At 36.1% G+C, this 65318-nt stretch overlaps 1 protein-coding gene and 1 long non-coding RNA gene across 3 annotated transcripts; one reads left to right on the forward strand and one right to left on the reverse strand.

The window, feature by feature from the left end:
• Window positions 1-3949: 3949 nt before the first annotated feature.
• LOC145692803 (uncharacterized) lies at window positions 3950-34359 on the reverse strand. Of its 2 annotated transcripts, none has more exons than XM_081768290.1 (4): window positions 34245-34359; window positions 23278-23699; window positions 9717-10049; window positions 3950-4085 (listed from the first exon to the last, which is right to left on the reverse strand). In XM_081768290.1, the coding sequence occupies exons 2-3, from the start codon at window positions 23567-23569 to the stop codon at window positions 9727-9729; spliced, it is 615 nt and encodes a 204-aa protein (XP_081624416.1). In that variant the 5' UTR covers window positions 23570-23699; window positions 34245-34359; the 3' UTR covers window positions 3950-4085; window positions 9717-9726. The 2 variants fall into 2 exon arrangements, with proteins under 2 accessions (XP_081624416.1, XP_081624415.1); XM_081768289.1 differs by having other exon boundaries at window positions 23077-23699.
• Window positions 34360-46092: 11733 nt separating this feature from the next.
• Window positions 46093-57796, forward strand: LOC145692804 (uncharacterized). The gene is made up of 3 exons (XR_014132640.1): window positions 46093-46259; window positions 53240-53526; window positions 57595-57796. It is a non-coding gene; the product is annotated as an uncharacterized LOC145692804 (long non-coding RNA).
• Window positions 57797-65318: the final 7522 nt, after the last annotated feature.

A 65318-nucleotide genomic window follows, 5' to 3' on the forward strand; every position in this document is an offset into this window, starting at 1 on the left:
GGCTACGGCCTTACTTCGCAGCAGTGGTGCCCCCCCCTTATGCCCTTGACGCACCCCCCCGCAATTGTCTACCCGTAGGTGTTCCTCCATGAAAAAAAAATCTTTTCGATTAATTTTTACACTCCCTCAAACATATTTATACAGATTTTTAACCCCCTCAAATATTTCAATGACGCACTTTGCGTCATAGCCCCCCCCTTGTGGGCACCCCTGCTTCGCAGGAAAACTATTGAACAGAAACGATTTTTTTTTTTTTTTTTTTTTTTTACTTCAGTTTTCCGTAATAGACATCTAGGCCTGTTCTCTTGGTTGAGTTCGTTAATTAAATCAATATGTTAACATCTTCACGGATAACGTTGAATTTAACTGTGGCACTCCATTTCTCATATCCAATACATAGAAACAGATAGACATTGCAGTATAATGATTAGAACGTTGGAATAGCGTCTGCGTGGTCCCAGACACGATTCCCAGCTGATGCATCCTGATTTTCGTAAAGCAGACTGGGGAGTCACGTGAATGAAAGATGTGACGCCCATATTAATATTGTTCGATCATTTGTCTCTCTAATTTTAACCTTGAATATGTGAATGTATTCCTCTCTGCCTTCACATTTGAATGAATATGTGAATGTATTCCTCTCTGCCTTCACATTTGAATGAATATGTGAATGTATTTCTCTCTGCCTTGACATTTGAATGGATATGTGAATGTATTCCTCTCTGCCTTCACATTTGAATGAATATGTGAATGTATTCCTCTCTGCCTTCACATTTGAATGAATATGTGAATGTATTCCTCTCTGCCTTCACATTTGAATGAATATGTGAATGTATTCCTCTCTGCCTTCACATTTGAATATCTCCTCTCTCTCTCTCTCGCCATGTCGTCCGCCACAAACTTTGATTGAACAGTTACATTTAGTGACTGAAAGTAATTACTTACATTACTTCTTGAATAGAATAGAATAGAATAGAATAGAATACTTTATTAATCATTGAACAACTGCATGTTGTAATAGATTTCGTCAGGAATAAAATTAATACATATAATAATAGAAGATAATATACAAGAAATAAATATAATAATAATAATAATAGTGACAATAACAATGAATATTACAATATTCAGTAATATAATATACATATTACTATTACACTAACTTATGCTAGGAGTTAATCATCATGCACTCCTCAAACTCTTTCAAACTATATAGGCAGTGGTCTATAAGCATATTTTTAATATATCTTCTGAAATCTGTCAAATTCATTGCATGCGTAGTTTGAGGGAGCAAATTAAATAATTTTATACCATTATATTTGTAACTTTGTTGTGTCTTACATAATCTAACATGTGGAGTGTCAATGCTAAACTTAGACCTAGTATTATATTCATGTATATTTCCACGTACAGTAAACAAATCAGGGTTCTCTTTTACAAACATTAAACAGTTGTAAACGTATATAGATGGTACAGTCATGATTCGATATTTTTTAAACAGTTCCCTACAGGATACTGTGTCTGGTAAACCTTCAATACACCTAACCGCTCTCTTTTGCCATTTGAAAATAGAATGAGCTCCAGTAAAGTTACCCCACAATAAATTCCCATATAGTAAGTGGGTATGAAAGAAAGCGTAGTATGATGTTATCATTAGTTCATGTCCCACACTTCTTCTAAGCTTCCTCAACAAATACAGAACCCTAGTAAGCTTTTTACATAGTTCTTGTGTGTGTGCTATCCAATTTAGTTTGGCGTCCAAACGTATTCCTAATAGCTTAACTGATTCGGAGCTATTTAAGTTGTAGGTAAGATTGTTCAGATAGAAATAGAATATTTCTGTTTTGGAATTATTTAAAACTAGATCATTGGATTGAAACCATAGAGAAGACATCTTTACAGCTTCCATATTTTGAGTTTATACTCCAGACATTACTGTCTTTTTGAGAACAAACTTACTTTCTTTGAGACTGTTTCCCAAACGTGACAAAAATCACTTTACATTTAGCAAACATATTAATCTGTTGAACTCATTATAACGCTTGATTCAAATATCTATACAGGTGAATAGGCGAATTTCTGTCTGAATGAAAGGAGCGTATTACGTCACAGCAGCGATGAGTTGACGAAAACTGGTTTAGATGAGGTATAAAGAGCGAGAGGAATTGAAAACCAGACTCACTGGAGGGCGTAAGTTGGGTTTGCCTATGCACCAGCAAAACAGTGTTGTAGCAATTTTATAGGAAAGTCTTGGATCAATTTCTGTGGGGCAACCTGTACATCTTAATCTTAACTATATATAAAACTACATGAGCTGACATAAATTATTGAGCACTTCCTGTAGGGCTACAATGATTAAATTTGGCATGATTGTAGCTTTCCGGAACTAACCCACAGGAAAATTACCAAAAGTGAATATTTTTAATTTTTAGGGGGTCTAAAGAGGGATGAAGAATTTCAGCATGTTATTTAAATGGTCCTTTTCTTGGACTTATAATCTCATGTTTTAGGTAGTTAGAATTGGAATAAAAAGTTGAAATTCGGTATGTTTGTATGTTTTCGTTAGCACTACTTAAGTAAATCAGTAAAAATAAAAAAATCCAACTTCAGAGGGGTTTTATAGGGAACTGAAAAATCTTTCCCATGTTACTTATATGGGACGTCTTCTATACCCCAAAATGTTTAGGCACTTCCGGTAGGATTAGAATGATGAAATTTGGCATGATTATAGCCTTTCAGGACTAACCAACAGGAAAATTGCCAAAAGTGAATATTTTTTAATTTTTTAGGGTCTAAGGGGAATGAAGAAATTTCCATGCTATTTAAATGGACATTTCCTTGGGATACAAAATCTTATCTTTTAGATAGTTGAAATAGGAAAAGAAACGATAGAATTATGGGTTCAAGAGGTGCGAAATCGTAGGCCGAGCAGAGAGTGTGTGGGGGCGAAGTCCCCGGATGGGCAAATTCAGGAAATATGAAGAGCAAGTTCACGAAATTCACTGTTGATGCAAAGGCCGATAGATAAGGAATGGAAGGCCGTAGGCCGAGCATACTTGAGGGTCTGGGGGCGGAGTCAGTGTTGCCAAATTCCTAGTTGTGGAGTGGGCTGAAAAGTAGTACCAAATTGAAACAAAAAGGGCCGAATTCATTATTTTATACCATCGGGGGTAAAAGTTTCGGGGAACGCGGGCGGACGGCGTCTCCCCCCTTTCAGAAAATATCTGTGGCGTCCCCCACTTCTAAAAAATTACAATGGGCAAAGATAGGCATGCGGAACGGCGTGACATCATGCATTCCCCTACTTTTTCAGATCCACTTTTACCCCTGAGTGTAATACATGGCTCTATAACATGAAAGTAACAGAGGTAAAGTTCTATAACACCCCCCTCCTTTTCCAAGAGTTTAAAACAAGACAGTTTTTTAAATTAATTTTTAAAAACATCCAAATAGGACGACTAAAATTTCTACCACACTGTTTCTTTCTTGTCTCCTTCATGCGCGGTAAGGATGCACTCATCTAGCGTCATTTGTTTTCCGGTATAGTTGGAATTACGAATTTTCTACACAAAGTTCGTAGTGTTATGCGGTGTAACGTCACAGAAATGAATGTTCAACAGCATTTTTTAAGATTCCAACACACAGTATGAGTAACGTGAGATGTAGGAAAAATTTTACTGACACTTTTGAAAATGTGACAAGTATTTGTTAAATGGTGCTGAATTGGTTAGAATTGTATCAACTTTTTCACAAAAGGGGCTGAAAATGTCAGCGTGGTACCAACGGGCGGATGAATGACAAAAAGGGCTGAATTTGGTATAATTGTACCAAGTGTGGCAACACTGGGCGGAGTCCCCAGCTAGCCAAAGGCTAGTCTTGTTTATAATTTTTAAATACTACTTACGTTCAATAAGAAGAAGAAGAAGAAGAAGAAAAGAAAGTTTACGGATTTGATTCATTAAAAAATTTATTATTCGTTAACAATGAACATAGTACTTCTGCACAGAAAACACATATTATTTACAAATAATATCACAATAATAAAAGCTTCCTTACTCTGTAGTGCTTCGAAGTCTCTGCTCTTCCTGAAAAGATAAACAAATTAAAAGAAAATAACAATAATTTGTAATCTTGTGTTTTTTTCATAGTTAAATACCGTAATTTGAAGTTTTGTGCTGTAACCAGAAAAGATTAAAAGCATGGCATTGGATGTTAAAGGGTCGTCAAAGGAACTCCATGCCCGGGTTTACCCTAGTTTCCACTCTAGTGAACTTGGTAAATTATTTAAAGAACAAATATATAAATTTTAGAAAGTAAGCATTAAAGCATCTACAACATGTTTGCTATTCTTTGGGCTCGTTCCTGGTCCTTTTCAAGGTCAGAAATCTGATACTGCAATTGATAAAAACATACACTCAAATTACTTTTTTAAATCAGAGGTCTTATAGATATACCCGCATGACTTGACACCTAGTCTTCCATTCCAAGCGCTGCTATCGGCTGAAGGAATTCCACTCCCTTTCGCTAAGCAACAGCTGAACCCTTATTGGCTCAATGAGTGGGTGTGTAGCGGGTGTTAACTTTAGTTCACATTTTTGCCGCGGCTCAAGACATTTTGGCAGCACTATAGAAATAATTATAACCCTTTAAAGAGTGTGTGGCATATAAACATAATCGATCGTTCCTTGATTACTGTTGTAAATAAGCACAACCTCTGGCACTAGAGGTCATATGTGGCTTAGAAGCCTCATTTGTGTTTCATTTGTCAAATAAGTTAAACAACATGCAATCACAAACTTGGATAGCTTTGAGAATGATTCTTTTTGTTTTTTTGTTTTTTTTTATTTGTGTCGCTGAACATAGATTTGCAGCTTTCCTAAACATTTTAGAGATAACTGGAGTATATAAACACAAGGCCAATCGTTCCGTTTTGGACATATGTGGCATATAAACAGAAAATCTGAACGGAGAAAACGGGTCCATTTATATGCCTAATTTACATTTAATTTGACAAATAAGTTAATCTATGTACGAGAAAGGATCAGAAACCAAGCTTACGAGGCCGGTATTTCTGGAGTTTCGTCTATTATAGAGAAGTGAGAAGTATGCAGTAATTTTAATACATGGAGTTGGCAACTGTGCAGTTTCAGCCACCCGCCACCATACGGCGCTAGTTGTAGGTAAACACAAATGGTGACTCGTTTGGAAAACTGGTCTCGCGAAGAAGTCCGCCGAATTATTCGATTTCTGTGAGCGAAACGTGTAACCGTGGCTGAAATTCACCAGCAGCTGGTAGAGGTTTGCGGAGAGACTATAATGTCTCATGAGCATGTCGCAGAATGGTATCGAAAGTTTGCTGGTGGTCAAGAAAACGTCACCGACGATGAGCGTAGTGGCGGGCCCGGCACGGCATCAACAGATTTGAATAGAGCTCGCGTGGAGGAGCTAATTCAGGAGAATAGGAGGATGACGTTATGGTGTATGGAAGAATTGGAAATGTCGTACGGAAGCACTTAGGATGTCTTCGCTTCGCTTCAGACGAAGATGTGAAAACACTTCGTGACAACGTGGCTGAACACGCAAATACAGAATTTTTATCAGGAGGGAATCTTCAAACTTATCCCAGGACGCGACAAGTGTCTCAACCGATACTGAGACTATGTCGAAAAATAACCTAATGTATGTACTATCTGTTGGCTGTATTAGTTGTATGAAATAATATATTCAAGTTTCGCTGTTGGATTTGTAACCTTACTTTCTGATCACCCCCTTGTAATGTAATATAATAAAAAATTCTGTTGCATAAGATTATCTGCTCTATATACATTTAAAATTGTCGTATTCTTTGTTATTATTAAATTAATTGTTACCTTTAAAAGCCTTAGAAGTGATGAGAAGGTAGTAGAAACCCTTCCTGCGAATATTCTTTCTGGTATATCAACATAAAATACCTATAATAGGCTGACCTGTATCTTACTATCCTGCATTATAACTTACTGTAACATACCAAAAACAATTACCCATCAATATCTACGTACTGATAAAGTGTATTTCCTCGGTTTGTAAAATTATTAACACTATTGACATTTGTCACGCATTCAGTTCGATTACTTATAAAAAAATAATAATAATACAAAGGATATTGTTTTTAAAAATTAGGATTGTTTAGTATACCCTTTGATTGATTCTTTGAGTTTAATGTTCCATTTTCAGAATCAAGGTAGAGACATGGAGTTGCAGCTTATCATGTGATTCGAACCATATACCGTAAATTCCTACTGGGACAGTTTTTCCAATCTATTCAGCGTCCCAACAATAAGTTCAGTCTCCGCCCTTATCTCTCTATTCAAACCGGAAGTGGTTCAAATTAGTCATTTCTGGTTTTAACGTTTACCGCCGTAGAACGAAAACGCGGAGGTGGAGATAGAGAGAAGCTTTTTATTTTTTATTTTTATTTTTATTTATTTATTTTTATTTTATTTTATTTTATTTATTTATTTTTTTTTGGCAAATAACTCAACGTATTAAGGCAACACACCATAACTTTCTCGAACACTTTACGAAAACCGGAAGTGGTTCAAATTTAGTATTACTTCTGTTTTCAATACTGATTTTCACAAAGCAAGAACGTTAAGAGATATCGAGATCTGTTTTTCTGCAATCGCTTTATTGTCCCTAGAATGGGTTTCATCTTTCAGATTACCAGCGCTTGAAAAATCCACTCGCCTGCTCGCCTTTTTTACATTCGGCGATTAAAATCCACCATACAGCTGGACATATCCACAAGAAATTCAAGAATAATTAGGAGATGTCACTATTTTTTGTAAGAGACATGCCAATAAACAAAATAAAAAATGTATTGATATGTTTGCACTGTGTCGCAAAGTGATTTTTTTATTTGTATAAACACTGTGACTGTAAAATGGTCTGGCTAGTAGATTTTTTGGCTGGCTAGTACTTGCAACCAAGATTTTTCCAAGCCGTGCACATTACTTACCACCTATTCAAACCGGAAGCTGTTCAAATTAGACACTTCCAGTTTCAATATTTATCGCCACGCGGCAAAGCGATTTGCTGCAATCGATTCAGAGTCTCAAAAGAACATATAGTCAGAACCAACAATACTCTACCAAACCCAAAAGTGATTGAAATTTATTACTAGTTCCGGTTTCAGTTCTGATTTTCATAAAGCAGAAACTGTAAGAGATATAGAAATGTAGTTTTTTTTTTTTTTTTTTTCAATTGATTCAGCGTCCCAACCATAGATTCAGTCTTTTCCGTGAACCATGTATTCAAACCGTAAGTGGTTTAAATTAACCTATTCCAGTTTCAACCTGTATCACAGAGAACAGAAATGGTACGTATATTAAGATAGCGGAAGCCGTTCTCTGTAAACGATTCTGGGTCACATACTCACAACCTGCAAGACTCTACGAAAGCTGGAACTGGTTTAAATTTACTGTTACTTCCGATTCCAACAGTGATTTTCGTAAAGCAAAAATGGTAAAAGATATCGAGATGTAGTTTTTGTCGAATTAATTCACTTTTCCAAGTGTAAGCTCAATCTTTTCCCTTAACCATCTATTCAATCTGGAATAGGTTCAAATTAACGATTTCTCGTCTCAGTCTTTATTGCAATGGAACAAAAAGTGCAAGGTATAGCGAGTTATAGCTTTTTGATATGGTTTCAGCGTCCGAGAAAGAGGTTCTACAGTGGCGGATCCAGGCCAGGGCCAGGACCAGTTTTTTGAGTGACAAAAATAATTTAACCTATTATTTATATATTTTTGAAAGTTTAAAGTAAACTCATGATATACCTATCATAGTCTGGGTTCTGGCTGGCGCCCCTAGTTTTTACCTTCCAGATCCGCCACTGAGGTTCTATTTTTGATCTTATTAATATATTCCAACCTATAGTTATAGATGTACTGCTTCAGGTTTGACTATTGAATTCGCAAAGTTTGGAAGTCTACCGTAGTTTAACACTGTGAAACCGAACTCATTTCTTTTCAAATTTAATTTTTAAGTTTAAATCGATTTGAAGACTGAAACAAGAGTATAAATAGGCCTATATGCATTGAAAATGCCCGCTTGAAGGAGATTTCGTGATTTTAGCTTACCGCACCATTACTTGAAGAGTAAGCATAGCAGTTCACAATCCCCACTGCTTTTCCCCGGTGAATTCATTCCCGTCTATTTTCCTTAATATTTTATTTCTTGTGCTTCTTTAATATTCCCTGTGAACAAGGTACCAGAGGAGTGCCGAAACTTAGAAGTGCAAGAACGTTTCAGGAATCGGCATTTCAAGTAAGTCAGATTATTGTTTGCTACACTTCTACCAATATGCAGGGCTATTGTAAACTATCTTCAAATTTTAACAACCCATGTTTATTTATTCATAAAGAAATGCAACTTATGTTAAACGAAAGAAAAACTCAAAAAGTTTTAGTAGTTGGCAAAGTTGATGTTTAGTTTTGCATTCCGTCTCTAGGGCGACAGTAAATCAAGATAGCAGGAAACAAAGACAGCAGAGCATTTTGTTCTCGAATTTCATGTAAAACAATCTGCATTTAGTGTTCAACGAAACTTCATGACGAAGTTCGGGTTAGATCCACCAAGCGGGTGCTCAACTCGGAAGTGGTACATATAATTGAAAGAGAGTGGGAGTACTTCCAGGAGGAAATCATCAGGACCGACGGGAGTTGATAAAGAAACAGTTATTGTGTGCGTGTAACTTTCGCCAGAAGCCCACAAAAATCAACGATTTATATAAGTAATCAATTGAACTTGAAACAGAGATCAATGTGGAAGATTCTGCGGAAACACTTGAAATTTCACCCATATACCGGTCGAAATTATCGCAGGTGCTTAAAGCTACTGACAAAGCTGAAAGTCTTGAATTCTGCCTTGCGATACAAAATGTTATGGGAAGAGATAGTTTCATTCAGTTAATTGTGTTTAGTAATGTGGCTACCTTGCACCATTCGGGAAAGGTAAACAAAATGTGAAGATCTGAGCTTTCTATAATCACCATGGTCATGTAGAACATATTTGCGAACTCCTCCACGGTGAATATGTTTTGTGTACTCACCTGTAAAAAGAAACTGTAAGACCCTATTTTTTTTTTTTTTCAAGAACACTTTAAATGGACTTTCCTGCCTTCACATGCTACAAACATGGCTTTTCCTGCACCTGGAAGAAGACAAGGAAAATTTTAATTTCCAGCAGGACAAGGCATCCCACATTAACAGCTGGATACCAGGAGGGAACTCAACAGAAGATTATCAAATCAATATATAGAGCAAGCTACTCATGAGGATCTAGCTCTGCTTCCTTGTTCCCCCTATTCACCAGACATCATCCCGTGCGACTTTTTTTTGTAGAGTTACGATATAAACCAAGTGCATCAGCCACTTGTGACCTAAAAAATTACCTGAACTTCGTGGAGGCATTCAAGAAGCAGCTGCACTTATTGACTTTGAGGTGTTGGAAAGAATGTGGCAAGAATTAAGCTCTCGTATTGATGTGTGCCGAAGTACCAAAGACACTTATAATGAGCATCTTTGACGTGAAACATAACACGTATATTTTAAAAAAACATTTAACATAAATCGCATGTCATTGTGAAGACATCGGGTAGACTATTTACAATAGCTCTGTATGTTTTGAATGTAAATTTAATTTCTTAAAATTTAATAGAAGTAATTAATACCTACCTTCCATCTGCTAAGGTTGAAACTGTTCCTCTATTATTTTGAGCCAGTTAGGTTCTTTATCACCTTCACCTTCCACAGATTCAGACGACTTTTTTTCAGTCTCTGTCTTCAGTTTGTCGTCCGTATTCTCCTTCAAGGCTGCTTCTTCTGTGGTTTGGTTCCTTTGAGTAGCTTCTGGTGTAAACAGTCGTTGGCCCTTTTCGATCCACTGTCTGCCTTTGATAGCTGCCACCTCACTGAACTCTTCAACATGGCTCTTCAAAGATTCCTTCAGTTCTTTCGCTTTGCTTATTCCACTTTCAAACATTTCGACTGCCTTCAAATATTTGTTCCCTGCATTTACAAAATACATTCAATTTATATAATGGTATTTAAATGTCTTGTGAATATGTATAGGTAAACGGAATATACACTGAGAAATAACAAGTACCTGGGATCAATAAAGTAGGTAAAAAAACGGAATGCACGCCGACAAGTAACAAGTAACCGAGATCAATAAAATAGGTAAACGGAATGTACACTGTCAAGTAACAAGTAACTGGGATCAATAAAGTAGGTAATGAAATATACACTCACAAGTAACAAGTAACTGGTATTAATAAAGTAGATAAACGGAATGTACACTGACAAGTAACAACAAGTAACCGGGATCAATAAAGTAGGTAATGGAATGTACACTCACAAGTAACAAGTAACTGGGATCAATAAAGTAGATAAACGGAATGTACACTGACAAGTAACAAGTAACCGAGATCAATAAAATAGGCAAACGGAATGTACACTGACAAGTAACAACAAGTAACCGAAATCAATAAAGTAGGTAAACGGAATGTAAACTCACAAGTAACAAGAACATATCGATGGACAAGGGCACCCATTAGAAGGGGCAAGGTGGGGCGCTCGCCCCCCTCTAGAGGAAGATTGAAAATCCAATAGACTTTTTAGAGTAGTTACAGCAAAATTTGAGACATTTGAAATGTCTCATATACTTGCCTCCCTGGAAACCACAACGTGGGCGCCCTTGTTGCTGGACCGTATCTTTATTAGGATCTGATAAGGGAAATCAGAGACTATTGTGAGTACTTATTTGAATGAAGCTAACTTCTGTTAAACTTAGGTCTACACTTTAACGTAAAATCCGAACCAAGTGTTCTCCCGACAGGAACTGAAATCATCTTCAGCATCAAGATAAAAAAGCTAACCATTAATTCAATCGTGTAATTTTATCTTGATATGAGCAGAGGAAATATTATGTATATGTTTATATGATATGTTGTGATTTCACAGTCAAAATTTGAAAATTCGGTTGATGGACAACCATGCTCTTGTATCTTTAGGTCCAAACTATTGCCATGGATAGTGTTACTATAACGTTCTGAAGAAAATATTAAGGGAATTCAATGTCCCACGATTATTCTTCAGGACTAAAGGAAAATGTGACGACAATAATGAAGAAAATTGTGAACTAAATAAAGTGGAAAGAAATCGGAGAACCCCAAGAAAATCCACGCACACGGTGTTAGTCTACCCAAAAATCCACTTGGGAAATTGGGTTGCCAAATCTTATGTTTTCTCAATAAGATTTACGCTATTTTAGCACTAAGTGAAACCACATATATTACTGCAAACTTTTTTTGTCTGAAAAATCCGGTAACTCTAGCTGTGATCGAATCACGGACGTCAAGCACCAGAGCTCTCTAGTATGTGACCTCTTTGTAGCTATTGGCTACAGGAAATGCAATCTCCTATCTTAACATTTTGCAATGAGCTTAACGGTGATCATGTAAATGAACTCAACTATGTTCTGAATACAGTTGTAAGCAATTGCACTTAAAATGCTTGAGCACCCCCTTCAAGATATTATTACATAACAACAGTCTTTTCCTAGGGCAATGATGGGCAAACTACAGCTTACCAAAGGTGGTCATTTTCCACTGGGCTCGCTCGGGCTCGCGCTCACCTGTCTCAGCTGGGCTCGCACTCACTCGGGCTCGCGCTCATCTCTCTGGACTGGGCTCGCACTCACTCGCGCTCGCGATCACTTCTCCCAACTGGGCTTGCACTCACTCGCGCTCGCACTTAGTAATCTTATCTGGGCTCGCACTCACTCGGGCTCGCGCTCATCTCTCTGGACTGGGCTCGCACTCACTCGCGCTCGCGATCACTTCTCCCAACTGGGCTCGCGCTCACTCGCGCTCGCACTCACTAATCTTATCTGGGCTCGCACTCACTCGGGCTCGCGCTCATCTCTCTCGACTGAGCTCGCACTCACTCGGGCTCGCGCTCATGTTCTCGACTGGGCTCGCACTCACTCGCGCTCGCGATCACTTCTCCCAACTGGGCTCGCACTCACTCGGGCTCGCGCTCACTTCTGTCCACTGGGCTTGCACTCATCCGGGCTCGCGCTCACTTGTCTCAACTGGACTTGCGATCATTAGCGCTCGCGATCACTTCTCCCAACTGGGCTCGCACTCACTCGGGCTCGCGCTCACTTCTCTCCAATAGGCTTGCGCTCACCCGGGCTCACGCTCACTTGCCTTAATTGGGCTCGCGGGTATATGATGGGTATAAAGAGGTATTAAAATCTAGACTTTGACTAGCAGTAGGCCTAATTCAGTAGAAAATAGAGCTATTAATGCTATATATCAGTTGTCAGATATAAAAATAAAATAATAAAAATGTTGCAGGGTTTAATGTATTAAACGTGGGCGGACTTTGAGAAACTTGAAATAAAATGCTCCTGATATTTAAATCTGGGCTTTGACTACTAGTAGGCCTAGTTTCTCAATAGAAAATAGGTTATATGACTAACGTCATATAGGAGTTATCAGACATCAGAATAAAATATTAAGAGTGTTGCAGAGTTCAAGTCTTAAGGCTGTCATCACACTTGCAGACCAATACTCATTAAATGAATCTCTTTCTTATTTACTAAGATCAAAACAACTTATGAAAAAAAAAAGCTTAGTGTTAGTAAATAAGAAAGAAACTTGTTTGAGTGTTTGTCTGCAAGCACGACGGCAGCACTAAGAAGCAAAGCCTAAATATATCTGAGTATGATGATTTCGTAAAAAAAAAAAAAAAAAAAAAAAAAATCACCAGTCCTGTTAGCAAACAAATTCTATTATGTAAGTACTCATGCCTTATCATGAAATTATTTTAATGCAGTTTGTCAGGCTTATAAGAAAAATTTGGTTCGAAAATTTCCAGGGCCAAAATTAGGCTTACTGTCGCCCATGTTTCACACATTAAACTTGCAACATCCCTATTTTATTCTGATATCTGATAACTGCTATACGACATTAGTAGCTCTACTTTCTACCGAGTTATTTGGCCTATTTGTAATTGTAGTCAAAAGCTAGATTTTAATATCCAGAGCATTTTATTCCAAGTTCCTCAAGGTCTGCCCACGTTTAATACAACGCAACTCCGCAACGTCCTTATTATTTTTTTTTATACCTGATAGATAATTAATATAAGATAGTAGCTCCATTTTCTGCTTAGGAAGTAACTAACACCTGAATTTCAATATTCGGTGAATTTTATTACAAGTCCTTCAAGGAAGCTTATGTTTGCTATCGGTGAGCTTTTGTCCATCCCTGTAATATGAGACTGTCGGTGAGCTTTTTGCCGGTGAGCTTATGTCCAACACCCACATTACGCATAGATATCTCTTGTTTTTAACTAACACACAGATTCTTAGGTTTTAATTTTTTATTTATTTATATTTTTGTGAGAAGACAGCTTTAGAAGTAAAATTAGAAGTAGAAATTTAGGAAGACATTACAGGTATTCAACATTCGTGAAATTACAGAACTTATAATAACAAGAGCTAAACGTTTCCCGAAAATCTGCTAAACGTTTGGTAAAGGAAGTAACAGGATCTGATATCAGTGCGTCTAAGTGTTTGTTAAAACCATTTTATAATAAAACGGCTACCTCTGCGGAAGCTAAAAGCAAACCAAAAGGTAAAAGGGAACTTTCTCTGATCTCTTTATATCGGTTTGAATGTAACACAACGAAATAATAGTACTTCAGAGGGTATTGCAATGTCAATGGTCTCATAGGCTCCATTAATACTTGCAGGAGTTCCGGCCTATCCTACAGGGATGTGCTAATCAAAGCACTAAAAATTAGAGATTTTTGAGAAATTTTGGTAGTGTATACCTCCAGAGCAATAACTTTTATATATATAGAGAAGGAAAAGTAGAAAAATATTTTCTATTTTTTTTTAAATGTACTTTTAATCGGAGGGGGCACGTAAGAGAAGTAACACGGATAAAAATTTTAAAAGACTCTTTGTTGCTTTAAACTAAAAGAAGAAAACTTCCCTACTATATTAATTGTCGTATACAACAATCAGGGCCGGACTTCAGCGGATTGGACCGATTGTTCCCAGTCGGGTCCTGGATGGCTCTCTTACTCTTGGCTTATGAAATACTCACAATAACATATTGTAATACATGTACATCCATGAACATAAACAAGGGAGCGTATAGCCTGTTGGCCTCTATCTAGAATTTGAGGGAGTAAATAGTTTGTATTAAAAGTAATATTTTCTAAAGTTAATTCTGCAGTAGTTTCTTTATTTCTTTACGTTTCCAACTTCCGATGAAAAGATAGGCCTATTAAGTGATATGACACCTCCATGAATACCGGGATGATATAGTCTTAATGCGATTTCTTTACATGTTTTTCTGAAACCTGGAACCCCACAATAGTGTTCCCATTCGGGCCTGTATCTTCTAAGTCCATAAGATTACTTTTTCCCCTTACTTTGAAGCAAGAAAACTTTAATTTTTTAACTTTGTGACTTCCCTCAGGAGCAACCACTACTTTTAATTATGTATTTGAAAGCACACTGTCCTGCTAAAATACATTAAATATGAATATTTCTAAATTTAGGCCAAGTTTAAGAGTATTAAAACTGAAAATTTGAAAGTATGCGTTGATTATTGCCTGTATTTTGTTAAAACAACACCAAAGAAAATTAGAAGTTAATGAAAGCTCAAAAAAGATGTTTATGAATGAAATTTAGATCATAACATCAGTTTGAGTCAAGAAGTTATGTGTAATACTTTCGAAAATGGTAAGCATATTGTGGTTCTAGTTTTCAATTCATCAGTACATTTCCTTACGTATATTAAAAGCCGGTTCTTTAATGGCGTAACATAACGGAAAAATAGAACTTATATAAAATAAGGTAATAATAAGAACTGCGTTAAAAGAGGAAATGTAATTATGTCAAATTATCGTGAAATTTAGAATGTTTTGTGTTTGTTTGTTTAGAGCTTAATATTCTTTTTCATCAGTGAGGTTATATGAGATCCCGCTCGTCTGGAAGATGAGAATACTTACCACTTATTCACAGTGAATCAATATGAATAAGTGCCTGGCAACCCTTAGATATTTCGTCAGGTATGTGCTAATCTTCACGGTAATAAGATTTGATAAATCCGCAATGAAAATACAGTATTGTCAAACAACATCAAAATCGAGTTGTAACCAGGGGTTAAAATTGATCTGAAAATGTTGGGGAACGCATGACGTCATGTCATCCCTTATGCCTATCTTTGTCCACTATATTTTTTAGGAAGTGGAGGGACGCCATAGATATTTTTGGAAGTGGGAGATGACGTCCCCCCCCATGTTTTCCTTCACTTTTAACTCTGGTTGCAACAAACGACACGCCATCGTTTCAGGGTACCTTTCGAAGAAAGACTTTAAGGGTCTTCGCTACAGCGAAATTAAACTACCGCTAATTTTAGAGTTTTTCTGTAATATCTTCAAAACAAATAAAAACATTCGAAAAGCGGAAACGTAGTGAACTAGACAATAGGATTTTACATGTGATACCGTTATCACAACTCATCTATCTGCTTTCGATTTGGAACTGTAGATAGATTTAGCATTTTTTTTGCGGGTTCTGTAAATAGCGACATACCAAAATCAGATAGGTGAATTGCGATAAAGATATCACATGCAAAATCGTATTGTTTAGTTCACTACGTTTCTGTTTTTCGAATATTTTTATTTGTTTTGAAGATATTACAGAAAAACTCTAAACTTAGCGGTAGTTTAATTTCGCTGTAGTGAAGAACCTTAATGAAAGGAGGTGTGTGTGTGTTTTATTTATTTATTTTTTTTGATGAATTGTTATCTTTCTTTTTTTAATAGCCCATTGACTTCGTGTTGCCACGTTTGGCCTAATCCTCGTTTCGCCTAACCAATTATCTGACACTTTTATGACAGATAAATGATAAGATTTGTGTCCGCCATTTTAGGCGAAAAAGGATCCTCGTTTGGCCTAATCCTCGTTACGCCTAAAATGGCGGACAATAAGAAAAAATCGTGGAAATTCAACTAGAGGGAAATTATATAAGAGAAAATTCCCTAGTATATAAAGAATTAAGAAATGGAAAATATATAGATTAATATTATATTAACTATTTTCGAGGAGTTAGGATTACCAAAACTCCTTTATGTATTTACTGGGACCGTGGATACATACGAATATATATGAGTAGGTGAATAGCAAAACCCGTTAAATTCACATTTTAAAATTTGTGACAAATCGAGAAAAACTGTTTAAACACGTCATAATTATAAAATAACATTAGAAACTAGAGAACATTAAAAAATTAAGAATAATGTGAGTGTTGGTCTGTCGAAAGCTGTATAATCACACTAGTCTGTGAATTGCGTTATTGAAGAAAATAGTTTGGATTTAACAGGTTTTGCGTATGTAAATGGAAATAACAGCTTTTGCAGCTGGACGAGCGACCATTTTTGTTGAGGCTCAAGATACAAAACCTATCAAAAAGAAAGGGAGTCAGAGTCAGAAATCAGTATTATGCCTACTAAAATATTGGAGGGGGGATATATTATCAACTATACATTGCACAAGATTGGCACAAATGAATATGGATACATAAATGCTACAGTAATTTTGTTCTAAATTGAAAACAATGGATCCAAATGTGCAAAAAATTGAATTATGTAACCTCCTCTCCATCATCATCTACTAAATGGAAAGCCATATCGTCGTCATCCTCTGATGCATCACCATTTTCTCTGTTTTCTATTCCTCAAAAACCTCTCTGTAAAACGTGAGCTTTGAGCTGCTTTCAATCGTCAAACCCTTCGTAACTACAAGCGGAGTTAATTATACCTATCCGTATACATTTCTAAACTGAATGACTATATTTTGGAAGAGTCTGTAACCTTTTATGGACTAACATAGGGTGAATATTAATTTGCCAATTATCCCAATATATGAATTTGAAATATAGCAAAACAAAATGTGCAAATATTGATTTTGAGCAAAACAGTGGCAGAAAGAGAATCAGAAATGGTAAATAAGTGGCAATTTTTTTTTAACATGTACCAGAAGCATGTTATAATTTTGAATGATAATTGACACGAGACATTTTAAGAAAGGTTTTGCTGAAGCTGAAGAGACCGTTTAGAGAAGAACCGAATCCAACAATGTTCTGTTCAAAGTAAAGAGTTACCCTCAAATACAAAACAAACGACTTTTAACCATAGATAGTGCACTCACCTTGTCTTTTTGGCTGCATTTCGTTTCCGGTTTTTCATGTGTCTTGTACGTTTTCTAGACAATTTTGGCGTACGCGCCTTTGGCGTGGGAGACCCGGGTTCGATTCCCGGCGGGAGCTCATGTGGTTCGGATTCCACATTAATCAGTAGGTCCACGTCTCATATAGCCTAGCTGCTGAACGGGACGTTAAACTCAAAGTCAACTCAACTCAACTCTAGACAATTTTGGTGTTGTCTGATAACAAAATTATGATCATCGCTGCTTAGAGTATCGTTTTCTTTCGATTTTGCGCACATTTGTCTAGTAATTATTAAAGAAAAGCTAATAAGCACAGAAAAGTTTCACGAACAGTTAGGTTAAGATTTATAGTGTCTCCATTTTCAGTCCAGGGTGCGCGGTGGCTCAGTAGTAGAGCGTTCACCTCCGGTGCTTGGGGTCCCTGGTTCGATCTCAGCTCGCGCCATGTGAACTTTGTGGTGGACAAACACCGTGCTCGTGCGTTTTCTCGGGGTTCTCCCGTTTACTCCCACTTTCTTCATTCCATCATTTCATTCATTTCTAATCATCACCGTCTCCTTTAGCCTAACTGGCATAACCGTGGGACGTAAAACTAAAGATTTCATTTTTTTTTCAATTTTCAGTCCAAAAATAAAAAAAAAATGAAAGCACACACTTCAAATTCTGCCAAATAAAATTTCGAATCATTTACGAAGAGTTGCAATAAATATTCAGATTACTAAACTAATCCTATACGAAACCTCAAATTGTTTGAAATATGGAATTAACCGGGTTTGATTCTGCTTTTCTCATTAGATTATTTGCAGGTTTGGGATTTAACAGGGAAGAGGGATTTAACTGGTTTTGCATCTGTATATTCAGTTCTTCACATAGTAGGGAATATTTTTTTTTTCGAAAAATTTCCCTCCAGTTTTATCTCCGCGATTTTTTTATAGTCCACCATTTTAGGCAAAACGAGGATTAGGCCAAACGAGTATCCTTATTTCGCCTAAAATGGCGGACATAAAGCTTATCTTTTATCTGTCATAAAAGTGTCAGATAATTGGTTAGGCGAAACGAGGATTAGGCCAAACGATGCAAGATCCATTGACTTATATGAGGAAGTATTTTTCTTTTAAATAGACGAGATTTTACTCATTCAATTTTACTAATTTCTTCTTCTGGCCTATTTAAGGGTTCCTTGCTTTAAAAATATTCAATGTAATATTGTTTTAGTTTTTATTTATATATATTAAAATTACATAATACAGTGGTTAAATTTCGCATAGAATACATTTAAAGATCTCAAGAAGAAGTAGTCAGTAAAATTAACTGGCTAAAATTCTTTGTTTCCTCATATAAATTAATGGGCTGAATAACCATTATGATGCAAGTTATCAACATTCCTAAGAGCTACTCTTGTTTATTGGGATTTAAAGAAGCTATAATTAAATAATACATAATTATTTCGCTCGACTTTTCTATGAACGCACAGCTTAATTAGTTGCTAGTAAATAAATTTCCTACTTCGGAAGGTCAAGTAGTTTCTTTATTCTATGATCTCGCACACACACACACACACAAAGTTTGGGTCATGGAAGTTGTTACTAAAACAACAAAAACAAATACCTGCCTCAAATACCATCCTCTCATAATAGCCATGAAAGAGTCGGTTCTCTATCGAAAGGTGTTTGAAGTCCTCTGGACAATAAAATGACAGGTCAGACCTCAAGAATGTGATTTTTCATTTTGCAAAGTTGTTTAATTCTTCCTTTACAATTCTGCACATGGAATGAATTTCCTATTTTTTTTTTTATTTTATTTTATTTTTTTTTTTTTTTTTTGACTCTAAAGCAAATTAGTCCACGTGAGTGTGAAGTGAGCGCGGGCTCGCACTCAACTGAGCTCGCACTCACTCGGGCTCGCGCTCATCTCTCTGGACTGGGCTCGCACTCACTCGCGCTCGCGCTCACTAATCTTATCTGGGCTCGCACTCACTCGCGCTCGCGCTCATCTCTCTCGACTGGGCTCGCACTCACTCGCGCTCGCGATCACTTCTCCCAACTGGGCTCGCGCTCACTCGGGCTTGCGATCACTTCTGTTAACTGAGCTCGCGCTCACTCGGGCTCGCGCTCACTTATTTCATTGGGGCTCGGGCTCACTCGGGCTCGCGCTCAATAATTGAGCCCGAGCCCGGTTGAGCGTGAGTGCCGAGCTCACGAGCGTCGGGCTCGCGAGTTTGGACACCTATGCAGCTTACGGGCAAGATGCGGCCCTCTGAAAAGTTCTACTCGGCTCGCGACAAGATTTTTAATCTGACGAATAAAAAGAAGAGTAGAATTACTTGGAATAAGTTGTATTAAAAACAGACTGACAGATGAGCATTTAAGTTCAGTACTGAGAATAAGTGAATGCTAGATTGGTTATGTACGTAAGTGCATTTTGGTTCCAAACATTTATATAGTAAAAAGGGGATAAAAATGTGGTTGTGCACTTTATTTTACTTCTTTTGGAGATCGCGATTTCTATTTTGTAATTATAGCTCCGGAAAACACGTGAGACCTCATCCTAACGTGAATGACATTATCTGGAGAGCACTCACATCGGTGGAAGTTTCATCTCCGGGATGTAACCGATCTGAGAGCAAAAGACCAGATGGTATGATACTGGTACCTTGGAAGAGGAGGAAGATTCTTCTCTTGGATTTTACCTGCTCTGACACTTTCGCATCATCTAACCTTACTTTCTCTTCCCGTATAGAATGCGAAAAAAGAAGAAAATATAAAAATACTCGATCGATACATGTTCGTGACCATAACTATTGAAACGAGCGGCACTTGGGGTCTCAATATCATCAAAGAAGTGCGTTAACGTATTGCACAGGTTACTGGTGACAATCAGGCTACTGCTTTTCTTATACAAGGTATGGCAGTTCAACGAGGCAATTTGCCTTTCATCTTACGGTACATTACTTCCTGGCAAATTATTAGAAGATGTTTTACTTTTATAACTAACTATGAAGAGTCAATTGCTGTTTTCTCGTATAATTTTTGTTTCTTCTTGTTTTACCATCATGTTTTTATCTTTTTTATCTTCTCTGTCTTTCCTATCTTTCACAATTTCATTTCATGTCATTTATTTGCCTGTTTCATTAGGTTACAAAGCACGAGAAAATTCTCATGTAAAAATTACAGTTGTCACCAATATACATACAAGATTTTATGAAGTAGCATAAGATATACATAATATTGCACTTATGCATCTTACTAAACGTAACAAAATTATACAAAAAGCTATTATTTTACCACAATTCTCTAAATTAGTGCAACTCTGATGATTCTTTAAAACGTCAGTATGTCAGTTTGAATAAAACTAAACATTTTAACTGTTAAAAACATCTTTGTAAATAACTGAGTAACAACTATATATATATATATATATATATATATATATATATATATATATATATATATATATATTAGGTTCAACATTCTGCTTGTAACGTAAACTTGTAGTGTCATATTTTCTATCGGGAGTAAGAATGTGCAGTCACAATTTTACCGGTAAAGTAGGTATATGCTGTGAAATTTTACCGGTAACAAAATTGTGCTGTCACAGTGTTACCACAGGTAAAAATACGTAAGAGGCAAAAATGTGGCATGACACCTGCACATATCCTGCTTAAAATGAATATATTAGTTTCTTCTTGATTGGCTTCGTAACAATTTGCCCTGTCTAAATTGAACTTTCTACCAGTTTGCTCTTTCTGTGTAAATTTCGTTGTTATGCGAAGAGCACGAAGAATTCCTTATCAACAATTTGTACAAACCTTAAGACCTTCAGTTTCAAAACTAACCTGTTCGAAAAGGCAAACAAAGCTTATTCTGTTGGAAAATTCTCCAAGAAACCGACCTTTTCTCTAACAACGCCAAGGTAGTCAGAATCATGCCGAAGGAGATAAGGTTTCCTGGTAGTATTTGCGAGCAATGTGGCGGATAGAGTAAAGACATCTAACATTTGAGAAGTAATATTTCATCTACGTTACCTTATATCTATGATTTGAGGGAATTATAAATCGAATTGAGATATCGCAAGAAGAAAGGGGTTTTCAAGTCTGCCTGCATGTGACACACAATAAACCCACATCTTGTTTGTGCTCATATGATCACAACTGACAGTTATTTGCTGTTTCAAACGGTAGGCCGAATTAGCTTCTAATCTTCGCGTTTTCTCAAGTATCACGAAACAGTTACCTTTTGTCCTTCGGTATTTTTTTTTTTTTTTTTTTTAACTTTTATACGTCGCTTTTCAGCATCTAGATACGATATATGCATATGATATATGATATGATCATAGAACACTTTTTCATTTTCTACTTATAAGCGACCATAAATATTTCCGTACATGTATGATTCGGGTAGGGTTGTCAATTTTGCACAACAATCTTCTTTTTGTCTTGCCTTCTTCATCATTAATGGTGTTTAAGTATTTGGTGCACAAACAACAAAGGTCATGTGTGCTAAAAATGTAGAATTATTATTGAATTGTTTGTGTAGAAAATGAATTATTTTAAATTGTATTAAAAAATTTACAAATGGCGGACGCCGCCATTTGTAATTATTGCCCGACTTGAGAGTCGAAGTGCCTGAATTAGATTGTTAAGAAATTGATAAAAGTTAAAAATAGAAATCAATATGGTTATGAAAGAAGTAAATTAAATGTCAAAATCAGGAAAAGTATAAAATTGTCATAGTAAGGAAGTATTAAAGTCAAGATTGGGAAGGAGGTTCAGCAGGACGAAGAAGGTCAGCTACCCAGATGGTCAGAGTGTAAAAGTAGGGGAAATGAAAATAAATGAAATATAGATAAATAGGGTTGTTGTGGATGAGTGTAAATGTATTTGTGAGTAAATGTTAATATGTGTATTAAATGTAAGATGTACACTTTTCACTTTATCCCCTTCCTCTTCTGCACAACACACCAGGGGATGTTAACAGTAACACGGTCACCGCTCGACCAACGGAATGTTTTAATTCTTTTCAATCTTCTTCCTCTGTCTCTAGAATCACCCTAATAATCCCGCCACTTATTCCAATTCTTGTCGAAGTTTATTGTCTTTATGGTCCACGTCTGTGTGCCATAGTCTGTGGAGTGTCAATGCAGTGCAAGTGTTAGTTTCTGTATGTTGTATATGAAACAAACTGGATTGTCTTTTGTGACATCAAGAAAAAGTAGTTAATGTGAAAACACCTTTAAAGCACTTTTTAACGATTTTTGTGAACAACAGAAACTTTACAAATGACTACGAAATCTTTTTCAGTAAGTCTTATCGGACTATCAGCCATGTGAAGATATTGAAAAGAGTGGAGACGTGAGCATGTATATATAGTGAACTTAGGGGCAGAGCTATGAATGGGGGATTATGATTGACTGAGGGAAATGCTGGCTTCTGATTGGCTGAGAGATACTGGCTTCTGATTGGCTGTTGGTGTAGCTACGAGAAATTGCTTTGTTGGATGTCTGTTTTTGTTCATTATAATCCCTGAAGATAAATGCGATGTCTGTATTCGAAACATCGGATGCCAATTTCTTCACCTGGCTGATAGCCCGGGAAGACTTGTTAAAATCACGTCGCCAAGAAACATTCAAGACTACGAAATCACTTCAGCGGACAGAAAAGAGTAATGATGAATATTTTCTAAACTTTCGAGTCTTATCATGTTTCATTTTGTATGTGCCTAAAAGGAGTAAGTGTTCCCTTAAACCTTGGTAATAGCTACTTCATATAAAATGTTAAATTACCTGCTGAGTCAACAGCCTTCTTGGATTCCTCAGCTAAATTCTGCCATATTTTGGTTCCAACATTCAAAAGTGTTGTTTCCTCCTGTTTGTTTGTGTCCAAATGTGGCAGTTCAACTTTCAAACATTTAGTTCTTTCTACTTTACAATAATCTAAAGGATACTTAGAAACTTCAGTCTCTAAAGTTTGAACTATATCCTCACCATTGCCAGTGGCCAAGATATTTCTGGATGTTTCAACTTCAAAACTTGTAGTTTTATCTTCCATCTCCGCGCCCAGAACACTGTTTGACTCACTGCTGACTTCTTGCTCGAATTCATCCACTTCTTCGGAATCCACCACTGTCAATTTTCTGATATCGTTTTCGTCGGTCTTTGACTGCTTCTCAGTTGATGATTCTGCATCACCTTTAGCTCCTGAGGCGTTGTCTTGAAGAACTTTGTTCGCTTTGTTTACGAAGTCTTCGAAGGTATACTTTTTCTTATTTGCATCCATTCGCCTCAAAATTTAGAACTACGTGACTGCTAAGTAACTGACTGGCTAAATATACTTCATTCACACGTTATGGTGTAAAAATGTTCATCTTTAGAAAGCAATTGATTCTTTAAAAAATGCAGAAATTTTGCTGTAATAAATAGAAAGAAGAAATATCAATCGATCAAACATTTCTCTTTAGTATATGTTGAAATATTGATATAAATAACATATATTCCGTCAAAGAGTATCTGTATGGATAAAAATAATAATAATAATTTGTTCTTATTAATTATCTTCCAGCACTCGACTCTGAGTTTTTTTTTCTTCAGTCGAAAAATAAGGTATAACTCTCGCAGATATCTTTCTTTTCCCCATAGCTGCTATCAGGATTGTTTCGCGTTCATGTGCAGTATATCTTCCATCATACGAACGGCCATTCCACTGTGTGAGTGGAGTACGTCACAAACATGCTCAGTACTATCCTCTGAAGACTGGTTAACGGTCGAACACTTCTGGAAGTGCCACAAATATCTTCCCGTCCATCACGAAATCGGGCTTACCAACCGAACACAGGACGACGAAATAGAACATTCTCTCGGTAAACAGATTCCATCATCTCGTGAGCATCTCTTTCTTATTCCCGTGACTTAAAGTAAGACTTAAAAGAATTGGAATTTATGTTTCCTTCTTTCAGTCAGACAGTCGCAAGACAGCTCGCATGATGGAGGATATACTGCACATAAACCATGAAACGACAAGGCCGCTCCTGATAGAAACTACGCGAAGAAAAGGAAGATATGTGCGAGAGTTATGCCTTATTTTTCGACTGGAGAGAGAAAGGTCAGAATTGAGTTTTGCAAAGAGTTGATTAAGTATGTAGAGTCGAACTTTCATTGTTGGCTCACTTAGTCACAGACATCGAAATCTGGTACTATGAATATAAGAATCTAGGAGTATGGGAACCAGAGTGTCTTGGATGATTGATATTATAAGGGTACAATGCTCTTTGCTTGCAAAATCTTTACACGTCTTGCAAAAGAATAAAATAAATTATAGCATTAGTCTTGATGATAACCAATTAGCAGTTACAGAGTTCCAGCAGCAGTCTTGAAATTTTGTTGTCAAAGCTTGTATTTGATACCGCTGCTTTCCAGATACTTCGCTTCCGATTTAGCCCTGAAACTTTTATTAGCTCCCAGAGTAAGGATACGGGAGCATGTAATTTCACTCGAGGTGTATTTGCGTGTATGTGGTACTTCATTTCTCGGTAATTACCGACCGCATCTAATTCAAACTTGATAGGCAAGTAGCTCATCGTCAAAGGAATAAAGATCACTGTACTTTGGTGGTTAAATTCGACCAGACACAAGCACGGTTCACCTTGTATGGTACTTTATTTCTCGGTAACTACTGGTCAAGTCTGAACGAAATTGGGTAGCCAAGTAGCCTATAAACATAGGTTGTGTTCCACAGCTTTGTACTCCGGTAGTTTCTGAATTCGTCGCGCCGACTACATTAAATTTATAAAGCATAGATCTCTCATAAGTTCGTTAAATCCAATATGGCCGCCGTTGGTGAACATTTACGGCAAACATAATAACAAACGGAGTAATTATGAGACTTGGTAAGAAAATTACAGGCTCAACACCCCTTATAAAAGTTGTTCACCATTATGTATCCTTTCGAATGAGACATTGAACATGCCTCTAATATATTTTATTCTTTATTTACACATAGTAGGCCCTTTATGCTTCTTGTAAGTGTAAATGTAACTCTGTTTGTGCTAATAGTAATGCTGCAACTACTGACAGAAGAATGAAGTTTTATGTAAATTTTGATTTAGGACAACAGTGAAAATGTTTATTCGTATATATAACACACTCGACAGTACCTACATATGCAGTATACTACTGCATTATGAGAAATAAATATGAAAGTTACAAAGTAACATAATTCAGATGAATAGAATAAGTAGCCCAAAAATATACCGTAGTCCAGAAATTTTCATATACATGAATTTTATATACACGTAATGTACGAAATAGAAATTAAAAAATAAGAAGATATTAATAATGAAAATAAAACAAAACTTTAATGAACAGACAATTGTTCCTAATCCTTTTTATTGTCTTCCAATATCTGTGTACTGTTCATGCATGAAGTGCATACTGTCGCAGTTCTTGCATGAGTAAGAGCAGTGATGTTGTTACTACTTCCTATAGCCACATCTTTACCACATCCAGTCTTACACGTACAGCATAATGTGCGTAGTAAATATGTAGGAGCCGGTGGAAGGTCAGTTAACAGAGGCATTAGTTTTCCATCATGTAATATCGCCAGTCCCAATCAAAAGGATTAAGGGACTCCCCAAGTCAAGTCTGTACTTCATGGTATACACGTAAACTGTGGAAGTGACAGGTTCCTGATGTTGGTGGAAGCGATCTGGGATCAAGTTTTGAATAGGATGTAGCTGTCTTCACACAGAAGGTTCTAAATCTTAAAATGTTTGTATCTTCATTGCATTCACCGCCATACAAGGACACCATGATTCTTTCTCCAGATTTTGAAATTGCATCTACATTCATATTTTGTAGCATGAATATTTCCGCCTCTTTGCGAAAATTAGGATCATTAATACATTTAGAAAGGGCTATACTCTTACCCAAGCCAAATACGTATGATGTAGTATCACATCCATGAATGCTATTCACGACTAGAATATTAGTGCAGACGTGTTCACCGAGAGACTGGCGTAGTGATTGTACATCCCAAACACGAGATATTCGGGATTTCACGACAGATCGAAATATGACTTTCATGTGCTTGTTGGTAATGTAATACAACACAAGTACAAAGAGATCGTTTTCTTTTCCAATTACAACTGTGTTCTCATGACAAGTGTACTGAAATGCTCTATTAACAATAGGGTCATCAGCATCGCCTGTGGCATGGAGTACAGTGAAGCTTTTATCGTGTAATACATCATTCAGCACTTATATGAAGTGTTGTTTGTTACTTTCGTTCTTCGGGAAACGTCTCTTTTAATTTGTTGACAGTGGCTTCAGTTAAGAGGACCTGTAGTGCTACTTTATCCCCTCATCTTCTTAAGTGAGTTACATCTTTCATACTTGATCCTGCCTCATATCGCAGGAGTCAAACACAACCACTTGGTCTTTGTAGTAGCTGATTACATATTGGACATACTGGAAACATATTTCGTGAAACATTGCCCTCTTTGGCCATGTCACTCTTCGTAGTAAGAAACCCCCATCTATAATAACCTCTGCATCATCCATGGAATCTGATACAGGGGATGGTGCTGCCAGCACTGACTTCTCAGCTCTTCGCGGAAGCCACTCATTATCAAACAGCAGGAGGCACACAGGGTGACGTCGATCCTTCTCCACGCCTGTATTAGAAAAATCTTAATCGTTTTGTCTTCTTCTCTTGCTTCTCAGCGTTTCTGTTTTTTACACACAATATTTTATAGGTAGTAGTCGATGAGATTTTCTTTACCCACACAATAAACCTATATTGTAAATAGAGTTACAAAAGGTTTATTTCCTATTCCTATCCTGGCCTATACAAGTGCTATGTATATTGTTGTTAGAGACATGTGTGTCACTGTTAAAAGTACGATATGTGTATCTGTGTTAGAAGACAGCAAACAACAATGCTTCCAAGTTGCTACAAACAAAATATATTTTTCTAATAAATATACAGTAAAAACTGCCTTGAATGGACCCTTTATTAACTCCTTCAGTGTGGATGGCGAGTTAACTCGTATCTTCAAAACGCACCTGCTGTGTGGATGGCGTATATATACGCTTTATTTTGCTTTGGCTATTTTGTATTGCGTATGGCGAATATACTTGCCCATAGTATGAATAATGTTATCCCGACAATATTTAGCGAGTTTGCACTCAGCTGGTTTCAATTGTTGCTTAATTAAAAGAAGAAGAGGAAAAAAGAAATTAAAATAGAGTTTGGGCTTCGTCAAATACAGTTTTCATTCTTTGTTTTGTTTGAGAGCAGACAGCACAGTAATGGGTTCAAAACGATATTTCAACGATGCTGACGTCGAGGAAGAGCTATTAATTATTGATTCTGATATAAGTGATTTTGAAACAGATTTAGAATCAACATCCAAAGTTCTCAAAAAAAAAAAAAAAAAACTACATTTTTTACAGCGGTTCGCATCTGAAAATTACGCACTGAAGGGGTTAAGCGGAAAACTGTCTAATCGGAAATATTTCACGGTTCCATGAATTTTGGTGTAAGAAACGTGTAAAAGTCTCTTCATTAAGTGGAAACTGTGTTATGCAGACAACGGAAAGCAAAATAAACATTTAAGCGAAAATTCTGAGTTCCGGACTACAGCGTTTAGAAAATTATTAGACATCCTGTGAGAAGGCAAACATACGCATTACAGTGTCTGCAATAAATTCTTCGTTATTTTTAAAAATCTTTCTGGATTATGTTGACCTTCCTCAAACACTACGCATATTCACCCCCCAACAATTTTCGGCTAGTCCTACGGAGCATGTCAGCTGTCAGGCTTCTTTATAGACATACTTCTGTTCCTGGTGTTCCTGTTATGTATGCTTGTGTAGCGACTAGCGACAACGGACAAAAATTAGGAGGAAACTGACAAAGCAATATTATGGAAAAAAGGAATTGTGGCAATAAAGCAGGAATCATAATATCTATCCCATGTGATGACAAGCAGTGAAGGGTTCAGAGGACTTAGAATTCGAGAGAAAACTTTTCTGTGGCCTTAAGTATACCGCGAGATTTGATGTTTTGATCGCAATGCATCCTGTCCTCAAGCAAAAACTCATGTGCAGAACATTTGAGAGAAGTATGTCATTGTTTCTCACTTGTGCTTTCTGATCCACCATCTTCTGGGTTCCCTTTCTCTCCCTTGCTCTCTGCAGGGATGGTTCTGAATCTCAATACCAGATTGAAAGAAACAAAAAGTTCCTTGACAAAGGTTTGCAACCAATACTCAGAACAATACAATAATTTTCTTTTTTTTGTCCTTGACCTTAGCAATTCTCGTTTTCTTTTCTTTCTTGTCAATCACCACTGCAATCCAACTTTTAGAAATACACTTATCAACTTACATTTTTGCATTAGATCGGCAGCAGTCATTATGACTTGTAAATCACAGAGTGTGCTTGATCTTACAATCAGGATGAAAGTGATTCATGTTAATGAACGAGATAAATTGAATGTAAAGCAAATCACGAAGATGTTCCACATTGGCAAAACTCAGATGTACGAGATTGTAAAGAAAAATGGAAATTTTGAAACGGTGGAGTAGTGGAAAAATAAAGAGAGGACTTAAGAAAACTGAAAACCAGGACATTAATGAAATAGTGTAGAAGTGGTTTGTTAGTGTTAGATCTAAAAATCACAGCATAGCGGGCCCTGTACTACAGAAATACGCTAAAACGGTAGCTAAAATTTGGGGTAAAACTGAATTCAATGCATCTAATGGATGGTTAGAAAGTTTGCGCAAAAGACATCAGATAGTTCTTAACTTCTTTGTGTATGTGAATCCTGTGATGTAAATAGTGGAATATTTGCTGAATGGGTTGCTAAACTATCTTCCATAACCGAAGGACATGAAATTGAACTGTACTGTATCAAGCGGATGTCTATCTCCATTCAAGGAAACTTCTATCTCCATTAAGCGGAAACCCGACTTTAACGGAAATTTTTGCTAGTCCCTCTCGATTCCCCTAAAGACAGGTTTCACTGTATCTGTCTATATAATCAAAGTGAATGGCAGTTTCTGCCTGATTATATCACGCACCGGCTATATTTTTTCTAGCCCGGGCCTCCAGATTGATTAATCCAGCCCTGCCTGGGTTCTAGTGCTTTCTGAAATTTACCATTTGAGGGGAAAGAAGAGGTTATAATTTAACCAAGTGATGACATGTAAAAATAATCGAAAACGACATCCAATCCATAATTTTCGAGATTGCTGAGATGAATAGTGACACAAATAATGGCTCTTAAATACAAATTCTTCGCTTATCAGCATAGGGGGATGAGCACTAGGGTGTAAAGGAAGTGACATATAAGAATAATTGTACGTGACCGATATTAGTGTCCAATTATAGTATTCATCTTAGTAGTCGCTCAGATGAATAGTGGCACTTCTGATGCCATTCAAGTCCACATTGATCCTCTATCGTCATGGGAGGGTGAAATGTGGGAAGGAAATGGGATGAGGTAAAAAAAAACAATTGGAAACGACAGACATTACTGTCCAATCCAGAGTTATCGAGATCTCTGAGATGAATATAACATTCTCGATTCCATGTGTGTCCAAGTTCAGCTCCCATCGGCATGGAATGAGGGTGGAGAGGGGTGACATTATGGACTTATATCTTTATACTTTCTTTATAATACATGTCCTAAGGGGCGAAAGAGATTCAAATATTTTTCATCAGTATATTCTCTCTCTTCGAAAAAGGGACATTTCAGCTATTCCTTCCGTCTTCGAACTTCCAAGAAGTGACAACTTTATATTTCATAATCTATGTGTTAGGAATAGAATTAAACTACCCGTTTATTCTTTCTCTATGAGCTGCTGCTTTTTACCTCCTTTATTCTTACTTAAAACCGCAGAGTACTACATAGTCCGAGTTTTCACTTCTTGCTAAAACAGTTTCTCACCTCTTGCTGCAAACTTAACACTATGTATAGACTATAAAAGAGTAAGTCCACTAACTCACTCATCAACGTATCAACGAAACTATTACGCATAGAATCTTGAAATTTTGTCGGCTGTACAACTTTTAAGGGGCAATATGGGACTTGAATTATTTATTGGTATTCAAAAGATCTACCAAATTGTCAGGTGTAGAGCATTCAAACTCTATATAAATGTTCTCCTTCCGAATACCGGTGTTTACTCACTAGTCTATCACTCTATACTGATCAAATATGGCGGCTGTGTTTGCAAAACATTGACACAAAAAGTCGCTAAACAAGAGATGAAAAGGCTCCATTTTGGGATGAAACGTCGCTAAAAAAAAGTTATTCGTAAAATCCCTTGTCTACATTCACTATTGTAAACTTTGACATGTAGTTTATGTAGCTTGTCATGTTTTCAACAAGCACAGTCTACTATTACTAGTACTACTACTACTACCACACAAAACAATATGCTCTCCACGTCTTTATTGACAGGACACAACAGAACCAATCCTTAAACTCAATAATCATTTCCCATTATTTTCTGCACTTTTCCTCGTATTTGGGGGCAACATCTTAAGTGTTCCTAGGTTGGATTACGAGCCTTGACCTATATAAGAACAGTTTCACATTTTTCATTAGTGTTTTTATTATGCTAACACCAGTGGCGGCTAATGTTAGTGTTGCAGCGTTGCGCAACGACCAAAGTATTTCAAGAAAAAAATATTATTATAAATAGTAGTAAAGAATAGAAAAAATACTTTTTAATACTTGCATATATACACTTTAAATAACATATTTTTTACTTCTGTAGCTGTCCGTTCCGTTAATCCGTTTTAAAAGCGAAAAATAATCCGTCACAGAGTTTCTAATTTATATTACGTTGCAGCGAGCATGCAACGACCAGATTCCTTCAGCGCGGCAATTGGAGCAAATGTTAAGTCTCTTTTTCCCTATCTCAGAAGTTAAAGGGACTGGTCGTTGCAGTGCTTCTGCAACACAGCACGGTTTCCAGTGAACGAGAAGGTTTTTCACGCTAAATAAGATTTCTGAATTTTCTTTCACTAGCAATTAACAAATGGAATTTGTTTTTATGCATTCATATTTTTAAATTACTGGACCATACTGAAGCAAATCAATATAATGACAATTAAAAAAAGTGATTGCAAAATTACGAAATAAGAAAGAAAATATCTGGTAGAGGAGAAAACAAATGAGTGTAGACCCGCATTTACAAGTTAATTCTTAGCTTATATTGATAATGAAGGCTTCTTCTATAGTAATTTGTGAATCAAATATTAATAAGTCTGTATGTAGAATCTCTTCCCTCCCCCCTGTGGATAGTATTTTAGTATAAACATATTTCTTTTATAAAATAAGTATATTTTATACTCTTGATAATTTCCACATAAAACTGTATGATGGGGAACGGCACATTGAATTTAAGACTAGTTAGCATTGCTCAGGGGCGTAGCCACGAGGGGGGCACCGAGTACGGACCTCCCAAAAATTTCGAAACTTGACTAACATTTATAGACTTTCTTAATAAACTATACTTTTTTAACACAGAAACGATTGATGTATGCTAAATATTTACCCGGTGCCCCCCCTCGTCATGTACTCTTTTTTTTATAAAAATAATCGTTCTATCATTTTTTCTAAAAATATAGGTGACAGTAATTAAGAATTACTTATCGTCTTTTCGGGTGCAGTATAAGACAGGTTCCATATTATGTAGACGTATTGGACCTCCCTAAAATCCTTTGGACCCCTCCCAGTTAACATTTCTGGGTGTAGAACTGGCAGTGTTGTTTGTTTTGATGTTCTTTGATTTTTTTGGCTTCTGTTATATGCTGATCCTTCATCTGGCGGGTTTCGAGGTTTCCTTTCCAGAACATATCACATTGGTAAGCTTTGTTTCGTCTCATGTGGAAGTATATTGTGTTCATCGTGCATTGCGTAACAAGCAAGACGGATGATTTGGAATGTAGTTTTTTTCTTTTACGCACATGTGTGTGTGTGTGTGTTGATGTATGAATATGTGACATTCGGAATTCAAATACCAGTACCTATTTTGTATCAGCTGTTTTGGTTTTTAATTATTAGGTTTAATTTTATTGTGTGTGCTTTAATTCTGTAAATAACCTACAAATTCTGAATGAATTGTATATCATGACTTCTGTAAATAACTTACAAAAAGCATTGACCAGCTTTCAACTGGGGAAAAATTTGCAATTAAGGCTTAGACAAGCAATAGTGTTGTTTGCACCAGATACATTTCCTCAATTTATTTTAAATTTTCCTGGATAAACTGTGAATAAAGTGTGTTCAATGGACAATTTTTATAATACTAATCTCTGTTACGAACTCTCTTCAGTTAACGCTGAAGAGGAATTCGGATCACTGTCAGGGACTGAATTTGCTAGAATGAATCTTTGCAATAACATAGAAAAAATATTTAGTGAATCTACAAAGCTTCTGAAATTAATATTAGCTGCACCTATGGCATCAGGAAAAGACGAAAAATATTTTTCTACATGAAAAAGAATTGATACTTTCAAGGAAATGAAAGTCCCAAGAAAGGCTATCACCATTGGTTATGCTTTCCATCGAAAAAGACCTGACACTAAGAATACCAGAGTTCAACCAGCATGTATTAGACAGTTTTGCTCCAATTAAAGAGAGGAGAATGAACTTACTAATTAATTAAGGTGATTAATCGGATAAAATGTTCTGCATTTTTTATTTTTCTAAAACATAATTTTATTTAATTTAACATGTTACATAGCATTTGCATCTAAAGTTATACTGATTGGTCAATGAATCAACTTTATATCTTCTGTCTCTTATCGTTAATACTGCAACACCCGAAACCATAATCCACCGGCCGCCACTGGCTAACACACACTTCATTTTAAGCCGCACTTCTACAGTTAGTTGGCTGGCTATCGGAAATGTATTACTTACTATATATTACTTATGCTTCTAATGGAAGTTCTGTGAACGAGAAGCTTTGAATTGAAGCGGTTAGAAAGTAAAGATGGTACCGGTATGTAACAAATTGTACATTTCAGGAAAATTGACTTTCACAACTATGTCTGTTAACATACACCCTTCATCGTTTCCAAATCTCTTCACTGGGACTCACTAAATGATGTGTTATGTAGCCACATAACACGTGCATGGACCGCCAGAATTCAACGTTTCGAAAAATGGAACATAACACCTTTATCCTCTAAGCGCTTCAATTGTTCTTTGTTAGAGTGCAAGGGGTTACAGAAAACAAAGTAAAGAGATTCTCAAGTTGTATATATGCCCCAAACTAAAAGTGCTTGATCACAACAGGAGAAGTTCGCAACGCAAATAGTCGCTAGATTTGTAAATCGCTAAATCGTTATTTAAAAATTACCAAAAAGGTCACCAGTCGGAAAATTGACTTTTAGTCAGTGTCCTGGAAGCTAATACCCCTAGATTTAGCGGCTTTTCCCCCAAATTAGTACCACTGTTTCGCGGGGAATTTTGCAGGATAGAACAAACTTCTCCTTCCACACCCACGGACAAACTTAGCCTATCGTAAAGAGCAGTTAAGATTTTCCAATTACACCACGTATAAGCTTCTGTGGGAAAATTGACCTTAGCGGATATTTCACTTATACATTTTTTTAAAAGTTACTCACATGTATATTTTTCATATGGAGTGTGTATTTAGCCATTCGTAAAATATGTGAAATAACAGGACGAAATGGTACACTTTGTTTCTTAAGATGGGACTTCATACGGATTCATAGTAGTTACCATCACCGAAAATATTTACTACTGGACAGATGAACAAGAAAAATGAATATTACTCAGCAATTATTCAAAAATACTGCACTTTATGTACATACATTTCAGATGGAATGCCCAGAATATAAAATCATAATAATAACTAGGAGAAATCTACTAAAAGTACATTTTTACTTATACTTAAACATTTACTTACCTGATACTAGAATTTTGATGTTCCTTTTCCTTTTAAAAATTTTTTACATACAGCGCCGTCAAAAACAAATTTATTTGTTGAATTAACCGTGGCAATTTATTTTGCTAACAATAGGTCAATTATTGCTAATAATATGTCATTATTTTATTTTTATGTTATACAAACAATTATACAAAATTAATTACGTTTATGCAGTGTGATGCAAGGAATTATTTAATGATATTTCCACTGAAAATTTTTCCAAATGAGCCATTCACTAATTTAATTTCACTTATAACTAAATTCTGGCAGGTGAGACAAAATGCCATAAATCCCATACTTGACAATTTTTACAAATAAAAAGTGAATAAATGTTATTTATTATGATCATTGGTCATATTTGCTGTTTTGTGGTTGCTTCTTAACCATTTGACAATTAGATTCTTGGTTGATATGCCAGTTTGACATTTGACCGTCCCTTTAACATTCTAATTTAATTAATGACTATAGTTAAATATTAACTGGTATGGCGTTATTCATCCGAAGATTGTAGTTCATGCATCATTCCTTTCAGAATAAAACAAGGTCTTAAGATTAAATTAAAGCAAATTCGTGAGTGTGTTACGTATTTCAAAAGGAGAAATTTGAGCTAATTTGGGGAATTTCCTTCAAAAAAATCCCTTTTAGGAAATTTGACATTCCATGGACCGGCCTTGGCTGCAAGAGTCCGGATAAAACCTACCTTGAAATATACTCTTGCCCTTTCGTAACTCTTGTCTCAAATCGTATTGCAGTTTCTTGAATAATTACGAGGGAAAACATATTTTCCAATCCAGTTGGAATATCCAAAATTTCAAAAGGAAATTGTGAAGCAGTACTCATCCAAATATCAAAATTCATAAGTCAATGTTTTTTAAAGAATAAAAGAAGCTTTCAAATGTTATGTGTGCGTAACGTACACGAAAAGAGAAATTTAAGATAATACCGGTAATTTCCCTTCAAAAATCCCTTTCGGTAAGCCTTGCGCCGTCTAATGAGTGGGAAACTGATAAGGGACATTTTATCATCTATGATCATGTACTGTGAATCTTATATCTGCAACGCTTTCTTGAAACCTGATTTTGTTCGTATTTTGACACTCAAACAGTAGCGTATTTGTAATTACGTGTAAAATACACGCAGTTCTGATTAACAGATATTTAAATATAATGTTATCACTATGCATTTGCTTGCCAGCCAACAATAGTGACTTGAATTCCTTCTTTGGTCTTTCAGAAAGTAAAAGGAGAAAAAATCACTTCGAATGAGGAAAGAATCTCGGAGAGGGTGGTAATAAGAAGCATATGCCTATTTTACACTGTATGTACCATGGTAAGTCTTAAGTTTAGTTCCACTTTTGATACCTCCCAACATGGAGTTATCATGTTGAAAATTTTCGAACGCCCTGTATACTAATGTAAAATAATATATAATATAGGATATGTAAGGATGTAATGTTGTCATTTAATTTTCTTGTAATATTAAAAGGTAGGATTAAGTTAGGACGTGCATTAAAATAGGTTTAGGATATTATTTCGTATTTAATGTCTATGTTTTGTTTATTTCTATCTTAATTTCCTATATTTTTTTAATAATATTCTGCTTATTTCTTTTATTTTTATCTGTAGAACGCTTTTCCTATCTCCAATCATTCTGAAAACTCTGTCAAAAATTTCTTTAAAAATTTTATTCAAAAATTATTCTTCATAAAATTCTTTAGACTTTCAGCCATTTTGATAGAAAATCGTCAAGATTCACTCGGTTTTGGTGCATCATCTTCAATCTTGTCTTGTGTGACGTCAGTGGCACAGATTTACAGAATTATTTATAATTGGTCGCTTTCCTTTGAACTCTATGATAATTAGCTCATCTTCAATCTTCAGACTGTTACGTCACATTGTTGTCGTACTGTAATGGCGTCAGCCTAAGAAAGCAATCCTCTGTTATCGCCCGTCAGATATTATCGACATAAAGTGATAAAGAAAGCCGCTCCCGAACGGATTTTTACTACTAAAAGATCTAAAAAGGTTCGATTGCGAAATTTGCGATAATTTTTGTATTATTTATTGAACGGAACGGAGCGAATAGCGAGGGGAATTAGTGAAGCGAAGCAGCCCAATGTTGTAAGTTGTCTGTATGCATTATGGACGAGGTCTGATTTCTGCAGAATAGGATCCTGATTTTTTTTTTTTTTTTTTTTTTTTTTTTGGAAGAACCGTGATAGTTAATGGCCTTTTAACTGGTTCAAAATGGACTGTATGTTGTGGAAGATGTGAGTGATAGTTGTTTATTCTGGAACTGTGAAATCCATCACAAAAATAAATAAGAATGGTTAACCGGAACGGGTACCTGTAAGGAGAACATTGGATTCTGCTTGCATACAAACTCATCCGAACTGTAAGTAAATTTTCTTTATTTCTAAAGTGGTTTCAAGCGAAGTAACTTGGTAGCCTGGATTTATGGATATTTTCTTTTAACCTCGAAATTCACCAAGTTATACCGTTGGAATATGGTGTTTAGTGAAACATAATAATATAACTATGTCTTCGTAAATTCCTTTCCCGTAGGATCTACACAATTACTGAGACAATATGTGACGGCTTAGGCTTATCTATAAAGGGGGGGGGGAATAAAAGGTAGAGCAAATACTGACGGAATATACATGCAAGTGTAAAATTTTCCTTTAGAGTGACTATCGAAATTCCTGTTATTCAAAGAAAGCAAAAATCTTGTGAAAGGCTATATACAGTATTCTTTATTATTGTTGTGATTTTTTTTTTTTATTTGGCTATGCATCATTTGGCTGTACATTTGAACCACGCTAAACAAATAGGATAGGAATGACGTTCTCCAGTATAGAACATATATTCAACATATTTTATTCTTTTAAAGTTTTTTTTAACCTTAACGTATCCGTGAAGTATGAGAAAGAAACCGAAGCTGTACTTTGATAAAAGAAGCACGATGGGTCGTTTTGTCATAAATTTCCGATAGGGGCAATTGGTTTTCTACGCCGTGCGAACATTCATATAACTTTTTTTTTTTTTTTTTTTTTTTTTTTTTTGTAACAGAATCTCATTAAAAGAAATGTGGCCTGGACTGCCAACCAAAGCGTTTTTACGTTATAAAATAAATTTGTTGGTGTGAGTGTGTAGTGTGAATGTGTCTTAGGTTAGTGTAGGTTAAGGATTTAGTGATTTCATGTGTATTTTGTTGTAAAATGTGTAGGCAAGAAATGAATAAATATAGAAAAGGGTGCCTAGTAATTGTAGCTGCTGTGAACAGCTAAACATAAGATTTTTTTTTTTATTTCAAAATGAAAGATATGAATGCCAATGAGAGGCACTTTCCTTAAGATAGTCGAGAATGAGTAACTATTTAATAAAAGTAATAAATATTAGGAATATGTGAAATAAAATTGAAAGTCATGAGAGTATGTGTGCATGTGATATTGTAAAATGGTTGGTCACGAATTGTGACACGCACGGTAAAAATGATTCTGTAAAGTATGAGGCGATGTATTGTTGTGCCCCTAAACTCAATGTAAACAGTCTGTATAAAGCTTCGGTGAAACAAGTAAAGCCTCAGGTTAACAATTATGTTTTATTCCATATAACAGAGATACAGTAGAGTAGAAATTTGTATAGTAAAACATGATTTAGTCGAGATCAATAGTGCGTCTTCCTATCAATCCGATAATGAATCATCGAGGGGAAAATGATATGAGTGAAACGTTACGGGGAACCCATCAGTGAATGTCACGAATCCTGAGATTTATTTTTTTTATTTACTTTTCCAAATTTTCGAGTTTATTTATATTTTTTTTCCGTTGCGCAAACTTCATTTAGATAATACACTTGTAGGGCAGGTCTTCTGAGTTCGATCCTTTCTCCCATGACTATGGAGCGAGTGAGTGCATCCCCGGTTGCGAGCTATTCTTCTGTGATGGCCACATAGACTTGTAGCTGATATGATATACTCAAACGCACCTTGGTCCCGAGAAAGCGAACATCTGAGAACAACAGTAGACACGAATACATACATAAACAAAACAAATATATAAGATAAAATTCTTTTACTAACACTTTCTTCCGGAAGTGCAAATCACACTTCCTCCTCTATCACTGTTATCGTCCTCTATCAGGGTCCAGGTATCATTGTTATATTTTTTAATCATAGTTTTTGGTCGAGGTATTTCTTATCATATTTTCTCTGCGGTTTTACATTAATGATACTAATATTTCTATGATTTATATATTTTTTCATTGTTTTGATCCATTTTGATTATCTATACTTTCAATATATATACTTTTAATCTTAATTAATTATTATATATGAATAATTTTACTGTCAAACGAAAGCTTAAACCTTCTGCTTTCCAAAGAGTCTTTTACTTTTAAATATAGTCCCTACTGGCGTCGACACACTTGTGCCAATATTGCACTAGTTATTAAATGCTGTCGTTAAAGAATGAGGACGGTTGCTGACGCTTTTAGTTGTTCCTTAAGCCTTGGGAAGCCAAAAATTACATAGGGCATGTCAAGGCTGTAAGGTGGGTGTAGCAAAATATCCCCGAATTGGAACTTGTGGAATGCGGTCGTGATCCCCTGGCTTGGATGTAGCCTTGCGTTATCATGTTGAAGGATAACATTGTTGTGAGGACGAACTCTACGCAGACGTAAACGTAACTTCGTTAGTTTTTGCACGTGGTGCTCAGAGTTGACAGTGGCGCATCGTCCTGAAATCTATCGACACTACTTCTTCACTGTCCCAAAAGATGATAATCATAGCTTTCCCTGCTGATGGTTATGTTTTGAACATTTTAGGATGAGAGGAGGATAGTCTACACTCCATGGACTTGCGTTTAGTCTAGGGCTCGAACTAATGAGCCCAGGACTCATCTTCAATTAAAAGTCTTATGATAAGAACATCTCCTTCAGTGTTAAATCGAGCAAAATTTTGCTCACACGCGTTTTTCGGACTTCTTTCGGTCCTACTGTAAGCTGACATGAAACCCACCTTGAACCTAAGCACATAGCGTGCGATAGGATTCACTGTTCCGAATGATATGCCAGTAATGTCTGCAATCACCTTCTGCTTAATGCGCCGATCACCGCGAACTAGTGCTTCAACCTCTCCCATCTCTGAAGTAGATGTAATTATTGGAAGTTCACTGGGATCTTTGTCTTGCAAACACGATGTTGCTGGATTCTCTGTGCACAGACTCCGAACCAATCTTCTCGTTGTGCTAATGTTCACACAGTTTCCCCATACACAAGAATCATGCGACGGTGGATATTGATGGGTATTACAGCTTCCACGCTGCTAAATTCGATGCCTGTACTCTGTTTTAGCCGAACATTCAATTACTTCACGAGTAATCCTAAATCTGCGTCGTGAAGTGACCTTTAAAATATTTGTAAAGTAGAAGGTTATATATATTAACTTCCTAGAGTGCAGAGTGCTCGACCAAGTTTTACATTCAGAATTGTGCACGAGTGGACTGGGTTAAGATGACAGGAGGCGCTCAGGACAATTGCATTCACCTAAGTAGGAATACACTGAAAAAAGTTAAGAACCACTGGACTATACCATTGGATGAACTGTACGAAAGTTTTCAAAGCGAAGCGAGGACGTGCTAACCGAGCATTGAGACTATTCAGGCGTCTGGGCGAGTTAACAACGCAGCGTTGGTCTATGTTAAGCCTGCCATATGTCCCGTAAAAAACGAGAGAGTCCCGATTTTGGACCCGAGTGTCCCGAGTTCTCGTAGTTTTAGTCGGGACAGGCAAATGTCCCGTGTTTTAATCCCGTCCCATTTCTGCTTTCAATATCAGCTTATCGGAAAGTGAAAAATCAAAAATTCCAAAAAATAAAAAAGTTAACGTTGCCTGGGAAGTCCGTTACTAGTGAATGAAAAATAAGCTGTGACATTACATGTAACAGCTTGGTGCAAGTTATCACACCACACTCTCCAATTTCATAGTGAGCAAGCTAATAGATTCAAGCAGAGTTGCAGTTGTCTGTTGGCAGTCAAGGGAATTTCAATCTTTGATAAAGTGCACAAGTGGACGATCTGGGAGATAGCCCCGGATGCCAAAATAAAGGGGGGAATGGTGTGGAAGTGGTCCTATAATGTTACTTATGTTAGGAAGATGCATGTTCACATATATAAAATGGAAGGAAAAATGTAATAAAAAGTGCTCGAAGTCAAGGAAATGCACTATGACTATACTATTTTGTTATTTTTGAAAATTTTGTTCCTCTTGGCGCCATCCATGATGGCGCTTCGCCGCTCGTCTGTCGACCTCACTCATATGTACGGGAACGCCGTCATATACTTTCACCCCGGCGCTGATTTTCCACGGCACGGCACTGCAAGCTGAGCTGTTGTTGCTAATTGGAGAAGTGTTCATATTTTCTATGAAGAAGAATGCCTGAACTGAAGTGCACATTCTTTTTTTCTTTTTCAATTTGAAGGTGAAGTACCCGTTTCTCAAAACAGCGAAGTTAACGTAACAGATTAACTGCAAAATTTTGCCATGCTACTTTTTCCATTGCACATAGTGGAAACTCGGGCATTCTTCAACACCAAGAAACAAGCAAATATAAGATATACCTCCAAATATACCTCCAAAGCAAATATAAGATAAGCAGATATACCTCCGTCGTATGCCAAGGGATATTTTTTATCATCACCAGCTTTGACCGGCCGTAGTCGTAAACAATTATCCGGTGGATGATTTACTCATGCCTTTTTTCTTCTACAATGAAATGATCTTGAAATATTTTACAGATTTCTTAACCTTGTTATATCAGTATATAATATTTCGGGTCCCACTGACAGTCGTAGTCATTGCGTTCAATTTTGTTTCAATACTACGTCAGAGATGAATCCTTACTGATTATATCCTGTGAGCCCACGAAATTATTGCTAAATTAATTTAAAATTTGTTATTATGTATTGTGAATTTTGAAAATCTCTCAGTACTGCTAACTAACTAACAATATCTATTCATTATTATACTGCAAAGTGTATAGATATAGTTGCTTGCTATTCTTACTATTTAAAATTCACACTATTGATGGTTAATATATGAGCATGGTTAAGATATGAACATGATTTTGGTGCGGCTACTATTTTTGGTTTGTCGAGTTAGGGTAATTAACTGCGAATTATATAAGATGATTAAACATGTATATTGAAATATAAATATGTGATAGACGTACGTTTTCTTATGAAAATTATAGTATGATATTGAGATATGTCGTTTCGATGTAAACGAAAGGTTTCATTACCTCCCCCGATTGGTTGCGATACGATTGATACGTTCTGTTGTTATAGTTTTCGTAGCGTCCACAAACATAAGAAACTGAATGTGTAGAGTATACCTTCTTTGTAAATGAGTGTTATTTCTTTTCTTGTGTTGTAATATGATCTATATATGCGTCTAACACCTCTATGTTGTCATATTACTTACTGCATGTTGGGTGTTGTAAGGAGACAGGTTATTGCGACTTATGGTTAACCTTTCATATATCTATATAATATATATCCTAAACTTTACTGACAAAATTACATCCTTATTCTCCTTTCGTGACCTATGAATCTCCAAAATCTGATAGTGTCGTTGATCCAAGTTGAAGTTACCGTGATTGTTCTGTAACGGTGATAAATAATGGAAACATAGTTTAAAAGTTTTGTGTGACAAATCCACCTAAAGCGTCCCTAATGATAAGAATCTTTACAATTGCCAGCTAGTTGTCAATGTACCTCGATCTTGACTACGTGTTTAAATGAGTGGTGATATTGGACTAAACCAGTTTATAACTTAATTTTGGAAATTAAGTAGCTCCAAAGACTACTAAAGTGATGCTTCGTAGGTCCTAAATGTAATTACTTTACTATCGTTATTACGAGCCTAACGTAATATGTTTCAACGATTATGCATGTCTAATATGAACTAGTTTCTAAATCACACAACTATTATAGTATGTGTACCTTCAAAGAAAAGTCAAGCGTGCACGGACACCTAATGAGTGAAAACATGGACACGTGATATTAGTGATATTATTTAAAACAACGAGAAGATTGGACTCGTGGAGTGAATTTATTTTCTAAACTATAGCGAAAGAGATTTTATATCTCGTCATAAATGTCTCAATTACGTGATGGGCTATGCTTAACTGATAAATATATACTTAAATTCATGAAACTAAATATTAGTGGATATATTCCTACATTTTATGTACACTAGTATATAGGTAACCATATGTAATTAATTTCTTTTCCTGTTTTCATGTCGTCAGTAGATGTAATAAATGTTGTAAAACTGTAATTAGTTAATTGGTTCTTTTCTAAGGCAATATTTAATCTATTTACCTATAGATATACATTGTGTAATATGGTGTGAATGAGTGATCAAATGAATGGTTATTCTAGTTTTAAGTAGAGAAACTTAAAATTTAGTGTAAACTGATAAGTTTTGTTATGTGTATACTTTTATTGGAAAATGTGGTTATGTATTATTCATGACCTAGGTCATGAAGGATCTTTGATTAATTCGAATCGGTTCTATGAAGCAAGCTGAAACAATGAAACGAAACTAGAAATGGTCTGTAGTGTAGAAAGACTTCAAGAACTCCAGTTCATGGGTAATAAGCTTATCACCTGATCTTTTGCTGACTAACTCAAATACGACTTTGATTTGTTGGGCAAGATTCAGTAAGTGAATAAAGATTATTTTTGATCAGAAACAATAATAAAGTACAATAAGTTTAACATTTCTCACACTCTGGGCTGGGTCTGGGTGACTTCGACTTGCGTAGTTACCTGGATCCAGATCAGGGTTGTATGGATCAACATGTGTCTTTAACAAACTGTTTAAACTCGATTCTCAGGAAATATAACAGGAATAAGAAGTAGTCTTAGTACTGCTTTAAGTCTCTTTACTATATTTCGATATTTCCTTTCTTATATCCTCTTTTCTCTCTCTTATCTTTCCATCCTCACTCTAGACCACCTTAATACTTTTCTACTATTCCAACTAATTCCTGATTTTCCACTACTTTTGAGTTAGCATATTCTCTCTTCTTCTTCCTCTCCTTCCTTTACCTCCCTCTTGATTTACCATTTTTCTCTCTTAGTCTTTCTATATTTTAATAACACTGAAAGAGGGCATGACTGGGAGTCTTCGCCATGTGCGCGGTCAATAAGTTGGTCTTATCTTCGGATGTCCGATATTAAATAACAGTCAAAGAAATGCATATAAATATTAAATGCAGCAATCAACCCACTTCGGTTGAGTATTCACGAGTTATTTAAATTGGCGACCACTCCACAGTTTCCGCTCTCCCACACTTTCTTCTTTTCTTTTCATCTGAGTGCCATGCATTAAAAACCTCTGTGTTAGAATATTAATCTATGAGGAATTTAATTGAGTCATTAAGCCTTCTGTCATTCGCAACAAGACTTAATTCGTGTGGATTTAATTTAGGCCGGGATAAGGTATTTAATGTTTGTTGCAACGTTATCTAATGTCGAAATCAATCTTTTTTTTTTTTTTTTTTACAATCTTACATTGTTTTTCAGACTGTCTGCAAATTATCTTTAATCCAGTATATAGCAAAATAGAGTAGAGGAAAACAGTACAGTAGATGAACCGTGAAGAAAGTCAAACCTTTGAAAAATGAAAGTAAATTAGTGCCCTAAATGCGGCTACATGGTCTTGTGCGAATATGTGTTTACAATATTTAAGTTCTTCATCCCTCTTCAATTAGCCTTCAAACAGAATTGAAGAGCTCAGTCCATCATCTTTTTAAGGGACAATCCTATTTAAGAACTACAGTAGAAAATCGAAAATCCGAACTAATTGGAACCACAAGTAGTTCGGATTTTCAAATTGTTCAGATTTTCGAAAATGACCAAGAAAATGCCATTTAGGCTTACATATATTGTACGGTATGCTCTTCTATCGATACAGTGGTTATACAGTATATACAGTAATTACAATACCGTACGTAAGGTTACTTATATTTAATGTTTCTGAAGAATCTGCTCGTACACTAAATTACACTGATCTTGTAAGTCACACTTAAAACTTATAGGCCTAAGAGAAAATAAAAATAAAAATATGAATGACAAACAATTACATATGAATGAACTTTTGTAAAAATACTGACATCACACAACGTCGACGGACACACTATTGTTTGTTTATTGCTAGCTTTAAGACAAAATGTAAAAAGGTTCTAGGGACCGCGTTCGGATTTTTGACGTTCGGATTATCGACGTCCTACTGTATTTGAAAACTTGAGAATAGAAAAAAGTCAATTATAAATATTTTTGACATTTTTCATCAAACGCAAGTCTCGTAGCTGCTCGTAAGGAGACCGACAAAAGGAATAAATATACTAATCTCATTGATAAATATTGGTTTGTTCCAATTGTCATTGAGTCAAGTGGTACATGGGGTTAAGAAGGAGCTAATTTTATCAATGAAATAGGTCATCGGGAGATAAACGATCCTTAATAATACGATCTAAATAATACTTATTCAATGGATCAGTATCACCGTTCAACGAGGGAACGTTTCAGCCATTTTGGGTACGTTACCCACTGGTAAAGAATTAGAGGAGATTTTCTTATTTAAGGGTACCCATAATTATTCAGAAAAATTTCTATTTTTCATTTTTATATTATTATTTAGTGCAAATGCGTGGAACGTTAAATTTGAACATGAAATAAGAAATAAAATTCACAAATAACAATTTTAATATTAATACATTATCTGTATTATAAAGCAAATATGATGTTAAACATTCACTTGTACACCCTCCTTAGTCTTTGATTTTATTTTGCAATTATGATAGCAAATTTGAGTCATTGAAAAATATTGTAAAACTTTGTCACGCATTGTCTTTTGGGCAAAATGTCTTATTGACGAATCGTACGTTGGAGAAAATATCATATAGACGAATTGTAATTTGAACAAAATATCTTATGGAAGAATTGTACTTTGGGCAAAATGCCTTATGGATTAATTGTACTTTGAAAAAAAAATGTCTTGGGACAATTTGTGCTTTGAATTTACTCAATTATTGGTTTGGAAATATATTAAATTCGTTTTATCTGAAAGGAAAGGCATTGATTTGGGACTTCACATGTTCAGACACCTATGCCCCTTCCGACTTACAATATGCCTCAGTACAAGCTGGACTCGTAGCTGATTTCGCTGCTGCGAAAGAAAAAAGGAATAAATATAGCAATCTACTCGATAACTATAGCTTTGTCGCAATAGCAATTGAGTCTAGCGGTTCTTGGGAAGAAGGATGCCTCAAATTTATAAAAGAAATCGGCCACCGTCTATCGATTAAATCAGAAGATAATCGAGCAAAAAGTTTCCTGATTCAACGCATAAGCATAGCCATTCAACGTGGGAACGTGTCGGCTATAATGGGAACGTTACCCACTAGTAAAGAGCTAGAAGAAGTCTTTCTTCTGTAATTGCGGAGAAGGGAGGTTAGGAGTAAAAACAGACATCATTGGTGCATCAATTTATGTAGCAACCGAGCAAGGAGTATGGAGAGACAGCTCACAGTCCATAAGTTTATATGAAAAATTACGGCATGAATGCTGTACCGTACGTCAAGACAGTGACATAACATGACAGGTTGGAGCCTTTGAAAGCAGAAGATTTAGTACTACCTGCCGAACATTATGGAAACAAAGTACCGAAGAATAGATATTTACTGTTTAAAAAAAATCGTTTAATAATAAAAAATTATAAATGATATTGTTGTGATATTTGAACTGTTTCTATAGATAAAACAAGAACCAATATTTAGTCTAACTGATTACAATAGGATATTGAACCCATATGGTTCTCAATTATGAGTCGTAAATGCATTATGAACAAATATTGTCATTGTCGGCCATCTTTGTTCGTCGGGAGGAAAGTCTAAACCTGTTTGTCTAATTTCTTTCCGTTGACGGAGGTAAATATTATTTTTTTAAAAAAATAGTATAGGCTCGTTTAAATTAGTTACTTTTGTACTACAATGGGGCATTTTAATTACTTTCTAATACTTCAAAATATATATTTTTTTCAGAAAAAAATTGACGTACAATATCGTGCTAATGTAAATGAATTTAGATACTAAGATATCGTAGAGAACTTTGAAATCACAAATATGCAAAGTAATTAGAGGATCCTATTGGAAAAGAGATATACGTACTAATCTCTTTCCAGCCTTAGAAAAAAGAAAATGTAAACATACCCATCTGACTACTCGTGGATCGATAACCAGTGATTGGTTATTGGTCCCAGTATCCTACCACAATATAACCTCTACAAAATAATAATTTCAAATGAACATACCTGAATTTATCCTGCATTCATTGATAATAAACACAATATATATAATATTTAACAACAGATATAGCTTTATTGCAACCTCGCCCGTACATGGGCATATAGTATTTTCTGCGCATGCGTACGCGTTCGCGCGCCGATCTCGACACACTTGAAATTGCAGAATGCAGAGTTTTGTGGCGACGGTGTTTTATAATAATCCATCGTCGTCTTGTGTTATAAAACAAAAGAAACAACAGGAACACAGACAATCTCGTTTATATAACAATTTAAGAAAATATATATTTCCAACATAGCAGTAGCAAGAGTCAGTGCGTTAATTATTTACCAACCAATCGTAGCCTTACACTTTGGAAATTACGCGACGACAGTAAGCTAGCAGACAATCTTGCTGTTTACGTTTCTCGCTGCCGAAGCACGTGTGAGACGCGGAGTAATATCTTTCTCTTTGTTTACGTCTACTTTGTTCTAAGGCTGGAAAGACTTTAAATATCTTGTATATTATCCCGAACGTCCACAAAACTTTTTTTAAAATGTAACTTAGCTTCAGTTTAATGTAAATCTCTTAAAAAGAATAAAAAAGAAAATTGGTTAGATCAGGAAATTATATTCTACAAGAAGGCAAGAAACTGTACGTGTGCTGGAAGTAAAGCGACTAAGGGGATGTAACACTACATATGATGGGTGTATGAAAACAATTGACAGCAGGGTGCGAAATTCTGAGGGGATGGGAGGAATTCCTCCAATTTAATATTTTTTTAAAGAAAATTCTCCCTCACCAAAAAACTTACTGGGGCAGAACAAACTAGCATTATTGTCACAAACTTGCAAATTATTACAGTAATTCATATACTTCTAAAATATAATTAACATATATTTCACATGTAGGAATAATTAATGGGTGAAATTGTAGTTAAGGATATCCCTAATCTTACAAAATTTAATACTTACGGACTTTCAAATATGTTAATACACCATGAAGAGATATTCTAGTGTAAAGAAATTTTTTAAACAATTCTACCTCCTCTTTTCCTACTTCGACTATTATGATTTCGAATGCTGAATGGAACAGTTATGCCAAAACGAAGAGAGCCCTTAGGTATAAAACTTTAAAATTTGCAGCAAGCTGCCTGCTGCCTGTGAATTATATTATTATTATTATTATTATTATTATTATTATTATTATTATTATTATTATTATTATTATTATTATTATTATTATTACTTTTTAAGATGTGTGCTTTGTTATTAATCTGAAATTATTATTTAAAAATAATCTGAAACAAAATTACATGCTGCTGACATTCAGAAGAATACGAGTATGTACGACAGAATCAGAACTCAACGCAACAGGCAACGAAAACAAAAGTTATATATACGTTTATGTTTTGAAGGTTAACAGTTATAAACGTTGTCGACAAAATTTCCTAGTTGATAACACTAATTTACTCATTAATGTTCCGAAGTAGTAATTTCGCTTAAGACTATAAGAAAAAAAGTACCAGGGATCATTTAGCAATAAATCACAATTCTTGTATCAGTATCTCTCAGTCATAAGAAAGACTTATCTAATAACGTTCGAGTTCAGTTGATTTTGAATTTAACGTACCTTTCGGTAGCAAGGCTATATGAAACCTGGACCTAGTGAATGACGTGGAATCCAAACCACATAAGCTCCCGCTTGAAATCGAACCCGGGTCTCCCACGTCAAAGACGAGTACGCTAACCACTTAGACACGGAGAAGCTCTAATAACGTTTGAACAAGGTCTTCTGCTAATTTCGATAATAACGCTATAAAATTACCGGTTGATTGCTAAATGAATTTTATTTGATAAGAAATTAAAATGAAATCTTTGCTTTACGTCCCACTATGCCGGTTAGGATAAGGAGACAGTGATGATGAGAGATGAGTGAAATAGTGGAATGAAGAAAGTGGGAGGAAACGGGAGTACCCCGAGAAAATCCACGAACACGGTGTTTGTCCACCACAAAGTGCACACGGCGCGAGCTGGGATCGAACCAGGGACCTCAAGCACCGGAGGTGAATGGTCTACCAGTTATTTTTATTTTTTTAAGAACTTCCTGACATTATCTACTTCAACCACTTTTCAGGACTACTAGAGACGACAGGGACATGAATACAGAAACATCGAGGACAGTTAAAATCACACTCTTGCTCTTCAGAGGGACTCAAACCCCCAATGGGCTTCACCTCATGATCATCAGCCTAACGCCTCAGACCGCTCGGCTACACCCACCGGCACCACTGAGCCACCGCGCCCCGTACTTGATAAGAAGTTTGGTTTATCAAAAAACCTTTATATATTTACTCTCTTCGGGAGGTTAAAAAAAAAACTCAGCAACTACTCAGTGAATCATTACCAAATTTGGTCAAAATGTAGAGGGGTCAAAATATACGAATAGAGTTTATTAATGGGAAGTATACTTAAACCGGAAGTTATAGAAATATACTTTTCCGGTTTTAACATAGATCACTATAGAGCAAAAACAATAATAGATAGTGAGAAAAGATTGTCTAGAATCAATTAATCGTCCCAAGATTATATTCCATCTTCCACTCTAATCTCTCTGTTAAAACCGAAAGTGGCAGAAAACGGTTGTTGCTATAGAGTAATAACTGTATAATAGATAGAGAGAAGATGTGTTCTGCGCTGAATAAAGCATCTCAATAATTATTCCATCTCTACAACAATACTTCTAAACCGGAAGTTATATAATTGTAGTACCATAACCAATTTCAATATTAATTTAGAATAGGGATGCGCACGAGACAAGATTTGAGACTGTCTCGACTCGAAAACGTGCCGTAAAAGTGATGTCTCGACTTGAAACATGTATATATTTCTACTGGAAGAGCTGTGTCTCGACTCGAATTTTGTCAGGAAAATTCTGTCTCGACTCGACTCGAACGCATCCCTAATTTAGAACACATCAAGGGATACAAACAGAACTTTTCGAATGATTTACAGTGAGCCACATAAATTCTTGAGGTACAAACCGTGAGTTAGGCAACCCAACTAACGCCCTCTCCAAGATGAATTACGTCTGTTAGAGTAGCTAGAACAACAGCATGAAGTTGCCCCTACCTGTTAAAAGAATAAATCGTAAAGTGTTTTTGTGCAGGAGTGAGGCGAAACACTGGCTGACGAAATGACAAAAGAGAATCTTTGGATACTTGTAATCACAGTACCAAAAAAAAATATACGGACACCAGAGGCGCCAATGAGAAGATAACAGTCGCGGGACTTAAATAATCTTATAATTAACTCAAATGAGGGATTATATAAACAAGTTAACTTACTTTAAATGACTGTACATACTGTATATGCGTATCAAAAATATACGGATAGATTATGCGGTATATGTAGTAAGTTATTTTTTTAAACTAAACACTAAGCCTTGCGCTGAGTTTTGAAACTATTAACAGTAGTCCTACCTGCAAATCAATTAAAGTATGGATGGATCATTCGGGAGAGGAATCCAGCCCCAATGAAAATTTTGAGGGTCTAACAGGGCCTGAGCTCCAAGGTTCTGGCGCCATTGATTGATACGTAATACTACTTAGAAAAAAGAACTTGTCCGATTTCCTCGTTCGTTAAATGACTTTTGAAAATGCTAAATATTGGTATACAGTAATTTATTTGTAAATATTAAAAATGCAAAATTCCATAACACTGAAATGAGTTGGAGAACGTATCCGTACTAAGCTTATTTCCCCTTAGGTTGCAAATATAACTGAGGGTTCCTGATTTGTATAATATTTGTTAAAATTTACACACTGAGACAAGGAGAAAAGGGAAGAATGTAGTGTCAACAAACAACCATTTAAAATGCACAAAATTAACGGATAATATCAAATATAGAACCTTTAACAGAATTAACTATGTAGCTCGTTTTCTCCGTTCATTTTTCATTTATTTTCAAGATTACATCATCAGTAAATTTCTCCACTGGAGATTATCCTTCATTTAACACCATCCAACTGGAGCTCAGCCTTGTAAATGAAACATTTTTAAAAGTGTAAAGATCGAGGGGAAGAATCGAACCTGGACCGCGGGATAAGGAAACCATAACGCTAACCCCTCATCTAAAGTGTTACTTATTCTGGCTCGTCTAAATAATGAGCTTTTTCTGTTCGCTCAAAACAGTACCTTGTTAATAGTCAAATTGGTTGGCAAAATACAGGAATATGTAATTGAGGACTCGGAGGGCATTATATCATTGTATTCACTAAATTATCAACATTACAGATTTTCTAAAAACAAAATACAAATCTCCTTTATTTTGAATCAAATACTCGTAAACTATACTCGTAAACATACTAAAGACAAACCAATTACTGAGTACTGGTGACATACAAGAAGGTTGCAAAGCTACGGAATTCGTTCTTAGGGACCCTTCCTGCTGCGTTTCTCCACCTACTCCCAGCTGAGAAGATTTTTTACCTGGTAGCCAGTCTTAAATGTGAATTTCCTTCTAGAAATCACAATTCAAGGAAACAAAAAAACGGATGAAAGTGATGGAATAAATATTAAATGCTTAGAATGTAATGACGTAATTACATAATTTAATAATGGTATAAAGTACTCTCAATTACATCAGAAACTGATTCGATTATTTGAGCTAGCTAATCCTTAAATGCCTATAATTTTTACTCTTCAGTTTCTATTTATATGTTTAACCTCGACAAGCTAACTTCGTTAAAATATAGGAAAGTCATATGTAAAGTTCTTTTTGTCTAAAGCTGAAGATAACCCCTTTCGAAATTATCTTTGTCGTTGGCTGAATTTACTTTCTTAAGCAAATTGCGTTGACGTAATTAATCCTTATTACGAATAAAAGGGAAACGACTCAGCCTGTGAGTAACGCCAATTCTTAATAGTTCGTAGTCATGCTTAGACACCAATAGATATCGCTAACACGTAGTCAACTTTCATAAAACACTATTGTGGCGATTTAATTGCAACTTAAAAACTGTATTACTTCAATTTAATAATTTGAAAATAGGACAAGGTGTGTGGTCTTACTTAGATTGGATCATTGTTACTCGTATTTGTGGATTTCTAGAGCAATATACTGTGAGGATGTAATTGCAACTCATAAGAGTATTCTCTCAATTTAAGTATTGAAACTGTATAATAATGATTACCTGTATGATTTGTTGTTTATTATTAAGAAAAGGGCCGTAGCTATATTTACATTTGAACATTAATTTTCGTGTAATCACAAGTTAGTGGACAAACTTAAATAGTTAAATGTAAACAACTTTAACGTACAGTTAAGTAATTTTAACCTACAGCATACAGTAAGCCGAAAACTTCGGGGGAGAACAACTAGTAATAAATAAAAACTCTTTTAGCCTTCCCCGTTGGTCTAATAGCTAGCACGGGCCTGTAGTAGCGTGGTCCTGGGTTCAACTCCCAGAGAGAGGGCATTCAAATTTTTAAACGTTGGTTAAACTGTTGGTTCATGCCTCAAATGGTCCTGGTACTGAAAGGAAAATATTTCAGTTTAACGTCCCACGATTATCACCGTTATGCTAAGAGAGACGAATGATTAAGGCAAATGAGTGATTGAATAATTGGTTGAATGAGAATGTGGCAGGAAACGGGAGTAGCGTGTGAAAATCGACGGACATGATAAGGTTACTTGTTCCGGGATCGAACCAGGGACCCCATGCACCAAATGTAAGCGCTCTGCCACTGAGCCACCGTCCCCCTTTCGCTACTAAAAAGGAACACTAAAAAACCAATAAACAAACAAAATGCTATCAATGCTACGCGATCTGTCAAAACACTTAAATAATATGAGATGTAACTTCTCGCTCAGGTACGTTTCAGTAGACCATACAAGATTCAACTGCTAAATGTATAGATAGAACACTTATATAAAGTATTATAAAACATGCGTTTTCAGTTATACCTTTGCTTAAGGATGTCACATATAGAAGTACGTTAAGTCTAAAAATTACGGAATTTACACATGTAACCTACGTGTTTACATACGTCACATACCTTTTTTTCTCTCTCTGTGCGGTCAATTCCAAAAGTAAGTCTTCATGAACAAATCACGCGTTATCGAAGAACTGAAAACCGATAGGGAAAAAGCGGCAATTTCAAAATTTATGTTCTAATGTGTGCTGTGTCCAGGGGCGCCCATGTTGTCGTTCCCATGGAAGGGCAAGTATAAACGACGTTACAAAAATAGTTTAAAAATTTTGCTGTAACTAATATAAAAATTCTATTGGATTTTCGATATTCTGAAGTACAATTTCCTCTAGGGGGCCGAGCGCCCCACCTTGCCCCCCCCTGATGGGCGCCCTTGGCTGTGTCTAATTTCAGTAAGAGTTTGCGAGGGTGCGTTTACATTCGGATGACGTCATTTTTTTTTAAAATAGTAGATTTTCTTCTATCTTTTGTTCAATTATTCATAAAGTGCGTTTCGTTTGCTGTAAGTAAAGAAAGTAGATTTTGTTTTGTTTCAAATTACAACTTTGTGCTATGATTTTAAAACTCGTCAGATATCCTTGCAGGATCTTCTTTAAATAAACAATTAATTTTTCTCTTCTTTATCGTCTTCAGTTTCAGTATCAAATAAGTAGCAATGGAGAGTAGCAGTGGTATAATAGCCAAAGAGATGATTGATAAACCCAAAAGCAAAGAATCTGCAAAGGGAGGGAAGAATACTAGTGATGCTAAAGACAAGACCGATAAGAAACCAGAGGAACAGGAGAAACCAGTGATAGACAGGGTGCTGAGTATTCTAACTGGAGGCCAGGAGGCTGAGAAAAAATCTAGCAGCACAGAGAAAGTGGATGATGATCCGAAAAAGACTGAATCTGACGTCAAGATGATTGCAGGGGCCACAAGTAAGAATTTCATTAATTCTAATTCGTCAATGTCGAAACCACGGAAGCTGTAAGAAGGTTTGAGGTTCCACCCACAGAACCGTTGTTCAATAGCATTCCATTAAGAAGGATTTGTGTTGTTCCCAAAGTAACTACCCCTAAGTACTAGATTAAATGTAGTAGCTGTAGTAATGATATGAAAGGAAAAGTCCTGGCTGACTAATTGATCAACACCTAGGACATACTACTTAAGCTAGAAATTTGAAATTTCATAGTACAGAATTTATAATCTAAGGAAAGATGGAAGGATTTTTTTGTTTTAAATTCGACATGGAAGGGACTGAAATTGGGGTTGCTGTTATTATAATAATTTTGGCCAAATCTCGGAATTCCTTAATGTTAGAGTAATGAAATTTTGTATTTGGATTCTTCATTTAAAATAATTGAAAGCGAGTTTCAACGTTTCTTTGAAATTTGACTTAGAAGAGAAGGAGAAAAGGGTGATGTCGTTTACCAAGATGGCCATATCACGGTATGCCTTAGGTTTAAAGAAATAAAATTTGGAATTTAGACTTTTCATTTAACATAATTATAAACATTTTTAAGTGTTTCTTTTGCATTTGTCCAAGAAGGGAAGGAAAAGGTGTTCGAAGGTTCAATAAGATACCAATATTTAGGTATAACTTACGTTCAGAGAAATAAAATTGGGAATTTAGGATTTCATTTAAAATAATTAAAAACGTGTCTCAACGTTGTTTTGAAATTTGACATTACTTTCTTCTTTCAGTGTTGTTTACCAAAGTAGCCATTTATCAGTATACCTTAGATTTCGAGAAATAAAATGTTAAATTTAGGCCTTTCATTTAAAACAATTAAATATGTGTTACGGCGTTTTTTTAATACTTGAACTGGAGTGGAAGAAAAGTGGTGGAATGTTCACTAACGGACTGGAATAATGATGCAGAAATAAAATATTTCGTAGAGTGCTTTTGAGAGAGAGACTCTGCAGCAATTTGCTTTACTTCAATACCTTGCACTTTTAAACGTGTTTTTCTGTTTTGTTATTCTCGCAAATTAACGGATTTAGAAGCGTGGCCATAGATTTTCTGATGTAGTTTGTATTGACATTTTGACTAGTTGCCCGTTTGCACAGGGTTATCGTAGAGAGTTGACATTTGTTCTATCTTCTTTTATTTAACAATAGCTTTCATACAATATGCTACTTGACCCCCAGTTCCATTTGCAAATTTTGAGTTGGACCCCTCCTGGGACCCTGCGAGTGCCCCGGGGACACAAATTTTTCATTCAAAAGGTGCTGTGCTCCCCACACTAATTTGATATGTATTCGCTGAGTTTCCTTACCTGACCGTTTCCGAAAAATCTGACCCGGAACTGATTTTGTAATGTATAGTATGGAGCTCAATTTCTACTTTTCACGCTTATATCTCCGCAACGGTTGCGATCGAGGATGTATCCCTTTTCGCGTTATGTTCTTTTGGGACAAGGTATCCAACCGCCATAGTCTCGACTTGAAGTCAGAGTTACACTTGGATAGGTTCCCTCGTAAGAATCAAAGATGGCCATAGGAAGTGTTCGAATTTCGTGAAACACTTCGAGTTCAGACAAATTCTAAATGAAAGATACAGAAATAGGGATGCAAAATCTTGTCCACAGTTACACATAAGGGAATTTTCTAGTTAGAAATATGACACAAAATCTCAAATTGACGACTTTGATCTATTTCACACTTATAACGTTAGTACATCTCTAATTGTTTAATCTGAAGGAGCACAATACGAGTATGCCTTTCCTGTGAAGAGGAATGTAGAAGGAACCTCGGCATTCTTTACAATCTCTGTTGTCTTGTCCAGCGCTTCTCAACCTTTTTTCTTTAAGCTACACCAAACAGGGATGCGTACGAGACAAGATTTGTGGCTGGCTCGTCTCGAAAATGTGCTGTAAAAGTGATGTCTCGACTCGAAAAATATATATTTCTCTATAGGAAGAGCCGTGTCTCGACTCGAATTTTGGCAGGAAAATCCTGTCTCGACTCGTCTCGTGCGCATCCCTAACACCAAAGTACATTTCAAACTTCCGCGACACCTCTGCATGTGATTGTTTTCCTAGATGCAAAAAGGAACACATAAAAATACATATAATACTTTTTTCAAAAAAAATATGGAACAAGTATGAGATACAAATCTCACAAGTAAATTGCGTAATACTCTTGAATAGAAATGTATTAACACACACACACAAACCTATGACTTGAGCAAGAACATGGGAAAGAAATATTACCATCAGAAATATAAAAAAGCATCAATCTTAAAACTAGTGAGATATTTGTCACCGGCGACTTTTGCAACAAAATCTATGCTTGGACAAACTCTTGAAAATCTCGCGACACACCCGACATGTATTCGCGATACAGGGGTTGAGAACGCTGGTCTAATACATATCCAATCAAGAATACACTATCGTAATTGGAAGAGGCAAACACTATACTTGCCAGTTATTAACCCATTGGCATATACGTTTTCTGCAAATTAAAATGCGATCAGGCTGAGGGGGAGGGGCGTAAAGTAATTTTTCAGAAAAATTGACATACTGCACATTATAATCATCGAGTGAAAGCGTTGAGAATATTCCTGTATTGCTTACAGGAACAAAAAATCTTATAGACTACTATGGCATATGATCCTGTATATGATACGTTCTATGCAACATATGTACTAACATTTGAGTTAGTGTACAGGGAAACGGAACGAAAGGAGGTGAAATGGGAAATTTCCGCAACTCTGCCTTGTGTCCAAATACAGAACTTTTCCGTAAGTTTGCGACAATGGGTTAGCAAGGCTAAAATATCTTGTTCGAATTTTATATTCTTTCTATAAGTATTAGTTATCTGGTGTTTTCTAGTAAATATATATATTCACCATCACTATCAAAATTCTTTGATGGTGGTAGGAACAAAATTATAATACAGGTGTGCAAATTGTACATTTACGCTTTTGTCTTATATGAGAGAAATACAATGCTTCATTTGATCTTAACATCCAAGTTTGTTTCTCGACAAAGTAAAGCGATTAACATGAAATTGTCACCAGTTAATTTTGGGCTCAATTAATAAACGAAAAAAGGGAATTGATTAATAATTTTATTCAATATATTTCATGAACATTGCATTTGAGTGGACTAAATACGCACACTATTACGTCTCAAAATCTCTTCTCACGAGTCTTCGACGCCAGTCTTTTTGATAAGACTCTTTTATTTGGTTCAAACAATAGACCATTGTGTTTTCCTGTGCGAACAAAAATCGCTCCCAAGCAAGGATGTTATAAAATAGAGGATCTACCCATATGTATCTTCATCCTAAATGAAGCCAAAAGACAACCGAGCATCGGGACGTCTGATTGGCTACTCTCGTTTCCGCCATCGTCTGATTCGCTACTTTCGTTTTCGCCATGATTGCTGGCTCAAAACATTGCGATCTTATTGGACGGAGTGGACAGAGTAGGAGTGGCGAAACTATGACGTGTGGCTTCAAGATTTTGTTGTAATGGCAGATCCTCTACTTTATAATATCCTTGCTCCCAAGTTTCAGTATCGGTTGGGAGGACGTCCTCCATGCCACATGAAAATCTCCACAAATCACGGACGAGCATATCTCGAAAATCAAGATGGTGAAAGTAGCTTAACTTTAGTCTTCTGACTCCCAATTCGCGCACATTATATCGGAGCGCGTCGTTCCTTGAAAATGTCTTTTACACATATTCTACGACGTCACTTTAGGAAAAAACGCTTGAGCAAGGACCTCAGTGATAAAAGTCGAATCCGTATGGAATCATACAGCACTAATAGAGCATAATTCACTTTGTTCTAATATTCGCATGAGATAGAACAGAAGTAATTCTATTGATCACAAAATATCAAACTGACCTGTGATCTGTTGGAAGCATTTAGTGACCTGTGACATTACTGTTAAGTTTAAAAAGCTTACTTTGATAAGTATTGAATGTAAAGTGTCAACACTAAATGTTATAACAAATAGGAAAGTAAGATAATATACTTGTCCTTTCCTTTCAGTTAAATAGTGTAAACAGCAAGATGTGAAGTTCTTATGTTATTGTGTTATCGTTATAAATGGTTATTACATTAGCACATCTGGACAAAGTGTGGTACAGTTTCGTTATATTTTACTGAAGCCAAACATAATTCAAAATTACAATAAAAAATCAGGGATTAAACTAGTACAAAAAGCTGAAATGTAAAGTACTGTTTAAATAAAATATATGTTTGAATTAATTTCTACATTTTTCTTTCTGTATAACTAAGAAATATTACCACACAGATTTTACGACTAAATGAGTGTTATTTACCAGGTAAACTTCAACAGTCACTTAGCGAATTAGGCTGGCATGGCATACTGGTAGTCTATTAAAGCGTCAAAAATCATACCAGTTTTAACCAGTTGAGAATGCTCCAAGAGCATTGCCAGAACGAGGCTTTCTACCAATTATTATACTCACATTCAGTGGTGGATCCAGGATATGATCAATGGAGGGGCTAAACCATAGTTTGACGCTTTATCCAGTGTAAAGCCGAATTGAAGCCCATTTTATCCTGTGTATACCTGAGCGTCAAGTGAGGGGCTATAGCCCCTATAGCCCTCCCCCTTGGATCCTCCACTGCTCACATTTATACTTTATTATTATTATTATACTCATTAAACAATTGTTGTAATCTATCTAATCTCCTAATATAAATAAAACAAAGAATTTGTTTGTCTGTCTGTGTGCGGTCTGGGGACCAGACGAGTGGATCGAGAGTTACCAAATTTTGGTCAGGGTACCTTGGCCCATGCCCCAGATCAAGACGAAGCCCTTTTATCAAATTTCGAGCCAGAGAGGTCTCAGGGGGCGTTTACCGGAACCGGCTTGGGAACCAGACAAATTGACCGAGAGTTACCAAATTTTAGTCACGAATACCTTGGTCCACGCTCCAGACCAGAGTTAAACGTTTTTTTTCAAAATTCGAACCAGGGGGTCTCAGGGAGGCGTTTGCCGGGAGATGTAAAAGTAGTAGAAAATGACGGATATTAGTATCGAATTCATAGTTTTCGCGGTCGCTGAAAACAATGGTGACACTTCCATTAGCGATGACTTGCAAATTTAGTTACAATTATATGCTGGCCGGGAGTCAGCGGGGGAGAATACCGTGACATTTAAAAAAAAAATAGCCCAAAATGACCGATATTAGTATCAAATCCATACTTTTCGCGGTCGCTGAGATCAATGGTGATACTCCCACAGGCGTTGACTTCCAAATACAGCCTCCTTGCGAAGCATGGGTATATTCAACTAGTATGTAATATATCTATCCATTTATAACTTCCTTCATTACTGAATCTTTTCCACGTCTTTTGTTTAAGAGTTCTCTTAAAACGTTCAACGATATGTTGTTTTATGAAGACACATGCTTAAAACGGAGGGCTCAAAATTGAAAAATTCGCAAAATATAATCTCTCTATGACTCTCGAGATATGGCTCCTTCAATCTCCCGAAATCCGAACTTTATGGGCCAATATCTCGGGAACGGTATGTCATAGAGAGATGATATTGGTGTGGATCAATACCTAAGAGAATGGTAAACATTTTAGTAATAAATAGCAACCGGTAGCCACTGACCAAATGATGGCTTCGGGATATGGTTCCTTAAATCTCCCGAAATCGGATTTTTTTTTGCCAATATCTCGGGAACGGTAAGAGTGACGCGAAAAATTCGATCACTTCTTTCAGATACATTTTGATGCTGTACCGAATAAAGGGCTCAAACAGGCCTGTAGTCAGCCCAAAAATATAGGGAAGGGGGTGGCTCAAGTTAGGGGGGCCCGATGCAACCATATTATAGTTCATCACCATTTTATAGTCCATTTGCCAGTCTACTGTGAAACTTTTAGGGGGGGCAGCCAAAATATAGGGGGGCGGCACCCCTAGACCCCCTGGATACGGGTCTGAGCTCAAAATTTAAAAAAAAATCGCAAATAACAGACATATTACAGACAGACATCGAGGATTCAGTAACGAAATTTTTAAGTTCGTTGAAAATTTATTAATAATTACTATTATATTGAAGTATACCTAACAGTAAGATAAGTTTATAAGCATACGAGCATAACTACAGTAATCTATTCTCAATTTGAACACTCCAAGTATTAGAACCTCTTCTGTTTTTAAAAACTTGAAATAGATATCAAGAGTCTACTCAAGCACAGAACTGAGTGTTAACAAAACACCCCCACATGAATATTATCAGTACGTAAAAGAAAGAATCAAACACATATAAATATGGAATTTGCTCTCTCATCTATTGACAAATCACAAGATTTATTTTAATAGAATGTCATGGTGTCGTTTATTTACTGTTAGCAGTGAACTTGAATAAAGTAAGTTTGGTATTGGTGGTAATAGGTACACTCATGTCCAAAATGATAGTAGCATATCTATAACTGTCTTCTTGTAAGAATATAATTTGATAATGGTTTTGCAAGGTACTTTTAATACTGATACTATGTGTAAAATCGAGACATGTATATTTGTGGTAAATTTCATAGGAAAAGAATTATAAATACGAAAATTAGAATGAGTAAAACAAAATCTTGCTAAATGGATACGAAAGTAGGGATGCGCTCGAGTCGAGACATGTCTCGAATCTCGACTCGACTCGACTCGAATTCGAGTCGAGATTCGAGTCGAGACACACTTTGTAAAATTCGAGACGAGTCGAGACAAACGTATTTCTCGACTCGAATTTTCGAGTCGAGACACGAGTCGAGTCGAGACGGCTCTTAAAATCTCGACTCGACTCGAATGTCTCGAAAATCTTTCTATAATTTTTAATATTATTTTGAAGAAAGTATTCACTCAGAAACAGCCTTGAAACCAATTCCAGCTTTTATTCCTTTAGAAAGGTACAGAATGCATAAAATTAATAGTTAATCTTTAAAGATCAAGATTTAATTTTCAGCTCAATTCAGTTAATTAGAACTAATAGTTAATGTCGTTGTATTTGTTTGTACTGCAAATATAATGATAATAATAATAATAATTGATTATCTAGTTTGTATAAAACTATTATCCGTAGTCTAAATCTAGTTTGTATAAAACTATTGCGATAGAGTGAACTTCATAAATTCTCTGAATGAGCAGTTGGTAGTCTATAGTAATTTAGCATAGTTATAATTATTGTGTTTTCGTTCCCATGAACGCAATAGGGTTACGTAACTTCTGGATTATTCACTTGCCCAACTATTCTGAGGCTTTAATATGTTGCAGCATATCACGAGCTACGGATAATATATAATGTAACATTTGTTGTACATCACATATTATGATACGAGACTATTTTACATAGTATATCTTATCTAATATAAATAAAATAAAGAGTTTGTTTGTGTGTTTGTCTGTCTGTCTGTGCGACCTGGGAACCAGACGAGTGGACCGAGAGTTCCCAAAATTTGGTCACGGGTACCTTAGTCCAGGCCCCAGATCAAGACGAAGCGTTTTTTTTTAATTTCGAACCAGGGAGGTCTCGGGGGGGACGTTTACTGGGACCGACCTGGGGACTAGACAAGTTGACCGAGAGTTACCAAATTTTGGTCACGGATACCTTGGTCCAGGTCCCAGTCTAAGGCGAAGCGTTTTTGTCAAAATTGGAATCAGGGGGTCTCAGGGGGGCGTTTAGCGAGACATGTAGTAAAAGTAATCCAAATTGATCGACATTAGTGTCAAATCCATAGTTTTCACGGTCGCTGAGATCAATGGTGACACTTCCATCAGCGATGACTTGCAAATTCAGCTACTACTGTATGAGGGCCGGGTGTCAGCGGGTGAGGAATACCGAGACATGTATAAATAGCCCATATTGATTGATACTAGTGTCAAATCCATAGTTTTCGCGATCACTGAAATGAATGGTGATACTTCCACAGGTATTGACTTCCAAATACAACCCCCATGCGAAGAATGGGTATATTAAGCTAGTATTACAATAAATGGACTGCTTGGATGCCAAGAACTAGTACAGATAAGTACCATCCACTTCTATGAATAGGTATTTTTTAAAAGGATTTTTGTAAACACTAAGTTATAAAACAATGAACTACATACAGTAGTTATGGTTTTGGTTCCCAACATAAAAGAAATATGGATTGTTCATGAGATATTGAACTTCAACTTTCACTCCTGGAAAATTTCAATTTTGGAGTTAGGCCACTTGGCATCAAAGCAGTTCACTGTAAGATAAATACATTCCGCACATTAGTAGCATAGTTGTTCAGGAGCCTTCGATTTCCATCCTCTCAAATGAAAGCTGAATGATTGCTTGATACATGCTGACTATATAGGAGAAATAGTGTATTAAGTTTTCGAGCTTTGGTGCGTATCCGTATTTACACTCTGATATAACTTTAAGTTCACACTCAAATCGAGCTAATTGTTTAATGCATTTCGAAAGCTTTTGTTTTTATGCAGCTCATTAAGGAAAATCTATTTCATAATCGTAACATTTATGTACTAAGAAACTATGAACGTAAAGTGGACTCGACCTAGCCCCGTGGTCGCTGTGACTCAGTGGCACAGCTCTCACCCTTGGTGTGTGAGGACTCTGATTCTGTGTGTGTGTGTGTGAACTCCGCGGCTAGTGTATGCGTACAGAGTCGAAAGCGGTATGTATTGTTTATACTACTTACAACGTTACCCCCCACATAAAATATAAATTCACCCTTTCTCCCTTCTCTTTTTCGAATACAATGAACCGACTCTTTTGCTGAAGAACGATGCTAAAAGAAAATTGAAACATCTGTGTCTAAACTTTCTTTGAAGCGCGGTCTTTTGTATTTGCAAGGTTTTGCGAGTGTTTTCGAGATAGCCAAATTTTTACCATGGACTCCTGCTGCGAACTGACCGTGAGTAAACACCCGATCTCGCTGTGCTCAATTTCTCTCGCACACGTGAAATGGGTTTGTTGTTTCCAAAACAAATAGGAAGTTACCTTGTGCTTTTGCATTTCTGCACGCACACATGTACCATTGTTGTTTTAATGATCAGAAGAAATATCAAAACCATCCGATATATATGATACAAAACAGCTAACAGAGGGAGGCAAAGATAAAAGTAGGCCTATACCAAGTTTTCCGCGTGGTACCATTATGGAGAATAAATATTTGATAAAGTCACGTAGATGCGCTTAAACCTATTCCATCTGTCCTTATAATTTTTCTGGTCTCATCAATTTCTCAGGAGAATACGTACAACATATGTCCAAATTCCATATATACTCTTAATAAACTAATGAGTAAACTCATTAAGAACACCAACTGATATCAATAAACAGGAAAGAAAACAATCCTTTATACTTCTATCATTTGGTACACATCTCTATGAAGCACAGCTTGTTTCTTTTTGAAATAGCTCCTTCGTGTCACAGCTGTGGTTAGTTTTGTTTTGTGTTAGGATGAAAGAGAGAAATGCAACATTTGCTTCGAGGTGAAGTTATATATATTATTAAGATGAGCGGTGATAAGCGAGGTTTAACAAAGAGTGCCTTTCGGATGCACAATTTAACGGGTAGTTGCAGTCCGTGTTGAGAATTGAACCAAAGCTATGTAAGACATGTTAATATTGAGCTCTTTTGTGGTAAAAGTGAACTTCAGAAACACACAAAAGACTTGAAACATCAAGCTAATGTAAAGCAATTGAAAAATAGCCTACCTATCGCTGCATCTTTTCTGTGGCTAGAAACATGCAGTGTGTAGCAACAAGAATCGTGTTAAGGACTTTTTTTTCGAACATAACATTCCCTTCCACACCATAAAAGACAATATAATGTTTGTTAGAAGAAAGTGCACATAATATTTTTAAATTTTGTTTGTGATCCTATCATGCATAATTATAAATAATGCCTTTCATACTACGAGAATGAGTTCAACTATACGTCATGGCCCCTCTAAAGCGGGGCCACGGTGGCTCAGTGGTAGATCGTTCACCTCTGGTGCTTGGGGACCCTGGTTCGATCCCAGCTCGTACCAAGTGAACTTTGTGGTGGACAAACACAGTGTGCGTGGGTTTCCTCGGGGTTCTTCCGTTCCTCCCACTTTCTTCATTCCACGATTTCACTAATTTCTCATCATCACCCCTCTCCTTTAGCCTAACCGGCATAATCGTGGGACGTAAAACTCAAAGATTTCACTTCATTTTTTCCCTCGAAAGCGATATCTTTCAAAATTATTTATTGTTAGATATTGTAAATTTACGGTATCTATTTTAGTGGACGGGAAATTTTGCATCTAATCGGATAATTTCATGGCTTCTAACAGGAATTCGCAGTTACGAAATTTGCATCACTGTCTTTTGAAAGGATGCCTAGAAAAAATACTACTAGAAAATAACTGAAAACACAAAATGGATTTGATAGCCAAATTCACGTCATCTTGGTGCGTCATCATTTTTCTTTAAATATTTGTATTTAGTATTAGATTAGAGTTTAGTGTCCCTTTCAGCATCAAGGCTATATGAGACGTGAACTTACAAATTAACGTGGGTTCAGAACCACAGGGGTTCCCATCGGAAATCGAACCTAGGTCTCCCGCACCAAAGACGCGTACGCTAATCATATGGACAAGGGTGTTCAATATTTAGTAATGTGTACATAAAGTTGTGAAATTGCGCTTGTATAATGGAATGCAATTCCTTCTACTGACATAAACCTTCACAATACTTAGCTGGACAAAGTAGGCCTATCTTGAAAAAGTAAATGTCACTCTTTATGTTTCAGTTCCTGGTTCGACTGAAGGATGGAACAAATTGCAATGAGCGTTTTTGGATCCTATTTTGTGTAGTTGATTCATCATAAACTTGGTATTTGATACGGATATGAACTATTACACTTATTTGGTGTTTATTTCTAAATAATAAGTCCTAATACAATTTCATAAAGTTGTAATTCTTCTTTAGTTTGTATCACTTTACACAATGACAAATGCAAAAGGTGTGTTGTATCGGTGCAGTACCAGTTTTTCACGTTTTTCAAAATGTTCCAAAACCCAAAGAATAATCTTTAATTTCTGATATTTTAGTCGTCACAAATTACAATTTTATAATGTAGTCAATGTTTATAATTACTGGGCAGTTGGGCGTTTAAACTAATGACATCATAATAAAGTCAAAACCCTAATTTTGAGTTGAATTGATTCTGATTTTAACGTCCCGTTCAGCAGCGAGGCTATGTGAGACGTGGACCTACTGATTAACGTGGAATCCGAACCTCATGAACTCCCACCGGGAATCAAGCCCAGGTTTCCCACGCCAAAGGCAAGTATGCTAACCGTTAGCCACGAAGGAGCTCCACCATAATTTTAGTGGGCGATAAGAAATATCTCGCCAGTGCTTTTACAATAAATAAAATTTTATAAGTATTAAAGAATAGTGGTAAGAGATTTTATAATAGCTCTTTTATTTATGAGATATGAGTATTTTGAAAAAAAAAAAACAACTAAAGAATAGGTTGGCGGAACCACAAAAGACTCGTAAAATAAACTTTCTTATAAATACATACGCACCTTACTCACCTTTTATAATTGCTATGCTTACGTTCTCCATAAAAACAGAAATTCTGTTTTAGTGATACTTTACACAAGATCATGAAGTGGGTTCAAATTTAATTAAAGGCAAAATACAATACAATAATCCACAAATATTGCCTCAAGTGAGTTTAAAGATTTCTAAACACTAGTGCGAAACCGGGCTCTGCCG

This window comes from Thermobia domestica, chromosome 8 (genome assembly GCF_964235325.1).
Source record: "Thermobia domestica chromosome 8, izTheDome1.hap1.1, whole genome shotgun sequence".
In the NCBI taxonomy this organism is placed as follows: Eukaryota; Metazoa; Arthropoda; class Insecta; order Zygentoma; family Lepismatidae; genus Thermobia; species Thermobia domestica.

What these genes read in the sequence shown, in the direction of transcription:
- LOC145692803 (XM_081768289.1), bottom strand. Translation starts at nt 23,569, where the DNA reads ATGGATGCAAATAAGAAAAAGTATACCTTCGAAGACTTCGTAAACAAA. An exon ending in GAAGGCTGTTGACTCAGCAG is followed by an intron (nt 10,050 to 23,076) that starts GTAATTTAACAT and finishes TTGTAAATGCAG; the next exon opens with GGAACAAATATTTGAAGGCA.